At 48.2% G+C, this 72,089-nt stretch overlaps 3 non-coding genes across 3 annotated transcripts; all 3 read right to left on the bottom strand.

The window, feature by feature from the left end:
• Positions 1-57,299: 57,299 nt before the first annotated feature.
• On the bottom strand, positions 57,300-57,373 carry TRNAT-AGU (transfer RNA threonine (anticodon AGU)). Its single transcript has one exon. It is a non-coding gene; the product is annotated as a tRNA-Thr (tRNA).
• A 3,798-nt stretch (positions 57,374-61,171) lies between these two features.
• Positions 61,172-61,245, bottom strand: TRNAT-AGU (transfer RNA threonine (anticodon AGU)). The gene has a single exon. It is a non-coding gene; the product is annotated as a tRNA-Thr (tRNA).
• A 2,796-nt stretch (positions 61,246-64,041) lies between these two features.
• Positions 64,042-64,115, bottom strand: TRNAI-AAU (transfer RNA isoleucine (anticodon AAU)). Its single transcript has one exon. It is a non-coding gene; the product is annotated as a tRNA-Ile (tRNA).
• Between the last annotated feature and the right edge of the window lie 7,974 nt (positions 64,116-72,089).

The raw sequence follows: 72,089 nt of genomic DNA, 5'->3' as shown, positions 1-72,089 counted from the left end.
TCGCAATTTCTTTCCGCATACTTTTTTCGCTTATTGCGTCTCTGATTCCATTTTCACGTTTTATTCCTTTCTATGTGTTCTGGTCATTTCAAAACTCTTATGTGCATAACAATCCTGGTCACAATTACCGACATCATGTTCATTTTTAATTAATCAAATCCCAGTGCCTTTGCCAGTTATCCGTTAACAGAAGCTGTAGTTTTATTCCTTTATGAAGCGGTGAGAACTCATCTGCTGAAAACAAACGCCTCTCAGGCAGACGAGCGTTCACGATAACAGGCCATACATAACAACGACCACGTGCCGCTCGAGGACGGAGATAAAAAAGAAATAAATGGGCGAACCATCAGCCCCCTGGGTAGCGAAAGTTTGCGGCCCTGGAAACGAGGCGAAGCCTATAAGTAATAGAGAGGCTGTTAAGATCGCAAAGGAGAAAATAAAGGAAACAGCTAACATCCACGACCGTGCTGTATATATAAGATATATGTGTTCGTAGGACCTACGGGAGAATAGCCCAAGGAAGGAGCGACTCCAATCTTCCAAAGTGCTGTCTCGGCCATGCCTCACGGAGCGTGAAAACACCCGGCGAACTGAGGGCAGAACTTTCCTACAACCACTAGAAAATAAAATAGCACGTCACCTCGATAAGGTATTCGAAAACAGAGACAATACATTCGAAACGAAAATGTAGAAATCCCCTGTGAACCGATTCCCAAACTGTGAAAGAAATTTCCCTACGTCTTTTTAATCCAGAATCCAAACAGGCGAGTGAGAGGAAACAGTGAATGAAAGAGAACGAATTCTGCACCGCTAAGCCTGTTTAATTTCGAATAATTCTTGCATCACGGCGTAGTTGAGGTGTCCGCCGAGAAGTCAGACAGATACCGCGCCTTTCATTTCGTGGTAAGGAATCAAAAAATTAAGAAAACGTCATGGAAAAATTAAAGCGATTGGAAAGTGCGTGATGAAAGATGTGGCTGCCAATAAAATAGGCGTTCTTGCACCCGTCTAACACATTTAATCAGTAGTCCAAGGAGGCCACGCTTCCTCTAGAATTTCATTCATCGCTGTATCACTGATCACTGGGTACGTTTGTGTACATCACTGCAGATACCTTTGCGGCAGCGCCTCTACGACAGACAGAGCGAGCGACTTTTCAAACCTTTTTCGAAGCGTCTAGAGCTCGTTTCAACAACTCAGCGACTCCGGCTAAATTTTATATTCCCGCTGAAGAGAACAGCCGGGATATTTCGTGCTTAGAAAAAAATATCGCGTTTCAACTCCAAGAAATGAACACGGACATCTCGAATTTCTACGGCGTACCTTGGAAACGGTGTCTGGATCTGTAACTTTTTTTTTTCGTGTCTTACGCTGTTGAGAGTTTACTAAAAGACATTGTACCAGAGTTTTTGTGGCGGAAATAGCTTGGGATAATGTTGAAAATAATTAATTGGACGTAGCTGCTTTTTCCTGAAGAACAGGGCTGCAATTCCGTGATTTGGGAAGCGTGCGCCGTGCCTGCATTTCTAAAGTTTTCCAGCCATTAGTGTTATATCTGTGAAATTGAGAGATCCAAATATACCTGCACAAATATTCAGATTTTTCTCTGGAGTGCAGCATAATGGAGCAACTGCTTCTGATATGCAGTTGCTCCGAAGGAGGAGCAAGCAGGAGGACTGCTGTCTCGCGTGCAGCAGTAACAAATCACTTGGGACGTTAACCTAGCCCTCTCAACGACTCCATTTCCTACGACAAACAAAATGCAGCTCGCAGTTAACCTCATTAGAGCCAACGGCGTACATCAATATTCGCCAATTCCAATCGAACATTAAGCGAAAATCAAGTGTTAACGCCATTGCTTGCCATCTTTCGCGTGCTGTTTCGAGTGAGAACGCTTCCACTAAGCGGTGACCCAACCCGTCGCAAGATGGCGTTACTCGCCCAGCTCGGACCCATACTTCGAGTGGCTCAAGAACGAAACCACGAAGGAGGACGCCAAAGGCTGCGTTGTGAGGAAAGTTTTCCGGATGCCTCATCAGGGTGCGTATTCTGGACACATACTCTAAGTAGGCATCTCCACTTCGGTCCGCGGTGACTGGAGCCCCAAATGAGAACGCTACGGCTGTGATCACAGCGGACCCGTCTTCCCTGCTACATAATGTTAGCCCAAACTGGACTTACCAATGCATCATTAACTGTTACAAATGCTGAGTTAAGATCCTCGCTAAAAGCTTGAAAACTGAAGCACAGCACTTTACGCGCTTGCTTTAAATGCGATTCGATGCTACCTCCTAATAACGTGATCCAACACCGCGGTGGCGGCGTTTTCATTTTTTTTTTTTTAAGAAAAAGTATTTTTGACATCTACACTGAGTGGTCACATCCAGAATATGGCCCATGATGGCTAAGGGCCGGAAATTTATTTTTACTTTTTATCAGCGCCCACACCGCTCCTTTTAATAGCGCAAGTGGGCACAAACGAGCTTTACTGCACAAGGCGGATTTAGGTCCTTCGAGGTTCAATGTTCCGTCAAAGGGAAGGATTAACCAGGTACCCTTTTTCAAGCCTTTCACCCCAGAGAAAGCCGTGCACCAGGCCAGGGAAAAACTTCTTCCCATTAGAAAACGGCTGAGTGCCCAACTGCACTGTGGTTCGAACCCAGCCCCTGCCGAGTGCGAGACGAATGCTCTACCGTAAGACCACCAAGGGAAAGGGGGGGGGGGGGGGGGCTGGTACTGAGGGTGAGGGACAAATGGAAGCGACAAAACAGAACATATGCCAAAATCAATCATGCATACAAAGAAACTAATAAATTCTAAATGAAACTAATGAATGAAACGCCACCTTCAAGTCTGTTAGATTTCTTGTTAGTTTCGGAATAAGGGGACCGTTTGTACGAATCTGCTCTGGAATGTATTTCTTTAATCTTGTAGTAGGACTGAAGTAGGGAAAAAGGTTGTTTCTTTAACAATGTTCGGGTGTTGAAAAACAAGGACGCACACGTGCAAACACAATAAATAAGGTGACCTCAGGAGCTCGGACAGTATTTGACGAGAATTTTCAAGGTGCCGTACGTGAAATCTTTCTTTCCTCTCCTCACACTTCAGCCCTCGTTCTTTATACCCTCCTGTGTTCATCCTGCCGGGATATTAGAGAGTCCGATTAGAGTCGGCGAGCCCCGAGCGTTTTCCGTTCCACTTTCCCACCGCACTTTACTAATTATTACGCTTACTATTACATTGACCATTATGCTGGTGTATTTATATTCCGGGCAACAGCTGCACTCAGGTGCAAAACTGCGATGGCTTTCACATCCTAATTTGCGATTAATCTCATCAGTTTTTGATATCTATACGCGTGAATCCAAGCTGAAAATCCGTCATGGTTTAGGCGCCCTAAATCATATAATGCGATACCGTGTATCAAATCAAATCAAATCAAATTTATTCATCTTCATTTAGTACATGAGTATAAAGCCAACAGCAACAAAATAAAGATTTGAAGAGGTTTTTCCTTTTCAAAGTACAAAATTAAAACGTAAAATGTATGTGGTCTTTATCCATTGGTGTTGAACTACATCTCTCTCAACTTTCTCATTAAGCCCGTATACATTATCCATTCCGTGGTGGTCGAAAGGCACACGTCTATTTCTTCCTAGGTGGAGTCTGCCTGAAGCCAAACCAAGATTCTCTCTGTGCTTCAGTGTCTTCTAAAACTCTGCCTCTCGAATTTCGATTTTGCACGCCTCCGATCCCATCTCATCGTATGCACCGCTTTTTTGTCCGTAAGAATGCCCACCACGCGAATTCCTCCCGTGAAAAGCCGAGGTAGGATTAATTAACTTCGGCAAACCTGGAAGTAATCACGAAGGTTTGCAGTAGGATCACCACGTGCCCCCACTCTAATATATGTCGTTCCAGGAAACCAGGAACACTATAGAGAGAGAGAGAGAGAGAAAGGAAGGGGTTGTTTGCACGATGGAAGCCTTGCATTTCTAATTCGCCGTAATTTGGTCGCCCGCTTGGACCTCCCTAGCAGCATGAGCTGCTTCTACGCATCGCCCTTTACGGCTTAATCTCTCCAAAGAGCCTTGGCGAAAGCTATCTTGCCGACCCCGAAAAAGGAGTGCTGGAACTTAGCATCAGTGTTGAGCTGAATGTTCGTTTTAAGATCCGTAGTGTGTACAACTAATTTTTCATGGCCGTGAGCACGCATTGAACTCGAATTACAGATAATTGTCGGCTCTAGACAATGTGTTTTCGAAGGACACCACAGATTGGTTTTAACTACGTACAGCTCCAATAATGGGCACCCTTAATAATACTCTTCAAGTTTACGGCATTTAAGCTTTAGTTCGATTATAGTATAAGTTTGAGTTAATCGAGTTCCAAATACCGAGACTCCAGTGCAGTTCTTCATGCACATTAAGCGACATCGTAGAAAATCTGCTTTTTTATACGTGTGGTTGGAAAATAACTCTCGCCTTTGAACCTAATTATAGTAACGAATAAGCGCGCAATTCCTCTCTCCTCGTTTTGCAGTGTTTGATTCCCGTGCTCCTCCTCCTATGCAATGCCAAATAGACCATTAGGTTAATAAATAACAAATTAAAACGGCTTGACGACATTTTAATGGGCACGGCTACCAAGTTTCACGCAGCAGGCTACATCTTCTAAAGTCCATAAGTGTATTCTCTAGCTGCTGAGGCCTTGTCTTGCTGCCGCAAGACAAGTTCGCTGCAATTTCGCAGGGGCGTTTAATTTGGTTTTTGAGGAAACCAAATTCCGTAGTAACTGTCTCACATATCTCGGCGGACACCTGAACCACGCCGTAAGGGAAGGGAGTAAGGTTGTAGTCAAAAGAGCTAAGAGTGAAAGGGGTGCTGTAGTGGAGGGCTCCGGAATAATTTCGGCCACCTGGGGATCTTTAACGTGTACTCACATCGCACAGCACACGAGCGCCTTTTGCGTTCCGCAAAAGGCGCTGAGAGATAATGCATTCTCTGAGAGATAATACATTGAATCTTAATTTCTCAAGTGAAGTCTAAATTAATAAACGTTCAGCCAATAAATTCTAAACTTACCCAGAAGTGCTATATGAAAACTCTCCTAAACACAGGCTGCTGAAGAAAGGATAACATGACAGGTTGCAATGGGTTAATTCAAAGATACCTGAAACGCAACACAGACTCAGACCGTGCAGGAAGATGATGAAAGTGATTCTGTGTCGTCGTCTTACATCGACTGTGTATTTCCGAGATTAGGCACGACCTTCTGGTGATTAAAATGCAGCTGCAAAGAATAAAAAAATGGCTTTTTTTCCCACGGGCTTTCTAATACGCGACCGCACGTATGTCTAACAACAAAGCCTCCTAACTAAAACGGATTTTGTGACACTTTTTGGAGAAAATGAGCGAAGTGAAACTCGCTTTTTAAACAGGATAATTCTTACGCTCGTACCCTGTGGTTCTGACTGCAATGAAAATCAATGGAGTCTACAAAAAAAATTCGAAATTCTAGCGGTAGTTTTCGATGTCGAGCATTATGGCACAGGAAGTGGTCGCAGCTCAAGCTTAAAGCACTGGCCCTGATTTTGGAGGCTTGATTTATAACCGCGAAGTAACCTTTTACTCAAGCTCAAAGAGCGTTGTATAAACAATCCCCCAAAACATTATTCTATCCTTTGGTTATTTCATGACGACTGGACTCTGTCTCTGGCACCAGTATCACCAATATCAGGGACAAATAGCACATGAAGTGCAACAAGGAATTTGTAGAAAATTGGTTCGCCAACCAGGTAATGCCTTCAAATAATAATACGACGAATCTTACCTCCTTTAAACGCTGACAGTGATATCTTACACTAAAACTATATCATTTGCGGCATCGTAGTACCATACACATCAATGTAATAATTCCAAGCAATCAGCCAGACACTAATCATTCATGGGCTCCCCATGTTATGAGCGTAAACAATGGCGCTACCCATGCCCTTGGTTATCTGAAATTATATCTGCGACTTAGTTCACATTCTGAAAAACTGCCCGCCTATTTAACTATAGACCGACCTTAATTTAAATATAAATGCTCTACCTGGGAAATCGAACGGGCGAACTTTACAAAGGCCCCGAGCCCGCTCAATGACGCGCGGTAAGATTTATATATTAAGACTACTAATATCATGAAAACACTAAGGCATTAAAAATAAGAGCTAGCCAACGCCATCCTTTCTTCTTCATACGTTTAACGGCTGACAATGCATACTGGTTTAAACGGGTCTCACATACCCCACCATTCCAGGCGTCGAAAGATGTGTGGCCTTGCCTTCGTCAATTGATGCGACCGTAACTGCGCTACTTTAGCTGCAGTTTTGAAGTCTTCCGTCGTAAATGTCTGCGTAGTACGTGGCATGCAAACTAAAGCACCCTTTTGCCTCTATACCATAACTTTTCTTCTCTGTATCTCTGTGTCTTTCTCGCTTTTTTCTTTGTCTTTTTGAACCATTTTTCTTTCTAAAATCTAAGCTATCAGATGAAAGAGGAGTATGGTTATCCCCGATAACTTTCCTTCATCTGTTTTTTTCTGTCAGTCTCCTTAACCGTTACTTCCACTTTAAGCTACCTGCCCACCTCTGCGAGGGGAAAAATCATAGTGGCAGCAGCGCAGCGTATTCACATCTATCTAGTTGTCATAGCTTTTTCCTGGAGTTCACCTCTCATAGAAACTACTCACGCTTTGTCAGTTAGCAGTCCTGAGATTACAAAGCTTATGCAGCGTAGCCACTGCAGAAAGTGATGTGTGCACAGCACCCAGTCGACTTCATTATGTTTTTATTTTTCATTACGCTGTCAGCGTCGCCCTGAGTGCAAATCGCCCGCAGCGCAGCGCTCGAGCCCCCCCCCCCCCCCCCCCCCCCCCCCCCCCTCACCAAGACTGACATTGAGGAGCGTGGAAACTTGGACGTCTCTGAGAAGCAGTTCGCCTCCGGGCAAAGCCTTATAAAGACGGAGGAAGGCCTGACGGAGGCGCTCCCACATTTACACTGCAGAGAATGCGCTGAAACCAGTCTGTACTTTAAAGGCACACCCGGTTTAATGCAAGTCTAGAGGGAAATGTTAGACGTGAACAATGCGATTTCTTTTAAAGCCAGTTTATGAGCGTTCAAAGATGGCGGCTTTGATGATGAAATGTGTTTCTTGCAACGCGCGGAGGGGCGCAAACGTTCCTTTCTAAAAAATTTCGAATCAGATCAGGTGTCGGCATCACGCACTTAACTGAGACCATTAGCGCAGCTTTCGCAGGAACTAGTTAATGGCCGAAGCTAGCTTCCTTCGCCGAGACTGAAAGTTGAGCGACAAAATATTTTCATGGTTTTGCCTTTGTGGCAGCACTGCAAGCAGGCAGAGGACGCTGAAAACGCTGAAGGCGCCTCAAGGGCTGCAGTGTAGACAGCGTTCCATTAGTGAATGTCACCAGCAGTAGGCGTCATTAAAAGCTCCTGCAAAAGCCCCCTTAGAACGGAGACAAGGAGCCAGCGGTAGGTCAAGAACTAAAAAAATACAAACTGTTTCCCGCCTTGAAACAGAAGATTTAGAAACGCTGCCATCTTTAGAATTAACAGCCTAGGTGGTAAACGAAGAGCAATGCTCTGCACTTTTCTGCTTCAGAAGACTGCGATTAGTAGTCCGTTGCTTGCTTTGCGTACACGACGCCAAAGATACAGGCTGCATATTTCTCTCCTGAAAGAGCAAAATGCTTAATAGCTCCTGCAGAATGTACCTGCCGAGAACATGGGCATTACTTTGCGAATTCATGCACGGAAGCAGTTTACATTCACCTTTCAGACTTCCAAGTACTTTCAAGCTAGCTTCACTGTTCAAGCTGGCTAGGCCGCCCTGTTTTTCTGGAGAATGAATGAATGAATGAATGAATGAATGAATGAATGAATGAATGAATGAATGAATGAATGAATGAATGAATGAATGAATGAATGAATGAATGAATGAATTCTGCGTTTTTATTAATTCTACCTGCTACTTCCCTCCCTATCCTCTGTACTGCGTCTATGTCAAACCGCACTTGTCCTTCTCACGCATACACACAATGTATCGTGCAGTCCTAACGGTGCACTGATTATCTCCGCGTCAAGGTTTTCTCTTCCTTCTGTACTGTCGACATACTGCATCTTCATTTAGCTCTTTCATTTCTCTAGTAAAACACACATGCGGACATTAATACATTTAAAGTTTTTCTGCCTATAACCTAACTGTGCCTATTGCAGCGCGTGCATCTCTTCTTGTACTCTTCCATTGACTTAATTTGCGCACAGTGCACCATAGCATGAAACGATCAGATTCCGATTATTCCCGATGTTCTAGTGAGTACAATTCTCAGTAGCTTTCGGCTCGGTAGCCGAAACCCGCAGCTACAAACCGTCACAACTGCAGAGTCTTTTGCATTCTTCGAGCTGGCTTCCTCTTCGCTTAATTCTATTAAGCAAGCGAACTTCTTCTTAATTTACGTCCAACAGAGTCATACTTGTCATCGACTGCTACGCATGTTTCGAGCTTCTTCCCTGCTTTTCTCAGGTACCCTAATCTCCTTCCCTGAACTCGAAGTGTACCGTATGTAGACAGTCTGGTGCACCAGCGTGACAAAGAACGGGAAACGTCTCTTATAAGGCACAGGTTGCGAAGCCCCGGAAAGGAAGACGGGCTTTTTCTGGCTCGCATTTTTACTTCCCCTCTAACGCCGTGATTTTTTTTTTGTTGTTGTAGCTGGTGAACTCATCATATCTACAGAAGCGCACTGAATGTTCTTGCGCAAATACACTCACATCAGTTTCCTTCGCATATTGTGGGCGCTTGGCAGATTTTTCTGTTCTTTTTGTCTTCTTCAGTGAGCTATTCATCAGGCTGGGTGTTCAAATCCGCGCCTCGCTGTCGGATTACGTTTTGGTGTATTTAGCGTTCGGGATACCAGCAAATATGTTAGGCAATATACGCACTTCTTCCGTTGTCAATTGTGTCTCGCCCATGAGATTTGCTCTCCATCCGCATTGTTGTACAGCCCTTCTGATACACTAGAATCTCCGAATCCCTGAAAGGCGAGCAAGCTTCTCGTTCCCATTTTTGCAAGTTTTTAAAGCTTGAGCACTGCCATGACCTTGTTAATGTAAAATCAAACACTCGCCAAAAAGAAGAAAAATTACGCCATTTTTCTTCTTTCTGACGAGTGTTTGGTTTTAAAAGGGTGTCACTTCCTCGCCAGACGAGCTTTCGTCGAACTTTTGACCACAAAATTATTGCGCAGCATGTTTGCGTTGAAAAATATAAACGTTGGTTTCCTTGGCGCTACAAACTGGCGTCAATTTATGTACTTTATTACCTCAGGGCACGTCTCAATAGGGTACAGTTACTACAGAACATATTTATGCATTAAATCCGGTGTGCATTTACAGATATGGTGCATTTCGGGGAAATTAATAGCCCCTTCAAACGACGTGGCTCCTGCTCGAACCACGCCTGGCAGACAGCTTTACAAAGGTGCTGATAAAACAATGGGCAGATATCAGCGCTAGCTACTCCGTTAAAGCGAGCGGCCAAGCACGCGGAAAATATTGCACGATTCTTTGTGGTCATTTGCTTAAGCGTCCATCTCAAAAGCAGTGATAGACGAAGCGACCTAAAGCCAACGCACCACAGCTCCTGCTTTCCATGGTAAACGTAGTACACCGACGGTGCATCAAAAAATATACAAGACGGACACACACAAAGAAGCTGACTATAAACTGAATTTACTGAAGAGGCAAAACTCAGCGCTCTCGGGCATGTGGCCTTGTGTTCATGGGATCCAGATAGAGGTCTTACTGACGTGTACCCTGGTGAGGCCTGCAGCTATACGGCTACCGCAGCGAGTACTTAGCGCTCAAAGAGTGCCAAAATGCTCACAAGTTCTTGTTTCATTGAGAAAACCGCTTTAGGACTGCACAGAAGATATTTTTTATCCCAATTTTCGCTTGCCCTTCGCGGTGACCTTTTTCCGTGAGCACTGAACAGCTCACCTTGACAACTTATTACGTCCAAAATCAGTATAATAACACAATTAAAGACAACATATGCCTTCAAAAGCATAACCTGCGTAAGTGGCCTTGTCGGAAGGAGAATAGGTCATTTTTACGCACACGTTCTTCCTCAGACAACCCTGTGGAAGGGCATTTGGGCAAGATATACAATAAACGTTTCATTTTTATATGTCAAAGTTTTATTCATCCTTACTGCCTCAAAGGCTTTAGAAGGCCGTGCGCCTTACGTAAGTGAAAAGAAGCGGCGGAAAAGGTCCGCAAAAACAACACTTCACTTTACTGAAGGTAACATCACTCGTAATTCGCAGGGCGGGGATATACTGAACCTAAATGTACAAGCACATTAGCCCACCGATCGAAGTCAGGGCGAGTATTACACGAGACTCGGGAGCAAACTTATTCGCGTTGAGAACGAAAAATTGAACAGCTCTAGCTAGGCTAGAATGACCGCGTGTAAGCAAAGCGACTGGGAACAAAAACAAGGGGTTACGCATCGACTTCATGTCTTTAAGTGTGCGGTGCAGAACCCGCTCCATACGGCCAAATTTGCGATTACACCCGCATTAAGCATCAAAAGAGAGCTTTAGCGTATCGTTACAGTGTTTAGGTCACCGCCTACCGGGCAAGGCCGGGCTAGCCACATCTGCGCATGCGCGGAGATTCTCGAGAATGTCCGCGCATCTACAGTTATCGAAAACCTAGCCCGGTAATTTGTAATTGCAGTTTGTGTGTTTACAATTTTATTGTTTCTTGAAATACCAACATAAACTACAACCTAAAGACTCTGACCATATGCTATAACTTTCGAATTACTACAAAGTATTTTTTCGGTCACAAATGTTTTCTTTTACAAGCATGAACAAATTTGGGTACGCTGAAACGCGCGAATTTTTCATGCACACCTGAGTATTTTAAGCTGTCACCAGCCCAGTTGGAAATGCCTCTGAATATATGGAAACCTAGCCACTCAGCAGTAGTAGCTAAAGTGAGATTTCTGCACGACCGTAGTGGTCGTTTAACCACCAGCAGTGATTTAGACCAACTATACTACTGCAAAGATTAAATGGCGGTCATTGCGTTGCACGTCCTCGGCCGATGGATTTGAGAGGCTTGAGAAGAAACGCCTGGCCCGTTATTGGCATGAAAGGTTTTCTAATTTAATGAGCACAAAACATGCTCTTTAAAAGCGATATATATTATAACAGACACTACACTATATATTCACATCGAGGGCTGAATGTCCCCGTAGTTCATGAAGCCTATGTTATGGTTTCCTTAACCGTGAAATAAAACACGTCCTGCCATGTAGCATCACCGGCGATGACTGATCATCAAGAACTACAGGCTCGTCTGGTATCCATGAGAACGTTAAGCTAATATATAGGAGCATTGTGGCAAGAGAACCGTGTAGTATTCTTTTTGTAGTTTAATAACGAGTTTTTTCTCGTCAGGTACGAACAGTAAAGCTTCACTATTTCCATTGCTTAACGATTTAAATTCTTAATTAGATCCTATGCTACAGGATTAGGCGAGGGTGTCGTTCCGCCGTCATTAATAGCATCGCAAAGGAAGTTCAGCCAGCATGAGTTTTAATGGGTAATGGGCTTTAGTGAATGAGGAATTGAGTGCGTAAACTGCATTTCATCAAAACACGATTTTTCAAGTACAGGCCACTGTTTCTTTTCATTCCCTCCTCGTTCGAGTCCATAACACTTTAGATGAAGTAGGTCACGCAGGAGCTCTCTTCGCTAAGTGAGGGTAATTAGTAAACTAATCAATGAATTGTTTTCAGATGGCATCCTTAATATAGTGCATTGCATCGTTGTATTCGCATCCTCTCCTCATTCCCTCTCTACACTAATTAATTGCATTAAACTAGACACCAAGGGAAGCAGCACCAGTTTTATTCCCGGATTCCCCACTCCCACCCGCAAAGGGATGCTCTCGTCCCGTGCTCCCGGCCGCACACCCCGTTGTTCCCCTGCTCCCGCAATTTTTCCCTCGTGCATCCCCAAGTGCCGCTCAGCCATTTCGGAAAAACGGGAGCGCGTCGCGAAAGACCGTCCATTAGGGAACACCCGGCTCGCCCGCAAAAACGGTTGCGGGCAACAATTAAACCCAGCCTCCCGAAATTATACGGAAGAGGGAAAGGGGAAGAGTGGGAGGAGGAAAGAGCTTTAGGAGCGGCAGGCAGTGGTCAAGTCTGTATAAGCGCGCGAGTCTGCCAGACGATCTCAAAGGCTTCTTGGCAGGCAGGCGGGCGACCATGTCTTCTAATTCGTCCCCCCCCCCCCCCCCCTTCCTTTGCTGGTGCTGCTGGCGCTAAAGACATGCGGCACAAAGCGTCGCATCAGCTCTAGAGCGTGAGTGCGTCTTTTGAGGCAGGTTACGTCAGTGACACAACTTACGAACTAATGAAGAAATAAGTATACGGAGCACAACGCCGTAGCGGAGCACGACCCGTGTCGAGCTCCGTCTAAAAATAAAACGCATAAGTCTTCATAACACAGAGATTTCGTTGGTAGTGTTTCGAAGCCGAATCTTTTTAATTAGGTGCACACTTCCTAACTTAGCACTTTTTGCTAACTTTTTTCTTGTTTTTAGATGAAGACAAGCGGTTTGTATCTTGCCTGTCATATTTGCGTCCAATTTAAAGAGCCCACTTCAGAACACACCTAGTCCAATATCACAAATGAATGACAATAAACACCACGCGTTACTTCAACAGCATGAACCCTACGCGCCGACATTCAGGTAGGAGGACGTTTTACTCGTGCTCATCCCGGTGATTCTGGAAGGACAGGAAAATGAACAAGATCAAACAATACAGGTTTAAATTGTAGGTTTTCTGGAATACAAGGTCCTCTCTGGGCAGTCGCCAGGAATGCATTTTACGAGCAGTTACACATCCGGCTTTTCACCCAAATGGCCATTTTTCTGCCCATGACTTCCTTGCGGCTTTGCCAACGTTGACTACTCTGCCTTTGGACAACGGGTGGTTTTGCGCTTCTACCATCATCCAAATTCCATTCCGCTCTCTTTGTGACCCTCGTAGCCATGGGCCTTGTTTAATAAGAAATGAAAGAAATGCAACTCCAAATAAGAACAACGCGCCTTGAACTGTGAACTCCACTAGACTGACGGCGCGTTGGTGGGTGGTGGTGGTGAAAACATTTATTACGAATGAGCAGGAGGTATGTTTGGATCAGCCCGTAAGGGACCGATCCTTACAAACACTAGGTGGAGGTCCCTAGTATGGGACCCCAGTGGCGGTTGCCGCCGCCCGGGCGCGCCCGACTAAGGCTTGTTGGGCCTGTAAGTCGTGGCAGCCGAGCAGGGTCGCCTCCCAGTCCTCCCGGGTTGGGTTGGGGATAGGGGGAATAGCGGGGTTGGAGGGGCAGGCCCACACCATGTGATAAGTGTCAGAAGACACTGCACTACAGTGTGGGCAGCTGCCGCTAAAGGAGGTGTCAAAATGTTTTAGCGCTGCCGGGCACAGCAATGCATTGGTGAGAAGGCGGAGAAGGAGCCGCTCATCCGCCTTCTTCAGGCCTTTACATGGGCTAGGGTAAAGGCGATGACAATTTTGATAATATGTTGTAATATCTTTGAATGTATAGACCGGATTAAAATCGGGTTCCTGATCGGACGGGGAGGCGCGTTGGGAGTTGGGCCCAGAGTGAATACTGAATGACTGAATGGCGTTATGTAGCTTCGCTGAACGGACAAGACGCTCTTATGTCGTTTAAATGAGATGCCGATATAGCCTGCCGATCCTCGGTACGCTTGTATAGTGCTCGTTAGCACTCAAAATATTTCAGAGGTGGGGGATCAGAACACCCACAGTTCAAGTTCACTTTTAGAAAAATTTGACTTTTCACCTCCTGTGCGTGCCGCGGTGACAGAAGCTCGGTGAAACGGAAACAAGGCAATCGTTTCTGAATACTTAACATTTTGGATCGCATCTAAGAAAGACATTTGCGTTTATATGCCTATAATTAAAAGCTCAGATACAATATCTTTCAGAAAAAAGCACTTGTGCTCAATAAACAAGATTGTATGCCATCGTTCATGAAGAACTGAATACCCTTAAAGCAGTGGTTGTGGTTTGAACCTCAAAGATGCAAAGTGAAGTCAATCCCCACCCCGTCTCTTTTTAATTTGGCTGCCTAAATATTCGCCAATAAAATTTAAGAGAGTTAACTGCTGAGCTAGTTGGTTTTCAGACATAATGGATTTTTAGCGCAACGGGGACACAACACAAGAAAGATGACAACACGGGCGCTTTATTTAGAAATTTAGAAATTTATTTTTTCTCATCATCATTCGATGGGACCCAAGAAGAACCTGCCATCGCACAAAGTGAGCTGAGTGCTCCTGAATAAGAAAAGAAAAGAATGTGTTGGGTATGCACGCTTAGAAAAAGGAACGCAAGTAAAGAGAAACAAGTTCCAATAATCTTTGGCGCCATATCCAAACTTCAGTCTCGGTTGAATGTGATTACCCGCACTGCTTCGGCACCGTTAGCTATGCGCTGAAAGACGGGTACCTAGCGCACGTGAACAGATAATTCAGCAAGTAAAGCACGAAAGCCTGAGAACTCCTCCGGTAATTAAATGACGCATAAGAGGCGAACAGCGCGGATGCACGGCGCAGAAAAAGACAGCAAAAGAAAGGATCGCTAACCAGAATGCGTAACCGCGACTGCACACTTGGACGGAGCCGCAAGGCGGGAAAAGGGGCGAGCAACTGGTTAATAACGTCGCCGTCCTCCAGGAAACGGAGCAATCCCAGTAATGATTTCCGGCGTATTTGTCATGCTCATTTCGCTTCCAGGGGAAGTCCGCTAAGTTCCGGGTAAGAGGAACTGCAGCGCTTCTGATTCGTTCGCCGCAATACATTTTTTCTTTGCTAATGCACCACATGCGGGAATCAAGCCGAGAAACCTGTATCTTCCACTCTTAACCATAATTGATTGAGTTGGTGATGCAAAGCGAAACTAAAGGAAACCAAGGAAGCAAGGCGGGAAGCTGTCTTAGAAACAGAGCTTAAAGAAGATGCCCGAGTTCATAATTCTTAGTAAACATGCCCAACGCGCAAGGCCGAAAAGGAGAAGACGTTACGAGACGTAGACTTCACCTTTTTGGCCTCGTGCCATCGCGTAGGTCCACTAAGAATTATGTCTAACCAGCTCGCCCGTCAGTTCATGTTGTCCGACTTCATGCTTGTAATGCAGCCAGAAAATTATTCATCATTTGTTATAGTCACCTCACACTTAATTTTTCATGTTTTCTGCTATATGCTCGCGCCTTGTTCAGTAATACTTCAGATAATTAGTAATTGTGTATTGATTTTTAAAACTAAGCTATAAATTCGGCGATAAACACAGTTTTTCGAAAGGGATGCACTATTACTACTGTAACTTACTACGAGGTGATTAATGTTTGCCCAGCCATTCCTTTTGCTTTGCCCGCTTTTTGAACTAATCTGGATGGCTCAGCAAACAATAAAACTGTTATTCATAAAAGATGTCAAAGATTGTAAGGCCACAGTCGGCTGTGTTTATGAGAGGGCTGTTGATTTCTTAGTTTGTTCGAGGTCATCTGTTCCTTAATTCTCCTGGGCATTTCTGAATAGGGCTCGAAGGCACGCAGTTGTCCGAAAGTACCACGCGTTGGGGTGCACTTTGTTACGCAGCCGAAATACTGCTCGTGTCCTAAGATTTTACTATCCTCTAAGAATTGAACTTTACTGGAGCGATATATATATATATATATATATATATATATATATATATATATATATATATATATATATATATATATATATATATATATATATATATATATATATATACACACTCATCTGCCATGCACCGCTTCTTTTTGAAGCCTGGCGCCTGAACTTACATGAAACAACCGGCATACAAAAAGTGTACAGTAATCTGCTTCCCATGTCATCCACGCTTCTTACTAAAATGAGCTATAATCCCGCTTTCGTTCCCAAAACCACGATTGAAAAAAAAAATCCAGCGGACGAACAAGTACTAAACTAACAAAAACAGCGATAATGCGCCCTCGAGTGTCTTTCACACACCACAACAGATTTCTTCCCTAAGCCAAACGAGGTGTTTACCCAAGAACCCCTTGAATATCCAGAGCATCACTACCAGCGGTGTGAAGCTGCTTGCGAAGACGCCATATAAGAACGAGAATATAAGCGAGCTAGAACCAACGCAGTAGTGAAAACTGAATGTGTTTTTTTGAGCGCTGAGGCGGCTGTTCTTCGCGCTGCATCATTTACATCGTGAGCAAGAGGCACGAAGGAGCCGTGTTTCAGGAAGCTGCTATCCTTACATAATGTAAGTCGGGTCGTGATAAATGAGTAAGTAGATCCTCTTGAGTAGGATGAAAGTACAGTGTGGCGAGTACCCAACGTACAAATAAAATAAAAGGCAGGTGTATTCTTTTCGAAAATCTTCGAGTAAAGCTGCTATGTCTCGGTAGGACTTAGCCTTAAGGAGGCTTCGCTTGAATATTAAACACACCTACGCAATCCCTCCTGTTGAGCAGGGGCCACGCTCCCGGCAGTTGCCGTTGGTTAAAAGAAAAAGAAAACAATTTAGAGGATGCTCGGATTTTCGACCCCAAGGCTAAAAGCGTGAAGGAGTCCTGCTCCCCCAAGAACATCACCTTAGTAACGAAGATGTGTCAGAAAGAGCAGCCTGACATAGAAAAAATTAAATACTAATTACGTTGCCCGAATCAATATAGTGGTTAAATATCGGTGATACTGGAGGTAACAGAACAAGTTCATATCTCGATATTTTTTTGTGCATTACAAGATTCTTGATAAGCTACAAGGCGGATAAGTACACAGAAGAGGTTCCCAAAATTGTGTTTGTGAGACCACCCTTAGAAATGTTTTTCGAGAGGACATCTTCAGGGTTGATTTTATGTTTTAAAATTATTCGGCAATAAATATGTTTATAATACTTTTAAATAAATGTATTTTATAAATATTGCGATCTCGGTTTTCGAACTTTAATTTCAACATCTAGTGTTTTCACCATTTAGCTTGTTGTCTATGCAGTTTTGTCTCTTGGCCCACTGCATGCCTTTTAGTTTGTTTTCTGCTTGCATAGCAATGCGCTCATGTTTTTTTGTTGTTTTTGTGTGTGCGTGTGTGTGCGTGCGCGCGCATGTGCGCATGTGCGCGTGCATGTGCGCGTGTGCGTGCGTGTGTGTGTGTAAGAGAGAGAAAAACTGCTATAGTTTAATATACAGGCGTGAACAGGTGTATTTGTTCCGTTGTTCCTGTTATTTTGTTTTTCTTTCGCTGGTACCATTTGCGCAGAAAATTACGACAAAAGGAACTAAAACCATTTTTTGCCTGAGAAAAAAAAATATCAGAGAAGTTAATTTGAGATTTTGCCGCTGAAATTATATGTATGTGTGTGGGCAGTGGCTCAACGAACAAAGTGGAAGAAATTACATGAGCCTGTCCACTGGCACCATTCCGACCACTGCCGAGTGCAGATAATAGAGAGAATGAATGAATGAATGAATGAATGAATGAATGAATGAATGAATGAATGAATGAATGAATGAATGAATGAATGAATGAATGAATGAATGAATGAATGAAAATGTTTATTGTCGCAAAAGCACTTCTTTCGGTGGAGGTAGGGCCCTTAGTACAGGACCCCAGTGGCCTTTAGCGTCTTGCGAGCTGTGTCTATCTGTGTGAGCTGCTGTTTAGACTTCGAGCAGGACAGCGCGGCCTCGCGCCTCTCTGAGGTTGGCATGTTGTTTACTGGCGTAACCACTGTTTCTTACACGCCCAAGTAACGTGGTAAAGTTTCGGGTGCCCGGCCTAGCAGGCCTTTATTCTGAGTACACTTCGATCGCGGTGTGTCTTATAGTCTCCAAGCAAGCGACTGCTCTCTACTATGGTCTTTATTGAGAGGGGTTGGCCCTATCCACCCAAAAAGGGCACCGATCGCATAAGGAGCAGCATGCTCGGGTGCAGAAATCAGAGACCTAGCACCGACTGGCAAGCTACCATGAAGGACAAGGCGATGCTTTCGTATTTAGTAGTGCTGCGCACACAAGTAGACCATCACAAAGGAAACGCTGTACAACAACACGGGGAGGGGGGGGGGGGGGGGGGGGGGGGGTAGTGCATTAGTCTTCGAAGTGTGGGCGGTGCGTTGCGCGCGCTAGTGTACTATTGTGTACCGCCAGTGCCGCCGCCGACGTTTCGGTCCCTTCTCCAGCAACTAGCCTCTATCTGCACGGCCTTCGGAAATCAAAGGAACTCCCGCATCAAGAGCCTGAAAGCTTTCACCCTCCACATGGAGATGGCGCCACGATCCAATGCGCGCTGGATTCGTGGCTGTCAACTCAACATGTGCACGGATCCGGAGATCTCTACTCCATTGGGGCTTCGGAATAGGAGTTTCACCTAGATTTGTGAGTACCTGGGCCAATAGGCACTTAGCCCAAACACCTCCTTGTACATAATAAATGTTGCCGCAACCATCACACCTCGAAAGCTCGACTGCAATGACGGTGGCAGACATGCGGTAGACAACGCGTCGGTGAGGCAATGACATGACCGAATTTGTTTTGCATAGTTGCCCATCCAGACACGAACAAGATGGCTTTGTGCCATTATATATGCATTTGATATTATTATTTTTTCTTTTTATATCTCGGCCAGGACACAAGTACTCTCACCGCTTTCTAAAAAGAGTCAATCCACAAGAAGATCATCATCATCATCTCGGTCTCATTCACTGGCCGGATCCGGCGTTTTGGGGGAGTACCAGTAAAATACCGCTAAATACCCTCTACAGACAACATATCACCGCGAACTGAAACCTTATTTGCGACGCAAAACTGCAACCATCGCTGGCATATAACCCAATGGACACTGAAACTCCTTTGGACGTTCGGGGACGTTTGAGACGTCCGCAGACGTCTCTTTTTGTGTCTATTGGAAATGTACCTCATCCATTTTCGACGAGAATTTGGTGTTGCCAGTGCTTCAACATGTCGCTTCGAGGTTTCACGTGAACCTTCTAGCTCGGTTTTTGTTTCTCGCGGCGAGGCCCGCACCTGAGAGCAATGAAGACGACACCCCTCTAAAGGCTGACAAATCTTATTCACAGAGACTTGTTATGCTCGTACGCTCTCTCAGAATTGCCTCTTCCACGGTGTAGTTATTTTCATTACCTTAGGTCCTACATTTACTAACAGCCCCGCGAAGCAAATGTTTGTGCTGAAAAAGTGCCAGGAGAGGTGACATGGGGGAACCAAGACCGAGTTAGCGTCACATTTACCTGGGGCACTCGCCGTGGGTAATGCATGTCGTAAAATTACGCCGCGTGTGTTGTGCCGCGTCTGAAGAGACCCACGCACAATCCACTGCCGCCAGAATAACTTGCAGGCACCTGCAAAGTTTGCAGCATTTCCGGGGTAGTTTCCTATCTGGCCTTGCCGCGGAGGGAAGGAGAATGTGGCTTAACGAAGTAGCTGCCATTATTGCTCTCCATAGCATGCAAGGCACAGTGCAGTTGGGGATATTACGGGCACACTGGGTATCAAGCTAGCACCACAGTTAATTATTTATTCAGTCGACGGAATGCCGGAAACGTTAGAGCGGGGTAACAGTGTTCAAAGCACCTGGGCCGTAATGCAGTTACTCACCGTAAATTGCGCCGTTTTTTCCCCCCTAAATTGCTCAGGTGAAGTGTGAACGTCCCCTAACGGCCGTTTAGAAAACTAGGCGGGAGATCCTAGCGAGAGCTGCTTGCAGCTCATTAGTGGCCTTAGAGCAAGTGCTGACTAGTTGCGAAGAAAGCACTTGTAAACCGCAATTACCCTTGCCTGCGAATGGGCGTAGTTAAGCACGCGCTCTTATTATGCTCTTGTAGAATGGTCTACGCCTGTACTGCATTACTGTACGCAGGCAGACTCCTTGTTTCATTGGGCATACAGAGTAGATGTGTTGAGGGAAGTTAGTTTCCGTGTGCCGCCAATGTAAAAATTTTGTTTTCATCTTCAACGAGCATAGGCAGAGCTGCCAGCAACTACGCATCATGCGGATAGGGGTGAAAGTTTTTATTTATACCTTTTTATTTATTTATATGCAGGTGTGAGGACTCTAACTTCGTCGACCCAACGCTGTGTGAATGCCACCGACTTTACGCATTGTATTGCTATGTTAGCAAAGTTACTTGTAGACTATTTTTACATTTTTTATTTAAAAAATAAGCAGTGCAAGATAACTTGCCGGACCAATAATTGAAGCTAGTCGCGGTACACACGATCAAGCACACTTCATGGCACATCATATGTAAATTAAAATCACTGTGAACCAGGAAAATATTGATATGAAGGGCAAAAGATAAACGAAAATAAGGCGTTGGTGTTAATGTATGGCACAATAAAATATATTTTCAGTGAATAATCACAGTTTGAAACCAGATTTACTTCGTGAGGTTTTGATTTGAGTTGATTTTCTGAAATTTCAAAAATGCTCGTTATAAACACTGGTACTCTACTTTTGCGCTTACTTGTCTGCAATAAATTGGATCTCTGGTGTCGTTGCCTTAATCAAGGAATCATTAACTGCCACAGAACAGAAGCGAGCGTTTGCTCACTGAAAACTACGCTTCGTGCGTGACCAGGAGAACGCGAAACCAACAAACTCAGTAGTATTCAGGGGGCACTTTGAGGGTTTTGACGACCAACTTTGATGACCAACGAGACGACGTACGTAGGCACACACGAGCCGGCTATGGGGTGACTTGGAATTAGCTATGACACATGACTAACTAGTCATGATTGGCTAATGACTAACTAGTCATGATTGGTTAATGACTACACAGTCATCACTAGTGACTAACCAGTCATAACTAACTAGCCATGTCTGGTTAATGACTAACTAGTCATGACTAACCAGTCATGACTAACTAGTCATGGCTGGTTGATGACTAACCAGTCATGACTAACCAGTGATCACTAACTATTCATTACTGGTTAATGACTTGTTAGCCATGACTTGTGACTAGTAATGACTAGTTACGACTTTTACTTCAGATGAACGGATGGACAGTCATGGCCGCGAGTATGAGCGCTTAAAGGCCTTCGCCTTAAAAGGTGACTTGGCTACCCAGGCCCAGCTGGGGAAAGGGGAGGCAAGGTTGGTCTCCTGTCAGCCTAAGCTGTGCACCGGGGTTGCACACGAACACCGCGTCCCAAGCTAATGCCGCACTCCTTCGCGCTCGCCGTTCTCGTTTGTGGAGAGCAGTACACGTCAGCTGTGAGCGCGCGTTGTCGGAGAATGGAATGTCCGCGTGTCCATCCCAGTGCGTTACTGGTGCCTGATGACGGAGGCCGCCATCTCAGTATAAGAGCCTGACGGGGACATCCTTTCAGAGCTCTGTCATAAGCAGTGTGAGGTCTTTGCGCTATTTCATCCACTCTGCTCACTAACTTCTCTCCTTCGCCCTCAGAAAAATTGGCACTCTTTGAGTGCTCAAGTATGAACACTCGCAGTCACTTCTTCGTTTCAGTTTCTTGACACAAAACCACTCTTTCAGTGCTATAGCGTTACATGAAGCATGTCTTTTAAGGTGGTGTTTTTCTCGTTCGATTCGATACGGCCAGCATGTTACCGAGGTTACGTGTTGTGTGTTACCTCACATTGCGGCCTACAGCAATTGTTGACAAATGTGGGTGTGCAGAAAAGAATAAATAAAAAATAAATTAAACACAAGCAGTGCATGAGGAATCTCTCATATCTCGGTGGACACCCGTACCGCGCCGTAAGGAAAGGAAAATGAAAAGAGAATTGGTTTTAAGGAAAGGAAACGACTCCTGCACCTCTCATATCTTGGTGGATACCTGAACCACGCCGGAAGAACCTTCAGTAAAATGAAATGAAATGAAAATTGCTTTTAAGGAAAGCAAATGCCTGTCTCTCATATCTTGGTGTACACCCGAGAGGAATGCACGCCACGGTACATGTCTCTAAAGCAACCTTCTAAGACAGCCCCGTATTCACTACACGCGCGGCTCCTCCTCCGCCTTGCCGCTGCTTTTCGCTTCGAGATATCCAGGTTTAACCTTATCTAAGCCACAGCAAACTTTTTTTTTGCTTAGCGAACTGATGCAAAATTCCAAAGTGGAGATAAGTTGCACCCGCCGCGTTGGCTTGGTGGTTAAGGCGCATGTCTACCGAGCCGGAGTACCAGGGTTCTAACCCGACCGCGGCGGCCGCGTTTCGATGGAGGCGAAACGAAAAAAATTCAGGGGACACTTTGACTGTCTGAAGTGCGTAGAGGCGAAAGCGTTTTCCGCGCCACTTTGCCTATGTGACACTGGTGACGTCACCACGAGATGACGTCACACATAATTGATGACGAAGTAATGACAAATCAATAACTAATGAATAATTACTGATTAATCACTCATAATTAATTGACTGCTAATTAATGGCGCTTAAGCTTCGCCTTTAGGAGTGGAACGCGACAGCATGTTGTAGCGCTGCCAGGGAGTCCACGGAACCCCACCACCCCGTTCGGCGCGAAGCCTTGCCCTTTGAACGCAACGCTTTTTGAGGAAAGGAAATGGCGCTGTAATTCTCAGTCATCTCGTTGGACACCTTAACCGCACCGTACAGGAAGGGAGGAAGAGGCAGTGAAAGAAGAAAGAGGGGCCGTAATGAAGAAACTGAAAATTGTATTTGAGGAAAGGAAATTACGCAGTAACTGTCTAACATATCGCGGTGGACACCCGTCAAAACGCGGACACATCTGTCGACATTACTGCCGACACGGCGGCCGACTCGGCTGCCGACACGGACGCAGACACGGCTGCCAACACGGATTGCTAACGACAGCATGAGGCATTAAAGGCTTTCGCCTTTAAAAGGCGCCTGTGTGCAGTGCGATATCAGGGCACGTTAGATTCCCAGGTGGTCTAAATTATTCCGGAGACCTTCACTACGGCACCTCTTTCTCTCTTTCTTTTACTCCCACCTTCCTCCTTTCCCTTGCGGCGCGGTTCAGGTGTCCACCGAAATATGTGAGACAGATACAGCGCCATTTCGTGTCCTCAAAAACCCAATTTATAAATTTTCCTTTGCATGCGAAGAGTAGAGCTTTTCGCTCGAAAATCGCAGTCACCGTCAGTCGCGTGATCTCTTCATTTTATTGCGAAAGCAATAATACTCGCACTTTCAAGCCTTCGCGTGACCCAGCCGCAGTTACGATTGACCTTTAGCTGAGTGAATATGGGCGACCAACTCGCTCCTTCAGATTGTCCGGCTGCAGTTACGCCGCGCCGCGCACCTGTGGCGCTACTGGCGCTGTGACGTCATACCAACTGTAGATTATGGGCGACCAACTCGCTCCTTCAAAGAGCCCGGCTGCAGTTACGGTGTGTGTTTGCCGCGCTGCACACCTGTGGCGCTACTGCCGCCGTGACGTCATACAAGCTGTAGATTGTTCTTTCTCTCAGTCGCAAAAACATCAAAAACAAAATATTAAAAAAATTACCGAAGACGCTTTGAGTCGTCGCGTAGCGGCGGCCGGTAGCCACGCTTGACCTGTAGACGCGGCGCACTGCGTTCCTTCAAGTGGAGGCGCTGCGTTTTGCTTTCGCAACCTACCAGGCTTAACCAAAGCTAAGCCCCCGCCAATTTTTTCCGCACGTCTGTACGTGCACACTAAAGACCAAGGGTGGTCGAACTTATCCGGAGCCCTCCACTATGCCACGGTGGCCGCGTTTCCTTTAACGCGATATGCAAAAGGCGCCTATGTGCTGCGCGATGTCGGTGCCCTTCAAAGATTCCCAGGTGGTTAAAGTTATCCCGGAGCACACCACTACGGTACCCATTTCTCTCTTTCTTCTGTTACACCCATTTTCCTCCCTTTCCTCATGGCCGGTTGAGGTATACACCCGAAAAGTGGACATTTACTGCGCCATTTCCTTTCCTCAAAAAATAATTTTCACTGCGGCATTTTTTCCTCTTCCAAATTTCACTGACACAGTGTTGCCTCTCCTCGAGGCGCCATTGAGGTTTCACCAAGCGCTAGATAATTACTATACCCTGCTTCTCCTCATAATCACACCCGAACGGCGCCTTTAGGTAAGGTATGAAAAATTCAACAAGAGGCACAAAAATAAAGCGAATAGCGTGTACTTTAAGTTGAATAAAAAAAAATACGAACTTATCGCGATCATTTCCGAGGATTTCTCCACCCCTAAACGCTTGCAGACACCCTTGATCAATGTAGGCGTTATTGCGCGCTTTATCAGTGCGCCTACATGTGTTCTGCAGGACAATTGCTGATAACGGTAGGGATTGCTTGCTGAGTTTGAGCGGTTACATTTTTGTTTGCCTTTATCTTTTCTTTATTGCACCCTGTGGCGTCGGTTTTAATCGATGTCGAGGAAGGGAGATTGGTCGTCAATGCGTCCTCATTCTAGGAATATGAAATTGCCTTCGAGGAATGTATGTGGCGCAGTGAATCGTCGCATCTCGGAGGACACCCGAACAGCGCCGTAAGGGAGATGCCGCGGTGGACGGCTCCGGTGGTGGTGGTGGAACTTTATTTCCAGCCGATATAGAGGAGCGACCCGAAGTCGCCCCCCGCTTAAACGGCGGCCGCTATCCCTTGGGCAGCGGCGGCGTCTTCAGCCAGCTGGAGGAGCTTCATCTGTGTGCCCGGGTCGGGGCTGAGCAACAGAGCCTCCCAATGATCAGAGTCGGTAATGAAGCGACTCGCGGGTAGGGACTGCGGGCAGTTCCAGATCATATGATTTAGATCGGCTTTGGCATCACAATTTTTGCATTTGTCTTAGTACAGTCCATCCGAATAGAAGCTACACAATTGGGGATTTGGATAGGTTTTAGTTTGAAGTTTACGCCAGGCTTTGGCCTGTTGCTTGGAAAGCGTTTTATCTGCTGGGGGAAATCTGAGTCTTGCAAGCCTGTAGTGCTGCAGGATTTCTCTGTAAGAAAACAACCTGTCCTTGCCGGAGTATAGGGCGGGTGGACTGCACGACCCAGCTCGGCGGGATAGTTCTCGAGCTAGGTTATGAGCCGCCTCATTACCAGCAAGGGAGGCATGAGCAGGCGTCCAGATTAGGCGAATGCGCCGGGTGGGCTGATAATTTAGCAGAATCCGTGCTGCTTGTGGAGAGATTCTTCCAAACGTGTAGTTACGTATTGCCAATTTTGAGTCGCTGACAATGGTTTCTGCCGAGGATCCCGCAATGGCTAGAGCAATGGCTGTTTCTTCTCCAATATGTGTGTGCTGAGTGCGTATAGTGCCCCCAGTTATGAATGTACCACATTCCGTGGTGACCACAGCTACCATCTTGTCAGGCGAAGAATCTGCTGCATCAACATATACCACAGAGGTATCATTAAGGAAGCGTTTGCCTAATGATTTGGCTCCCTCTGCACGACGTTCAGCGTGGAAATCGGAGTGCATGTTCCGAGGTAGTGGAGGAATGACCAGAAGCTAGCGTATATGTTTGGGAAGATCAGTTGTTGGTCCGCCTTGTCGTTCGTATGTTATGCCGAGTGTGGACAGAATGTGTCTGCCAGTTGGTGTGGCTGTTAGTCGTTCGTACTGCGAGACCGTTACCGCTTCAATAATCTCCCCTAGGGTGTTATGAAGACCGAGACCTAAGACTTTCTCAGTCGCTGTGTGCATGGGTAGCCCAACTGCCTGTTTGACGCATTTTCTGATTATGGCTTCCACTTTCTCTTTTTCAGCTGACTTGAGATGTAGGTAAGGGCATACGTAAGCGATGCGGCTGATCACAAAGGCTTGTACTAAAGGGAGAGTATTGCTTTCCCTCAAGCCCGAGTGGACGGCTCCTGGATAATTTTATGTGCGCTGACATCGCACAACACACGGGCGCAGCGGCAGCGTTTCGATGGAGGCACATCTCGGAGGACACCAGAACAGCGCGGGAAGAAGGGAGTGCCCCGAGAGATGTGCTGTAATGCAGGACTCCGGGATAATTCCGACCACCTGAGAATCTTTAACATCGCACAACACACGGGCGCAGCGGCAGCGTTTCGATGGAGGCACACCTCGGAGGACACCAGAACAGCGCGGGAAGAAGGGAGTGCCCCGAGAGATGTGCTGTAATGGAGGACTCCGGGATAATTCCGACCACCTGAGAATCTTTAACATCGCACAACACACGGGCGCAGCGGCAGCGTTTCGATGGAGGCACATCTCGGAGGACACCAGAACAGCGCGGGAAGAAGGGAGTGTCCCGAGAGATGTGCTGTAATGCAGGACTCCGGGATAATTCCGACCACCTGAGAATCTTTAACATCGCACAACACACGGGCGCAGCGGCAGCGTTTCGATGCAGGCACATCTCGGAGGACACCAGAACAGCGCGGGAAGAAGGGAGTGCCCCGAGAGATGTGCTGTAATGGAGGACTCCGGGATAATTCCGACCACCTGAGAATCTTTAACATCGCACAACACACGGGCGCAGCGGCAGCGTTTCGATGGAGGCACACCTCGGAGGACACCAGAACAGCGCGGGAAGAAGGGAGTGCCCCGAGAGATGTGCTGTAATGGAGGACTCCGGGATAATTCCGACCACCTGAGAATCTTTAACATCGCACAACGCACGGGCGCAGCGGCAGCGTTTCGATGGAGGCACACCTCGGAGGACACCAGAACAGCGCGGGAAGAAGGGAGTGCCCCGAGAAATGTGCTGTAATGGAGGACTCCGGGATAATTCCGACCACCTGAGAATCTTTAACATCGCACAACACACGGGCGCAGCGGCAGCGTTTCGATGGAGGCACATCTCGGAGGACACCAGAACAGCGCGGTAAGAAGGGAGTGCACCGAGAGATGTGCTGTAATGGAGGACTCCGAGATAATTCCGACCACCTGAGAATCTTTAACATCGCACAACACACGGGCGCAGCGGCAGCGTTTCGATGGAGGCACACCTTGGAGGACACCAGAACAGCGCGGGAAGAAGGGAGTGTCCCGAGAGATGTGCTGTAATGGAGAACTCCGGGATAATTCCGACCACCTGAGAATCTTTAACATCGCACAACACACGGGCGCAGCGGCAGCGTTTCGATGGAGGCACATCTCGGAGGACACCAGAACAGCGCGGGAAGAAGGGAGTGCCCCGAGAGATGTGCTGTAATAGAGGACTCCGGGATAATTCCGACCACCTGAGAACCTTTAACGTCGCACAACACACGGGCGCAGCGGCAGCGTTTCGATGGAGGCACACCTCGGAGGACACCAGAACAGCGCGGGAAGAAGGGAGTGTCCCGAGAGATGTGCTGTAATGGAGGACTCCGGGATAATTCCGACCACCTGAGAATCTTTAACATCGCACAACACACGGGCGCAGCGGCAGAGTTTCGATGGAGGCACATCTCGGAGGACACCAGAACAGCGCGGGAAGAAGGGAGTGCCCCGAGAGATGTGCTGTAATGGAGGACTCCGGGATAATTCCGACCACCTGAGAATCTTAACATCGCACAACACACGGGCGCAGCGGCAGCGTTTCGATGGAGGCACACCTCGGAGGACACCAGAACAGTGCGGGAAGAAGGGAGTGTCCCGAGAGATGTGCTGTAATGGAGAACTCCGGGATAATTCCGACCACCTGAGAATCTTTAACATCGCACAACACACGGGCGCAGCGGCAGCGTTTCGATGGAGGCACATCTCGGAGGACACCAGAACAGCGCGGGATGAAGGGAGTGTCCCGAGAGATGTGCTGTAATGGAGGACTCCGGGATAATTCCGACCACCTGAGAACCTTTAACGTCGCACAACACACGGGCGCAGCGGCAGCGTTTCGATGGAGGCACACCTCGGAGGACACCAGAACAGCGCGGGAAGAAGGGAGTGTCCCGAGAGATGTGCTGTAATGGAGAACTACGGGATAATTCCGACCACCTGAGAATCTTTAACATCGCACAACACACGGGCGCAGCGGCAGCGTTTCGATGGAGGCACATCTCGGAGGACACCAGAACAGCGCGGGAAGAAGGGAGTGCCCCGAGAGATGTGCTGTAATGGAGGACTCCGGGATAATTCCGACCACCTGAGAATCTTTAACATCGCACAACACACGGGCGCAGCGGCAGCGTTTCGATGGAGGCACACCTCGGAGGACACCAGGACAGCGCGGGAAGAAGGGAGTGCCCCGAGAGATGTGCTGTAATGGAGGACTCCGGGATAATTCCGACCACCTGAGAATTTTTAACATCGCACAACACACGGGCGCAGCGGCAGCGTTTCGATGGAGGCACATCTCGGAGGACACCAGAACAGCGCGGGAAGATGGGAGTGCCCCGAGAGATGTGCTGTAATGGAGGACTCCGGGATAATTCCGACCACCTGAGAACCTTTAACGTCGCACAACACACGGGCGCAGCGGCAGCGTTTCGATGGAGGCACACCTCGGAGGACACCAGAACAGCGCGGGAAGAAGGGAGTGCCCTGAGAGATGTGCTGTAATGGAGGACTCCGAGATAATTCCGACCACCTGAGAACCTTTAACGTCGCACAACACACGGGCGCAGCGGCAGCGTTTCGATGGAGGCACATATCGGAGGACACCAGAACAGCGCGGGAAGAAGGGAGTGCCCCGAGAGATGTGCTGTAATGGAGGACTCCGAGATAATTCCGACCACCTGAGAATCTTTAACATCGCACAACACACGGGCGCAGCGGCGGCGTTTCGATGGAGGCACACCTCGGAGGACACCAGAACAGCGCGGGAAGAAGGGAGTGCCCCGAGAGATGTGTTGTAATGGAGGACTCCGAGATAATTCCGACCACCTGAGAATCTTTAACATCGCACAACACACGGGCGCAGCGGCGGCGTTTCGATGGAGGCACATCTCGGAGGACACCAGAACAGCGCGGGAAGAGTGGAGTGCCCCGAGAGATGTGCTGTAATGGAGGACTCCGGGATAATTCCGACCACCTGAGAATCTTTAACGTCGCACAACACACGGGCGCAGCGGCGGCGTTTCGATGGAGGCACATCTCGGAGGACACCAGAACAGCGCGGAGTGCCCCGAGAGATGTGCTGTAATGGAGGACTCCGAGATAATTCCGACCACCTGAGAATCTTTAACGTCGCACAACACACGGGCGCAGCGGCGGCGTTTCGATGGAGGCACATCTCGGAGGACACCAGAACAGCGCGGGAAGAAGGGAGTGCCCCGAGAGATGTGCTGTAATGGAGGACTCCGGGATAATTCCGACCACCTGAGAATCTTTAACGTCGCACAACACACGGGCGCAGCGGCGGCGTTTCGATGGAGGCACATCTCGGAGGACACCAGAACAGCGCGGGAAGAAGGGAGTGCCCCGAGAGATGTGCTGTAATGGAGGACTCCGAGATAATTCCGACCACCTGAGAATCTTTAACGTCGCACAACACACGGGCGCAGCGGCGGCGTTTCGATGGAGGCACACCTCGGAGGACACCAGAACAGCGCGGGAAGAAGGGAGTGCCCCGAGAGATGTGCTGTAATGGAGGACTCCGAGATAATTCCGACCACCTGAGAATCTTTAACGTCCACCAACACACGGGCGCAGCGGCGGCGTTTCGATGGAGGCACATCTCGGAGGACACCAGAACAGCGCGGGAAGAGTGGAGTGCCCCGAGAGATGTGCTGTAATGGAGGACTCCGGGATGATTACGACCACCTGAGAATCTTTAACGTCGCACAACACACGGGCGCAGCGGCAGCGTTTCGATGGAGGCACATCTCGGAGGACACCAGAACAGCGCGGGAAGAAGGGAGTGCCCCGAGAGATGTGCTGTAATGGAGGACTCCGGGATAATTACGACCACCTGAGAACCTTTAACGTCGCACAACACACGGGCGCAGCGGCAGCGTTTCGATGGAGGCACATCTCGGAGGACACCAGAACAGCGTGGGAAGAAGGGAGTGCCCCGAGAGATGTGCTGTAATGGAGGACTCTGGGATAATTCCGACCACCTGAGAATCTTTAACGTCGCACAACACACGGGTGCAGCGGCAGCGTTTCGATGGAGGCACATCTCGGAGGACACCAGAACAGCGCGGGAGGAGTGGAGTGCCCCGAGAGATGTGCTGTAATTGAGGACTCTGGGATAATTCCGACCACCTGAGAATCTTTAACGTCGCACAAAACACGGGCGCAGCGGCAGCGTTTCGATGGAGGCACACCTCGGAGGACACCAGAACAGCGCGGGAAGAAGGGAGTGTCCCGAGAGATGTGCTGTAATGGAGAACTACGGGATAATTCCGACCACCTGAGAATCTTTAACATCGCACAACACACGGGCGCAGCGGCAGCGTTTCGATGGAGGCACATCTCGGAGGACACCAGAACAGCGCGGGAAGAAGGGAGTGCCCCGAGAGATGTGCTGTAATGGAGGACTCCGGGATAATTCCGACCACCTGAGAATCTTTAACATCGCACAACACACGGGCGCAGCGGCAGCGTTTCGATGGAGGCACACCTCGGAGGACACCAGGACAGCGCGGGAAGAAGGGAGTGCCCCGAGAGATGTGCTGTAATGGAGGACTCCGGGATAATTCCGACCACCTGAGAATTTTTAACATCGCACAACACACGGGCGCAGCGGCAGCGTTTCGATGGAGGCACATCTCGGAGGACACCAGAACAGCGCGGGAAGATGGGAGTGCCCCGAGAGATGTGCTGTAATGGAGGACTCCGGGATAATTCCGACCACCTGAGAACCTTTAACGTCGCACAACACACGGGCGCAGCGGCAGCGTTTCGATGGAGGCACACCTCGGAGGACACCAGAACAGCGCGGGAAGAAGGGAGTGCCCTGAGAGATGTGCTGTAATGGAGGACTCCGAGATAATTCCGACCACCTGAGAACCTTTAACGTCGCACAACACACGGGCGCAGCGGCAGCGTTTCGATAGAGGCACATATCGGAGGACACCAGAACAGCGCGGGAAGAAGGGAGTGCCCCGAGAGATGTGCTGTAATGGAGGACTCCGAGATAATTCCGACCACCTGAGAATCTTTAACATCGCACAACACACGGGCGCAGCGGCGGCGTTTCGATGGAGGCACACCTCGGAGGACACCAGAACAGCGCGGGAAGAAGGGAGTGCCCCGAGAGATGTGTTGTAATGGAGGACTCCGAGATAATTCCGACCACCTGAGAATCTTTAACATCGCACAACACACGGGCGCAGCGGCGGCGTTTCGATGGAGGCACATCTCGGAGGACACCAGAACAGCGCGGGAAGAGTGGAGTGCCCCGAGAGATGTGCTGTAATGGAGGACTCCGGGATAATTCCGACCACCTGAGAATCTTTAACGTCGCACAACACACGGGCGCAGCGGCGGCGTTTCGATGGAGGCACATCTCGGAGGACACCAGAACAGCGCGGGAAGAAGGGAGTGCCCCGAGAGATGTGCTGTAATGGAGGACTCCGAGATAATTCCGACCACCTGAGAATCTTTAACGTCGCACAACACACGGGCGCAGCGGCGGCGTTTCGATGGAGGCACATCTCGGAGGACACCAGAACAGCGCGGGAAGAAGGGAGTGCCCCGAGAGATGTGCTGTAATGGAGGACTCCGGGATAATTCCGACCACCTGAGAATCTTTAACGTCGCACAACACACGGGCGCAGCGGCGGCGTTTCGATGGAGGCACATCTCGGAGGACACCAGAACAGCGCGGGAAGAAGGGAGTGCCCCGAGAGATGTGCTGTAATGGAGGACTCCGAGATAATTCCGACCACCTGAGAATCTTTAACGTCGCACAACACACGGGCGCAGCGGCGGCGTTTCGATAGAGGCACACCTCGGAGGACACCAGAACAGCGCGGGAAGAAGGGAGTGCCCCGAGAGATGTGCTGTAATGGAGGACTCCGAGATAATTCCGACCACCTGAGAATCTTTAACGTCCACCAACACACGGGCGCAGCGGCGGCGTTTCGATGGAGGCACATCTCGGAGGACACCAGAACAGCGCGGGAAGAGTGGAGTGCCCCGAGAGATGTGCTGTAATGGAGGACTCCGGGATGATTACGACCACCTGAGAATCTTTAACGTCGCACAACACACGGGCGCAGCGGCAGCGTTTCGATGGAGGCACATCTCGGAGGACACCAGAACAGCGCGGGAAGAAGGGAGTGCCCCGAGAGATGTGCTGTAATGGAGGACTCCGGGATAATTACGACCACCTGAGAACCTTTAACGTCGCACAACACACGGGCGCAGCGGCAGCGTTTCGATGGAGGCACATCTCGGAGGACACCAGAACAGCGTGGGAAGAAGGGAGTGCCCCGAGAGATGTGCTGTAATGGAGGACTCTGGGATAATTCCGACCACCTGAGAATCTTTAACGTCGCACAACACACGGGCGCAGCGGTAGCGTTTCGATGGAGGCACATCTCGGAGGACACCAGAACAGCGCGGGAAGAGTGGAGTGCCCCGAGAGATGTGCTGTAATTGAGGACTCTGGGATAATTCCGACCACCTGAGAATCTTTAACGTCGCACAAAACACGGGCGCAGCGGCAGCGTTTCGATGGAGGCACATCTCGGAGGACACCAGAACAGCGAGGGAAGAGTGGAGTGCCCCGAGAGATGTGCTGTAATGGAGGACTCCGGGATAATTACGACCACCTGAGAATCTTTAACGTCGCACAACACACGGGCGCAGCGGCGGCGTTTCGATGGAGGCACATCTCGGAGGACACCAGAACAGCGCGGGAAGAGTGGAGTGCCCCGAGAGATGTGCTGTAATGGAGGACTCCGAGATAATTCCGACCACCTGAGAATCTTTAACGTCGCACAACACACAGGCGCAGCGGCAGCGTTTCGATGGAGGCACATCTCGGAGGACACCAGAACAGCGCGGGAAGAAGGGAGTGCCCCGAGAGATGTGCTGTAATGGAGGACTCCGGGATAATTACGACCACCTGAGAACCTTTAACGTCGCACAACACACGGGCGCAGCGGCAGCGTTTCGATGGAGGCACATCTCGGAGGACACCAGAACAGCGCGGGAAGAAGGGAGTGCCCCGAGAGATGTGCTGTAATGGAGGACTCTGGGATAATTCCGACCACCTGAGAATCTTTGTCGCACAACACACGGGCGCAGCGGCAGCGTTTCGATGGAGGCACATCTCGGAGGACACCAGAACAGCGCGGGAAGAAGGGAGTGCCCCGAGAGATGTGCTGTAATGGAGGACTCCGGGATAATTACGACCACCTGAGAACCTTTAACGTCGCACAACACACGGGCGCAGCGGCAGCGTTTCGATGGAGGCACATCTCGGAGGACACCAGAACAGCGCGGGAAGAAGGGAGTGCCCCGAGAGATGTGCTGTAATGGAGGACTCCGGGATAATTACGACCACCTGAGAATCTTTAACGTCGCACAACACACGGACGCAGCGGCAGCGTTTCGATGGAGGCACATCTCAGAGGACACCAGAACAGCGCGGGAAGAAGGGAGTGCCCCGAGAGATGTGCTGTAATGGAGGACTCCGGGATAATTACGACCACCTGAGAACCTTTAACGTCGCACAACACACTGGCGCAGCGGCAGCGTTTCGATGGAGGCACATCTCGGAGGACACCAGAACAGCGCGGGAAGAAGGGAGTGCCCCGAGAGATGTGCTGTAATGGAGGACTCTGGGATAATTCCGACCACCTGAGAATCTTTAACGTCGCACAACACACGGGCGCAGCGGCAGCGTTTCGATGGAGGCACGCCTCGGAGGACACCCAAACAGCGCCATAAGAGAAAGGAAGTGCCGTAGTGGAGTGCTACGGGAGATGTTTAACGTGTACTGACATCGCACAACACACGTGCGCCTTTGAGTTTGTTCTTGTTTTTAGCGGCTAATCCTTGGTAATAAAATTAATGTGAGGAACCGATTTTGCTAGCCGTGGCATCTGCCATCGAAGCCTGAAGCACCTGAGCTGCGGCTAGCGGGAATAAAAGGACAGGGAGGAGTCTAGGGGTAGAGTGGCAATATACACTATGTACAAATACAGGATATTGAAATATCTTCGTGTTTCACCTCCATCGAAACGCGGCCGCCACGGCTGGGTTCGAACCCGTGACCTCCGGCTAAGTACCCAAGCGCGACAACCGTTGTAAAGCAGGGTCCAACTCCTCACCCAGCCAGACAAGACTACTCAACATTCACTCATTTGGAGGGCCGAGGACGTCGCCCCACCTGCGGGTCACACAGGAGAGTCCTGCCCTTAATTTCTGACACCAGCGGAATAAAATAAAGTTGTCTCTCTCTCAGCCATCGTGAAGGGTTGACATCTTTTTTTTTGTTTTTGGTTTTTGGGGAAAGTAAATGAAGCAGTAACTGACTTACATATTACGGTGGACACCCGAACCGCGCCGTAAGGGAAGGGATAGAAGAGGAAGTGAAAGAAGAGAGAGAGAGAAAGATGTGTGTAGTAGAGGTCTCCGGAATATCGACCACCTTGGGATCTTTAACGTGCACTGACAACGCATAGCACACGGGCGCCTTTTTGCGTTCCGTCTCCATCGAAGCGCATTTTATGGCTCACCGGCGACGATATGGCATTATTGTTCAGCAGCAGTGTTCCGGAAGCAACTTGACGTCACCGTGGCCTCACGTGATGCCCGCAGTAGGCCTTTAGATAGTAATGGGTAGTCATGTGCAATTAAACAGATTACACGAGCCAGTAGCACTAGTACTTCGTGACTGTGGTAGCGATAGCTTTAGAATGATAAAAGACGTTGCTAAGTAAAGATAAGGGTCATTAATGAGAATGAAACGGATAATAGTCGTTAGGGTTAAGGCCTTGAGGGGCCACCTAAGCTTTGTTTCCACGTGGTGTAGACAGAGGTTCTAGAGGACGAAAATGAGCATAGCCACCCCAAGTATACTGGCAGCGGAGCCACCTGTTGTTGTTGCGACAAAGGCAGGAAACGACAACGGGCTTCGGAGACAGATGAACCTTACGAAGCTTCGCGCTCAAGACGCTGTTAGACGGGCTTACGCGACCTACCAGCTTTAACCAAAGCTAAACCCCAGCTAATTTTTTCCCAGCATACATTGTGTGTGGAAGCATAGTTTATTATTCATATAACCACAATAAGCACTTCATACGACTGACGACTTCGGTGCGAGGAATTCTGGAGTGTGATGCGCAGTGTCCAGTACTCTTCCGCGAACTGATGATCATCGTATTGGCATAATCACACAGAGTTAAGTATTTGTGGAGAACTTGCGTGTATTTCAGGTCTATCAAGTAATCCCTCAAAATTACATCGAAGTTCTATTCACAAGAAGATCAGGCGTAACTATATTCCTATAGACATTAGCATAAAGTTTTATAAAAGCCGCCATCAAAAGCACAAACCCGGGCAAGAACCACCACTGAATTTAATGCTTAATGATGCTTTCGTATCAATGGGCACTTGTTGGATGGGTTCATGAAGGACCCCGGAGGACACGAAAATGCTTTCGCAAACTCCTTCAAGTTCATCAAAGGACCGTTGACTTGGTGCCACGCATTACTTATGGATGCTTCCGAGGTTTTAGCACGGTTCCGGCCACCACCGAAGCCTGGGTCCCGGTTTTCGCATAGGTTCCTCGCGTACTCCACGAAGAACAACCCAGCGATATCCAGATCTTCGCTTCCTTTGAAGCGGTAGAGCTTCCGCTTCGCCGCAACAAAGAACGTATACGCGTCCAGGCTGCTAGCGAGGGCCAAAGCGTTAAATAGGGTATCCAGGTCGCGGGTGCGACGTTTATGTGGTGGTGACGGAAACGAAGCGTTGCTCGCTCTGCCTGACACGGACGAGTATTGCTCCCACAGGCAGTCGGAGGCGATGTCAAAGTACCGCAGAGGGTTCCACGTCATGTTGTCCAGCGCCAGATTTTCGCTTACGAAGTACAGCGCCCTGTAGATCGCGTAGTATATTCGTGGACCGATCCGAGCCAGCTGCAGGTGGCGGACGGAGTCGTCCATAGTCTTCTGCAGGTTGAAGACCGGAAGAGGAACCTCGAGTACCTTGTAAGGACGCGCGAGGTTCGCTGTCGTGCTGAGGAAACCGCCTTTCCACTGGACCGCAGAGAGGTCGCTAGTGGCGTCCCTCTTGGACTGCACCGCCGACTGGAGGAACGTGATGACGGACGCTGGATCGGTCACGTTGAGCTGTTCGTACGCGGCGGAGAGACGCTCGAAGGTCCAGGTATGTTCCATGAGCTCCGGATTGAGGACCTGTCGAAAGACCGGAGCTATAGGTATTGCATTCTCCTGCAGGTGAGCTTTCCTACCGGCACAGCATGTACAGTCGGGGACAAAAGAATCCGGACCACGTGTTCCTCAAACGAAGCTTATAGCTCTGCTGTCAGGCAGCGGCTGGAGACCGCACTTGTGAAGATGAAAGAACAAAAACTTAACTTTTACCTCCACAAGTGTGGTCTCCAGCCACCGACTAATAGCAGAGCTATCGGCTTCGTTAGAGGAACACGTGGTCAGGAGACTTTTGTCCCCGACTGTACACAAGCGCTGCAGCTGTTGACCAGATGAGCGTCTTACTTTCCGGCATGAAGCAATCCGTGTTTTCACAAATGGCTGTAAATAACGGGCAGCAGCCCAAGGCACTTGTTCAGACTTACACAGAACAGATGGTTACTACATTCGATGGGTTGGGGCAACCAAAAGGAAATAAAAATAATAAGCCCCTGCCTGCACCACATACGTACAACAGGCTTAGATGGTTACTACAGACAGAGTGCACGCGATATTACCCAAAAGCAACAGACTACAGCGATCGCAAGGAATATTATCAGGCTTATTTTTACAACCCTCGCTACCTTTAAGTATTACATAAAGCTTTCCTCGAAGCTCGCTATAACGGAACGGTTTCAAGCGAAATAATGTTGTAACGAAGGCATTATTCCCTCCATTGAAAGCTGGTTGAAAAGAAGTAAAATTAACCTATAACAAGATTTAACCAACCTGCAATGAACCCAACTGTCCCTTTCCCGTTGAGCTGTAGCGATGCTCTACAGTTCCGTACCGATTCCATGAGCGAGACTGAAACCACCGCGCATAACCTACAATGTTGAGCACCGCACAAAACACACCTAAACCTTCTGCTTCGTCACATCAAGGGGTACCAGCAAGAAGCGCTTCTCGGGACTGTTCGGCGACAAGGTTTGATGCTGGAGCTACCCTGCTGCACCGAAAATTTATCACCCTGATAGAAGCCACACTGTGTGGTGTGCATTGCCCACTGCGGTATTTTGAGCCTCGACAGAGTTACAAATGGCATTTGAGATGTCCCGTTCTCCACCCTCCTGCCCGCACAGTGAGTAATTTCAGCTTTCGTAGCCTGATCTCATGGTTAAAGCCGTTTGGCAACGCGCTCAGTGCGCTTGACTCTACAGATATCCCGCCGGTTCCGCAGGCCCAAGCAGCGGAATACGAAAGCTAAAAAATATCGCTCAGCAGAAGCCGCGTACCGATAAAGGTTTTGGTGTAGAGCATGGATTCCACTTCAAGACAATCCTGTTATGCCGGGAACTGTTGTCGCCCGTGTCCTCTTGGGTTACGCAGCGAAGCTCCACAAAACGGGTGTTCGTTACGAAATCATCTTCGTGCCTCTTTTACAGCGGCCCTAATCAGATTCAGTGCTAAATATTCTGGTATTCTGGCTTGGTGTCTGTCTTCTACTATATTATTCATCCAAGACACTTAATGTAGGCGCTCAGGTCTATGCGGGCCACAGGAGCGGACAGCACGAGTCGTCCAGGCTGACACACTGGGTTCGTGTACATATACTCGACCATGTGGTGGGCGCTTGTTGCGCTCGCTGAATACCACAACAGACATTGGCGGCACACTAAACACGAGCTGTGTTATCCTCAGAACAGAATGTGGCTGGGAAGTCCGTCCGCATACAGCAGTTGCATCTCAGGTCGCGTATTACTGTAACAAAGCAACGGCTATAACAAAAAATTGCGATACTTCTTCGACTACATTATAACGAAGTTCAACTGCACTTGTGAGGTTGAATTTGGAGAACTCTGAGACTATACCTGAGCTCTCGCCATAGAAACTTGAAGACCACTTTTTTTTTTCTTCTTTACCTGCCAAGACACTCCGGTGAGAAACTCCAGCAGGATCCTGGCAACGATGTTCGTCGAGGACGAGAAGAACAGCGAGCTCGTCTTAAGGCAGACGTTGAGCTCGTCCTTCAGGAAGGATACCATCTGGACCAGGTCGTTAGGATTGACGAGCCTCTCCTTCCAGTCGCCGTGCAGTCGACGCATGGCCACGACAGGCTCGAACCGGTTCACGAACCTCAGGCACGCCTGGCGGTGGACAAACGGCGAACACTTAGCCCCACTAGGCATGATTACTTTTTTTCTTCTTTAGGAGAGTGGCCGGGAACAACCAAAGAGCACATGACGCTTAGAATTCGCTCGCTGCGTAGAGTGTTGGATTTAAAGCTGCGGCTCGGTATCCCCCCCCGCCCCCTAACGTAAGCGGAATAAAAAAGGATGGGGCAGACACATTTAAAACAAGTAAGGTGCAATAGCAGGGCGCTAAACAATGAAAGCAAGATATACTTTGCAAATAACACAAGCTTGCATGGTGCCAGCATGTGTTTAATTTGGCTGTGCCTGCGGCCACTCTCCTTACTGTTTCACATAGGTGCGTGCAGAGCAGGATATAGGTATTCTATTCCATTACACCACATTTGGTAAACAACGAGCGGTGCTTACCCAGTACGCGAATGCAGCGCATGAATTGGGAGAAGGAAAGGACAGTCAGCACGATACCACTGGCGTTAATATTGTTATGCTTCGTGCCGTGAAGAGGGCAAGAAGAGAGACATGTAGCTTAATAATCAAGCTGAGATACATTACATCACGAAGTATTAACTCTCCAGCAAATAAATTACACGCCTTGCAGAAAATAGTGGCTCTGTACTTACCTTTAATTTCTCACAGGAATTAAACAAGGTTTCCATGCGATTTTTCACGGTCACTATTCAGGCGATAACGCTGGCCCACCGTCCTCCCGCAGTACACTTCAAGCAAGCTTCGAGACCCTTCATTTAAAAGATGATGTTCATGAAGCAGAGCGCCCTCTTGTGAAACACCACCACTGCATTGTTTGAAGCGATATCGAAAAGTTGTGATGCCGCAGTATTTCCTAGGCCACGCAGCTCAAGATACTTCTCTATGTAACGGGGCAAGGAGATTTCGTAGAGGACCTAGGAAATGGCCAGGGAATTTCCACCACAGCGCACATTGTAGCCTGCGTCCCTTCCGCAAAATTAGAATACCTGGTAGTCGTGCAGGCTGGTCGGGTAGTTCCGGTGCAGAGCGTAAGCCAGGCTAGCGGGGACGTTCTTGTCGTCGGCTCCGGCCCCGAAGGGGGACAGGAGCAGGAGCAGCCGGAATCCCAGGTAGTTGGCCATCTTGGACTTGGTGCCCCTGGCACTCAGAATCCGCGTATCGTTCAGCCTCTCGAAGAGCGCTGGGTCCGGCAACAGAACTTCAGTCTCATTCAGGGCGATGCTACTGCCCCGAACACCCGGTGCCATTTCGGCTAAGACCTTGTCCCAGAAGAGCCACTCGCCCAGCTGGGGAAGCTCTTCCACGGATTTCCTGCGAGTTTAGGGAAGAAATCAAAAAATGCCCTCAAAAGTTTGACAGGGGCCATCTTGAAACAGTGAAGGTAGAGTAATTTTCGGACTCGCCATTTAGGATCAGCACTAGGACTTCGAAGCACCACGTTAATGGATAGTCACAAATGGCGAATGACTGGGTGGGAGGCCATGGTGTATCTGCGGGATTAGTCACCGCCATTGAACGGCGTGCAGGTACGACGACGTGCTACTATAGCAGTATATCACTTTACAACGGCTGCTGCATTTGAGCCTTGCCCGTGCGTTTACTTCGTTTTGTTTTGTTACACTTAACAATTGACCCCTTCAAAAGGACTTTCTCGCGACGAAGCCATCATTTTCTACCCCTACCATCGCACAGTTCCCTCCTTGGCTACTTTTGTGGGGTCTACCGCACGCTTCGCTCCTACCTACTTTCATTTTAGACCACGATGTAGATCAGATGCCCGGCATTCAGTCAAGCAAATTTTGCTCCTTCCATCGGTAATGCTCCTACGGTAATTTTATTAACTATTCTGTGATAACAGTGTATTTTGTAACTGTTTTTTTTTCTGCCGACGCCGTACCCTAATAGTCCACTGTATAGAAAAGGCATATACACAAGCATATCCACTAAATATAACGCTAGATATACGGTGCGCACCTGGTGCAGTTCTTCAACGTCAGCGCCCTGACAGCCAGCGGCGCAGTCTGCGAGAACACTGTAGCCAGCTGCACGTCTGTCTCGATGGGGTCGTACAGGGACTTCTCTGCGATGGCCTCCACCAGAATGTCATAGGCCTGCAATACGGTGGGGGCAAAAGACGGCGGTCCAACGAGTTGACAGCTTGCTGGCTTCCGTATTCGAAGAGGCGGTTCAAACGAACAGGACATTAAGCAAAAAGAAACGGCTCTGAATTGCTTTAATTTGAATAAACTCACTTCTGGCGAGCGTGTATGAAATTCTGAGCGAACATAATTCTCTAATGAGGAACATTAATTTTTTTCCCTGGACTGACATGCCGATCACAATTTGTTCTAATGATTTGTTGGTCCTATACGCGCATGCACGCTTTATCACTGTCACGACATATCGCGATTACCCTAAATGAAGAAGTTTTAAGTTAGTGCTATGGATATCTTCTTTCGCTTACTTTCCGCTCTGTTTTCGCTGTTCATTACGAGTGTTCACCGAATTTAAAATAATTACCCTCTTCCCACTCCCACCTCCAGAATATGCTAAACAGAAGTTTTACAGGACGGTAAGGGGAGTCCAATGAAAAGGGTTCAATTAAATTGAGGACAGCACAGCTTGCTATTCAAAAGGAAATTATAAGTGCAACGCTACGAGAGAGCACCAGAACACAGTGGGCCAGAGTACAAACGCAAGTTGATGGATCGAGGTCCAAATCAAGCAGAAGAAATTGGCATGCGCAGCGCATGTAATACAACGCGAAGGTAAGATAAGAGATGGGATAAAGGTGTGGATCCCAAGAGTGTGTACGGAAGCGCAGCAGGACGCGGCAGCGAGTCATTTGAGCTGATTAGATGAGGAAGTTGGCGTGGTAAGGTGCCGCAGCTGAGGGTTGATTGGAAGGATATGGAGAGGCTCTTGTCCCGCAGTGCGCGTAATAAGGCAGATGATGATGATGATGATGATGGCATAGGTGCACACGTGAGCGCATCATCATTTTAGACAATATCGTTCAAACTACATTCCGGCATTCAGGCAGCCTTCACTTTTGAGTCTTCTAAAGCGCATGCAACTCGAAAGAATCATCCATTAAACATCTTTCCTTTCAGGCCACGTAACGGCTGTTTTATACTTTTTTTCATAGACAGTTCAAATTTGAAACAACTTGTGTGGTTCGCTTCGCTCATTGTCGTCCGAAGAGTTCATTGTGCAGTTGCATAACTATATTACCTGTTGATATGTTTTTAATCTTTTAAATTTATTTACATGTTATAGCCGCCGCGGTGGCTCAGTGGTTATGGTGCTCGGCTGCTGACCCGAATGACGCGGGTTCGATCCCGGCCGCGGCGGTTGAATTTCTTTGGAGGAGAAATTCTAGAGGCCCGTGTACTGTGCGATGTCAGTGCACGTTAAAGAACCCCAGGTGAACGAAATTTCCGGAGCCCTACACTACGGCATCTCTCATAGCCTTAGTCGCTTTGGGACGTTAAACCCCATAAACCAACCAACCATTTACATGTTATTACTTTGTACAAAACTATATCGTACGTATGCGACAGCAAATTTATAAAAAAAAATAAATGAAAAGAAGCTGCCTGTTTATTTTTCTAGTCTGCATTATCACACAGCGTAAAGATCGTACAAAGAATAAAGAACACAGTGCACATGACACCACTTCTCGCTCTTCTGCCCCGCGTCATGATAAACCACTACCGACTAGCGCATTCTCCAAATGGAAGCTGTAAATGGTACCTGTCGGACGAAGCTGTACTCTCTCCCCTCTTCAATTCCTTCGTTGAGCACAGGATCTGGCCCGGAGAGCGCGAAGGCGACTCTCATGCCGGACTCTGAGGCCGGGTCCGAGGTCAGGGTCAGTCCGAACACAGGGTCCAGGTCGTACGCGGTCACCATGCGGCCCAGCGTTGTCGATAGGGACACTGCATCTGCGTCCACGTCATGCTCGAACGGCCAGCTCCCCAGGGCCACAGATTGGAGGGCCTCGCGAGCGAGCCTCGGGAAGAAGTCCTCCGGAGACGCAACGCACGCCTACAAGTTATTAACGTGTGAAAGACCAGTGCAGAAAAAGTAGGTTTCAGGTTAATGTAAATCATGTTTTCCTTGCAGCTCAGGTTTGGTAGGATAAATAGTGTTTAACGTGCAGCTTACGTGTTCAGCAGATTTTTATTTTCATAATTTCATAAAATAAATTCGAACTCTAATCAAAGTGATATGGAATACAACTCTTTTTTTTCAGATGAAGTAGTGCCCTGTTAGAAGCGGGCGAAAACTAATTGAAAGCAAACGCATATTGGAAACCAGGCGCGATCCGGTTCCACGAGTATCTGGTAATTCCTTTCTTATCAATTAATTCGATGTGAAATGACGCATACTGCGCTTTACCATCTTTGATTTTTTTGTTGATGGTTTCATTTGGTTTATGGGGTTTGACGTCCCAAAGCGACGTCTCAGCGTAGTTAAGGGCTCCGGAAATTTCAACCATCTGGAATCGTGGCATATTGTGCAATCTTTTCGGTGGTTCTTGGCGAAACACTTTTCCCGTTCCCTGGCTGCCATCTTAAGTTAGCAAATGATAACAAAAGCTGCCCTCCTCAGAAAAAAAAAAACTGCTAAACATTTCAGTTTTTCACGCGTTGCTATAAAAGTGCACGCCAACAAAGGAGAATTTGTTATTATATAGAGTGTCTTAACTGCATGACTTTAATTTTCCTGCAGATATCAGATACCTAAAAACTACAAAACCATGGTACTTGGAATATATGTTGGTTTTCATGTCCTTACAAAAGTAATTTCGACTATGTTCTCACAATCTCCAGCAACATGCTTGATGTTGCCTCCACCAATCTTGCCTCTATATATTATAAATCATTGGTTAACATTACCTGGGGCACCTAGTAAAAGAGCGCAATTACTTTTAATGATGTGAAAAAAATTTAGGAATGCGTGAAAACCTTATTTACGAGTCACTTTGGGTAATGTGACATAACAATACGCAAATACATTTTTCACCGTTCCTTTACGTCTGACGTCTCAATCTTTCCTGATAACATTGGAAGGCCAAGCGAATATACTGAAGATACCAAAGCAGATTTACGTACCTGCAGAAGGTGTCTAAGCTTGTCAAAGAGCTTATTCTTGGACTCCCGGCCGAGGACGTTGAAGGCGTCTAGTGTGAAGACGTCTTCCAAGTCCAGATCCACAGACACCACGGCCTGGCCACGAGGCAGCGGACGCTCATGCGTCCAGCGGTTGCAGACATATGCGTAGAAGTCGTCGCACGGATTGACGGTAGGGTCCAGGGATGACCTGTGAATCCACCAATGACGAGTGAGTCTCCCACCGTCCTCCGAGAGCTTGGGCCGTTAATCCTCTGGCCCAAGCTCTCGGAGGACGGTGGGAGACTCACCCTTCGCCGCACCATAAAAGAGGTCTACCTTGAGCTCCGCCTCGACAAACGCCTTTACCCTCCCCCTCATCCATCCCTCACGGTGCCGGAGGCTCGCCTTCTCCGGCACATCCAAATGAATGCAGTTATCACCCCGTCCCGCCTCTTTCTGTATCGCTATCGATCGGACCCTTCCTGTCCCAACTGCCCCTGTATCTATGCGGACCTGGCCCATTGCCTCTTCTATTACCTGACTGCTCAGCAGTCCGGTTCCTACCCTCCACCCTCTCTATCCATAGCCACCTGGCTCGACTGGCTTGGCGTTGAAGGGGAGGAAGAACAGCGACTTCTGGTCGCCCAGGCGGTCGACATGCTCGGCCTATAAATTATGGTCCAATAAAGGTATTTTACTACTACTATGACGAGTGGGCTTGGTGAACTAAGTCACTCAACATGCTGCTACGTTTAGAGCGGCATCTTCATTTAGTCTTCACGAAATAACAATTTTATGCTAAAATCACAACCTATTCATTTGAATCTTACGCCTATGCTTATTGCTTACCAGGTCAGATCCTTATCCACGATTACTTTACATATTCTTTTTAAGGCAATCACTCCAAATAAAGTTGAGGAATCAGCAAGATCGCACAGCCCCTTGCTGGTTCTTGTCAGCGCTATGTAAATTTGAAACGTTAGCGTAAGAAACACGCAAGTGCATACTTAATGGCAGACCCTTCCGCCAGGCACGCCTCTGTCCAGCAAACGGAGTCGTCCCGCTGCAATGTGTGCTGTTGGTGCAGTGGCGGCGTCCAATAATCTGTCTTCGGAGACTGCGTTGAACCCACGCCGACGAAAGGAAACAGGCGAGGAAGGGCACGGGTGCTCCTGGTGCTGACCCGCCTGCAACGTGCATGGAAAGGCCATACGAAATGAGAAAGGAAAAGCCGTAGCATTAGGGTGGAAGGAACTGGGAATACGAATTGAAGTTGGCTTGTACCAATAGACTACCACGCTCTAATGATAAAAAAGCTACTTTTTTGTAAAAACAGGGCTTTTTTAAGCTACAAAATGCAAAAAAAAAATTTCAGGAGGCATATGCTCGTACTGTAATGCGAATTTCAGACAAACATGGGGGGGATGCTAAATGTTGACACCGACCGGAGTGTTTAGCAACTATGGTCACAGGTATTGGATGTCTGCTGTTTTTATGCTGCCACACTCACGTTAGCGCCACGGGTTAGCTTTATTAATTACTTTTTGCTGCCAGTGTTGGTGCCAGTCCGTTTTGTGAGGGGCGGGGGCGGTTGCTTGATTCACAACTTCACAGTTCTGCCATGTAACGGTCTCCTGGGCCCCGTCAAGCTGCTCACCCAGCTTTTAGCCCAGGAGACCATTCCAGTTCTTTCTGGGGAAAATATGATTGATTGATTGATTGATTGATTGATTGATTGATTGATTGATTGATTGATTGATTGATTGATTGATTGATTGATTGATTGATTGATTGATTGATTGATTGATTGATAGGAATGTCGAGTAAGTAGGGTTCTGGGTTTGGGTGCGTGGCGCATGTTCCCTAAAAAATTCTACCTAAGGCGAGCGTCCTTCATGACAAGCATAGCGAGGGAAACAGCGAGAGGGTGAAAGGACGTGAGTTGAGTGCTATGAATGAAGATGGGAATGCTTAAGCCTGTCGCAGTGTGTAGCACTCTGGGCAGCGGCTTAGGGTGTGGAGCTAGCTAGGTGTGTAGCGTAGACGTGCGTCACGCTTGTGATCACACATGATCGCACATACATCATTCACCATGGATGCATGTGGCATCCATCCCATACTTGAATGTGGGTCTGCGGCGTTGCCGGTGTTGGGGTAGCCGAGTGCTATAAGCAGCCAATGGGCGTGGGTGTTAGGGGTGTAGGGCTTAACGGGATGTTGGGGTTTTTTCTCTGGCGCATAAGTAGGCGCTATGGCCCACGCTAATGTTGCTGTTCAGTGCAGGGTGTCGGGGCTGACCAGGCTGTGTTATATAGCGGCGAAAGGCTGCTGCACGGACACCGCCGACGATTGCGCCACGATGTCGCAGGACTCCGATAGAGCTCTCAGTATAAAATATACGTGTCATCACAACGCCAGCGAACTGGGGTGACGTCAAGACAGTTTCTCGTGCGGCTTGCTTAAGCTAAACTCCGTCTACATGTATTTCCAACAGTGATCACAAAATTCATTATCGGTCAAGGCGTCAACATGTTTCAACTGACTGACTGAAAAAGAACAGACGATTACTTCTAAAGTAGAATTACATGTATATCATGGCAGCCGAGCAAACACCAACAAAGCCAGACAAAACTATTTAATTAATGTTTACGGCGAACAAACAAGGAGATAGTGCTCCTCAGTGTTCCTTTAAACAGCAGGTCCGCTAAAGAATACGAATCTGGCCGTGGCATGTGGAGCTTCGCATCCACTATAAACTCCAATATCAGCGAGCGCGAATCATCGAATAAAGCTGCTGATTCTGTGCGCTGTAGCACAAGTAGGAATATCGTAAGCCATATCCTCTGCCTTCTAGATTCGAGGGCAGCATTGTCACTTTTACCCTCCCCAGCCACTTCTTCACTCTAAATAGAACAGAGTAAAAAGGAAGCAAAGTTGTCCTCTAGCGCACACCCTTTTAAAGAGACAGTGAGGAGAGCTCTATTAATATTTTTTTAATAGCAAAATCCGATAGTTCGGCATTTCATGGCTTTGTTGCCACTTGGCCGGCAGCAAAAGATGCATTTATTACTAAGAAATTTGGATTCGAAGTTGAAGAGTTTTTCCCGCCGCTCTGATTCAAATGTGGGATTCTCTTATGACGACACAGGAATAAGTGTCGTGAAACATGACGTGCCCATGACGTAACGCAGACTCCGTGATTTCTGACGGCCAGCGGAGCGTCCTAGAAGCAGCCGAAAAGAAAGCTACCGCCGGCCGCACGTTGAAGGCATCTATCGGCTATTGCGGCCGTCGCTACCGTCGCTTCGTTTACGTTTGCACCGGCGCTTTGCCAGCGTTAAGATGGATCCCGTTCTCGAAGTCGTCAACGAAGTGTTCGTATACCGCATACCCTTTAGCATACTGTGTACCTTGTTACCGTTAGCGGAATACCGGGAGCCCGCCTACCGCCGGTGAGCAGGCGCTGATTGGTCCCGATGCTGCAGGCGCGCGCGTAGCTGCCGGGTACGTGGCGCCATCTGGCGACGTCAAGGAGATTTAGGCATGCATTGGCTGCGCCTCAGTGATTCGTGGATTCTCGTGTCCCAGCGTTACTAGAAGCATTGGTTCTAGCAACACTGTTTTGTCCTATGACGTCATCATGCTTGTACTTGCGAGTTTGGCCTGTGGCGGCGATACCTGTATTTTGGTTCTTGCTCTTTTCTACGTTACAAGAACTTTGTTGTCAGTATGAGTGGCGTTTTTGTAATCCGGAGCTGGTATTCTGCCTATACAAGCCAACTTCAATATCTCCTCGGTGTCCCTTTAAAGAAGGATGTCGCTAGAGGACAGCTTACTTCCATTTTACATCCATATAGGTGTATTCGAGTTTAGACACTACCCACCTTGCTCGGGTGAGCCTCGTCTTGCCTTGCTGGTGGACCGTGGAGCGCTTCATACCCTCGCCGTACTTGAAGAGGCTCCTGGACCCTGCCAGAAGCTCGTTCGACCCGTTGGCCTTGACCGTAGGCTGTGCCCGATGATCGCCGCCCCACGCGCTCCCTTCGTGTTCCAACGCTGCACCGCTCTTAAACGGGAACAGCGACCGTGTCTCGGTGACTAAGGAGAACGCGAGCACTGCGAAGCAGGCAAGGACGATCAACGTGCCCGCTACGACGAAGTAGCTCTTCCAGGCGGAGTCGGGCTTCTTGTCCGCTGCTTGAAGAAGCCTGTACCTTTGGGATCGGTCTCTCGCTCTGCGTCGCTTCTCGTACTTTTCGGTAGGCACCTGCGAGAACAGATTGGACGAACAAAAGTGCCCGACTCTTCATGTTCCGTTCACCGAGTCTCATGGGCTCTGCCACAGTGGTGAGCAGCAGTAATGACAGATGGCGCAACATGCGCGTGCGGCGGGAGTGCGCCACAGACTCGACCGCCGCCGATACGCAGACATAATGTCGCGGTTGATGCGATGTGAAGTCTCGAATAAACCCAGTCAGTTTAAACCCGCTTTATCCTTACTGCTCGAACACAACAGGCCTGTGGTAAAGTGAATGTTTCGCTCGGTATCACGGTGATGGATACCCTTAAACACGTACAGTCGTCCACATATCTGTCTAGAGCGCTCGACCGGCTCTCTCTGTAGTGCATCTACGACCTTTGGAGGGAACGTTGCAGCTTTTAAAGATATAAGGAGTGAAACATGATCCATGTGAATATGCATGCTCAATGAAGTCTTGTATCGAGCTCTAGGTCTGCAGTAAATTGACTCAAATGTACTCTCCTGTGCTTCGAGCGCTGTAGAAGGGTGGGTGGACTGTACAAATCTGGGCCGCCTCTGCGGCCCTTAGTTGTCAATATGACGGTGCACAGCAGTGATGAGGTGATGGTAAGTGCATAAGTCGGTCGTTCACTTCCAACCTATCCAGCCACTGTGGATCAACGGTTATGCTCAAGGACGGGGGTTGTTGGAGTCTAAAAGCAAAAATTAACGTATACATGATATTTGGGTGCCAATAGAGGACCACGGAAGGCCGAAATTTTTGCGGAGCTCTGTGGTTTGGAGTCTGTCCTTCTCTCGTTGCAGCTCTTAATCGATCAATCTTATCTGCCTATACAGTACTGACGAGCACTGTTCCCACTTAATGTTATTGATCAATTCGCTCTAGCCCTACCAGAAGCTTGCCGAGGGTGAAGAAAATGCAGGTGCCACCAGGAGTAAAGACTTCCTTTTTTAAGTTACACACCGGGACGTTACCAGTTAAAATGTTTCTAGAGGGAAAGGATTTCTTTTTACCGTGGGGATCGAACTGCTTAATTTGTAAACAGCCTGAAACAATAGACCATGTTTTTTTGCATTGCTGGGAAGGGGTTTATTTTTGGGACGTGTTACAAAGGACCATAAAGAAAGAGCTACCACTTGACGCGCACGGAATTCGCTATTTAAGCACTGATAATGAGGATGTGGCACCTTTTGATCTCATAATGCTCTTGGGCCTCCACTGTATATGGCGCTCCAGAATGGCAGGCTACCATTGTGACAAGGACGCACGACCGGCCAGAATTTATTTTCGGGAAAGCATGGACTGGTTTCTCGCAATCCAAAAAGCAGCTGCGGAGCCTCCCGAGTGGCTCTCAAGACTAGAGCCGTTGTGTATGTTGCGGGAATTTTAAGCTGACGAAGCCAGTCTCGTGCTGGCTGACCACGACAGTGTCGTATGTATATAGCGTTATGTGTATTTTTGTTGTGCAATGTCATGAGCCAAAGACAGGCAATAAAGAAAAAAAAAGTGCCGGCCAGCTCAGTTGGTAGAGCGACTACAACGGTGAAGTGGTGGTCCAGGGTTCGAACCCCGGAACAGGACGATTTTTTTTTAACTGCGAAGTTTCTGAGCAAGCTGTACAGCTTTCCGTTGCTGCCGTATGGCTGCGCTTGGGTAAATGCCAATGAGTAATTACTCCCTTATTATAGTATTATTATTGTTTCACACAGTTATAGTTCGCAAGTGCAGCTTTCATAATAAAAAAGTGTTCAATCTGTAGAATCCCGGTGGGGGCGGCCGCATTTTGGTGGAGACAGCGAACTAGCATGACAACGAGGTTAAAAAGCCTGTATTTCATTAGGCTTTCGTTGTTTTCGATTCCTACTACAGTGTGCGTTGGCACTCAAAAGTTTTCAGCTGGGGCTGTGTCAAACCGGCGCCTACAATACCTCGCTGAATGAGGCTGTTGTTGTCGGGACTTCGGAAGCGTAGCCCGTGCTCTTGCAGCTGCTGCCGTCGCTGCTGGTCGCGCCGCCTACCGACGCGTGCGTGCCCGTGATCACGGTGGTGCCGTGGGAGGAGCTCTGGCAGTCACGCGTTTCCTCCGACGAGGACGGGAACTCCAGTTGCTGGTGACGGTCGCACGCTCTCCAGTAGTAGACGCGAGGCACCAGCACCGGCGAGCGCGACCGCTGTGGAGGCGACGGCTGAGGGTAGAGAAAAAAGTTGGAGGATACACTTAAGCTCCGCCTTAACTACATGACGCGATAGCGTAATGGGTTAATTGGCATATATGCAGACGGCCAATCTGTACTTTCCCTAGCAGCACAGGTAATTGGCCCATTATTAGAAACGTATTGGCAAAAGACCGGTCCAACAAAAGCCTAGAGTGAAACCATTCATTTGCAATACTGGGCCGATTAAGTGTGCTGCTTGGGTTACATTCAGAGATCTCTGGGAGTCCTCACACCCCTCCTGACGCAGTGGTCCAGCGGTTAAGCGATGCACCACTGTCGTGCGATGACAGTGTTCCCAGCAGTGGACCTTTTGTGGTCCAGGTTGCTCTTGCAGAGCGACCAATCATTAATTTAACTGCCACCTGCCGTGGTGGGCAGTTTGCTCACTATCCGATAGGCAGGTTGGGATGACGCCGGAAGAACACGTGACCTAGATGGCCGACTTGCCTCCTACGCTTACAAATATTCGTTTAGACTGTCTACAGACTGTCAACACACTTTTGTCTGTAATGTTTATAGACTTTGTGTAGACAAATCCAAATACAAGTCTATAGTCTAAACAAATTATATAGACTGTCTGTAGGCACTCTATAGGTTTATGGCCATCCACTTTTAGTAGACTTTTTTCTGTAGACTATAAATCGGCAAAAGGAAATATCTATAGGAATGCAATAGAGTCCACAAGAAGTTTGTAGGAAGTCAATAGACCATTTTCATGAGAGTAGGTTGCTCGCTGGGCGCCACCTTCCAAAGTCATTTTCGTGATTTTTTGTTCACAACGCCTTAAAACAGTGATGTACTGTCGCGTTAAAACAGTGATGTACTGCTGACAGAATTTCCCTAGATATTCGTGAACACGTTTAGACAGTAAAGTCAATGTCTGTTCAGAATCGGTCAGCTCGCTTCATCCTTTCCAATTATTCTCGCACGGCTAGTGTTCCTTTAATAAAAACTAAACTTGGTCTGACTAATCTCGCAGTTCGCAGAAATATTTCACGCCTCAGTCTTTTCCACAGCACTTTCTTTCATAACGAGACACTAAAACAGGAATTTTTTTTCTTCTATAAAATCATAAGTGTCATCACGTGGTGATCACCCGCATAAAGTTTCCATCCCAACGTGTAAAACGAATGTGCTTTTTAATTCGTTTTTACCTAAGACTAGCACTGAGTGGAACCACCTTCCACCCCATATCGCCTGCACTGAAGACGCGTCATCTTTCAAGCCACTTATCACCAAGCATATCATCGAACAAGCATCTGCATCATGATTTTTTGCCTTTTGCCTGTACTTTTTTACTATGTTTTTTTTTTCCTTTTTTCACCCACCCCCCTCTATAACGCCCTGCGGGCCCTGAGGGTATTGTAATAAATAAATAAATAAATGTAAACGCACCTTTATGTAGGGCAGAGGAATGGCAGCCAGTAGGGGCCTGTCGTCCTGGTCGATAGGGAAGGCGTAGGCTGCGTAGACCGCTCGGCCAGCCGGTTGTGCCGCAGCATCGTTGCGGTGTTTGACGTCTCCGTGGTAGGGCATCAGCTGGTTCGAACAGCACACCGGCAGCGACTGCGAGCGCGTGAACCGCGGCCGCGGTGGAGGGAGGGCTGGGAACATCGTTCTGTGTCTTCAGAGCACAGCTGTGACGCGACGGTGGGTAGGCGCCTGAAGCGTGGGTAACATTTTCTTGCACGTGGCGCGGGTGGCTGGGGCCACTTCATCGTTCTTGTATTCCTGCCGCCTCGAAACCTTCCATCTAAATGACATCTTTTACATGGTTTTGAAAAACAGACCACTTACCTTTTATCACTCTATATGCGGGATTTGAATTCAAAAACTCGTTTGATCGGGTGGCCAGACGCTATGAGTGGTGACAGTAATCACTACACTTTCCCCTATCGCCTTTAATTAAGGGTGTCTTGATAAATATGACTCAACAGTTTTGACCTGTATGCCCTTATGAGGACATATACAACAGACACAGTTGACAGCAGGCTCTGTGTACTCGAGGGTGGCTCTATGCGAAATTGCTTTTTGAAGCGAGGGCTGTTTATGGCACACCATCCGTAGGCCAGGCGCTCAGGTGTGGCGTCGTACGCATAGTTTAGTTTCGCGCCGTGCCGATGGATGGCGCTCTGGCACCCATGAAAGAAACTGTCTCCGCTGTAACGAAAAGAGACATTTGCATCGTGCACCAGCCCCTCTTCATCGCATGAACGCGATGGCGCGTAGCAGCTGAGTGAAGAGGCGCAGCCTACCACAGCAAAGGCGAAGTACAGTCAAAGTTATGCTGCACTTGCCGGCAGAGGCGTACTCTACGCACGAGTAAGGGAAAGCGGTAGAGAAGTGCACGGGAAATAATGGGACAAGGTCTACTCGGCGCGATTCGAAGTGAAGCACTGCAATGGCTGCGAGGGTAGGGCGATATCGTATAGGCAGCTTCGCAGGCCATAGCTTCGAGTTGGGCTCAAAACTAGTAGAGACCGCTAAAGGTAAAGCACCACAATTACACGTACATGTGCTTGAAGAAGTTGAGAACGTGCTGCAGAGAGAGCAAAAATTTCATGATAGAATGAGTAAAGAGATCGGCGGTAAAAATGGATTTGAACAGTTTGTGACGACTGATGAACCGAAGCCTCCCGAAGGTTTTCGAAGCCTCCAGTCCCGTGGAGTGCCGTGATTTTCGCACTATACTGTAAATATCTCGTAATTGTTTACGCTATGAAATTCTTTTCTTTTCACGATTATTACTTCATCGTCAGCCCCGCAGGTTCACCCGCATACGCAACCCTCTGTAGATTTATACAAAGAGACAGTCTTACCTTTTCACGCAGTCTGAAGTGTGAATTGATACCAGATGTTCATGATGATGATTTTTTATGGCGCAAGGGCATCTGTGGCCAAAGAGCGCCATGGCACAAATGTTCTTTTTTTTCCGCTCAAGGTGGGGTCAAAGAGCCATTTTCCAAGCATTTCACCCTAAAGAAACCGAGCGCCCAGCAGGGGAAAGCTTGTACCCATTGTATCACTGGTGGGTGCCCGGCGGCACTGGGGATCGAACCCCGCACCTCCCGCATGCACGGTGGATGTTCAAACGACAACGCCACCGCTGTTGTACCAGATACCAGATGTTGCCGTTGTTATTATCATCATCCATCATCAGCGTAAGTCCACTCCAGGACAAAGGCTTCTCCTATATTCCTCTAATTAACCCGCACATCTACCAGCTCCTGCTAACTTAACCCCGCAAAATTCCTTATCTCATCCCCCATCTGACTTTCTACCACCCATGGAAACGTTTTCCTTCCTAGGGAATCCATTCTATTACCGTAATGGACACTCAGCTACCTTTCCTTCGCTTTACATTACCTGGCAAAGCACATTTATACCTCTTTATTTTAGTTAAGATAGCACTAGTTGACGTTTGTTCCCAGACCCGTGACGCTAAACATGTCCTTTTGCTTTCCATACATCACTCCGCTGTTTTTAATTTTATTTCAAACCTGCTCGTTAGCCTCCACGTTTCGGCTTCATAGGTGAGCACTGGCAAACATACAACTGTTGTATACTCTTTGAACGATGATACTGGTAGGCTGCTATTTATGGCCTTAGAGTGTTCGGTGGGCGGATGAGGTTAAGAAGATTGCAGGGGGGGTATGGTGGCCGCACCTCGCATAGGACAGAGTTGATTGGAGAGACATGGGAGAGGCATTTGCCCTGCAGTGGGCGCAGTCAGGCTGATAATGATGATGATGACCGGTTAATACTTGTCCTGGACCTCAAAAGGTATTCGACAGTCTCTCCCACGCAGCTCCCGATTTTCTAGGTTTTAACCTTGAGAATTTTTGTAATTTAGGTTCAAGTATGATTTCTCGACTTCCGTATTTAATTAAGCATGCCCAGTGAGCTGTTTATACTTGTTTCAAAAGTCATAAAAACCCGTAGCACAAAGCATGAAGGTCACATAGTAAGAACTACTGGATGTAGTGCAGAAAAAGCTTTTGCCTGGTTTCATGGAAATAACCGGGAGAAATGTATTTCGATTAATACTGACAAGCTAAGCTACTGCCCAGGTCTGTGGAGGATACATATTTGAGCATGGACAAAGACCCGAACTGCAAGCTTATCACGCGGGATAGATGACAGAAGAAGATGAAGAAGAAGATAATGGCCGCTACAGTCGTCGCCTCGGCTTCCTTGAGCAAGACGCCGGGCCCCGCCGCCACGAACCAACAGCAAGCATCCTTCCTGGGGGATGAGAAGACCGCGAGCGTACACAGGGACTCCCCTAGCACGGCTTGCGGCGAGGGTGGCCAGAAGGTCAGGGTGATTGTCAGCGGCACTCCCCTGACGTCCGTCGCTTTCCTGTGCCACCTATTCAGCGTGCATCGGCGAACGGCGAAGGCCATGGACTGCTGGAGCCGACCGGCATCGGAGCCGTGCTCCAGCATGGGCATGGCAGGTAGGAAGGAGATGGCCATCCCATGCTCGGCGAGACGGCACCTACAGCCACTGCAGCAGTGGTACGCGTGCTCGAGCATGGGCATGGCGGGTAGGAAGGAGATGGCCATCCCATGCTCGGGGAGACGGCACCTACTTCCACTCCACCAGTGGTCGTGCTCGAGCATCGGCATGGCGGGTAGGAAGGAGATGGCCATCCCATGCTCGGGGAGACGGCACCTACAGCCACTGCACCAGGTACGGCATTGTAGATACCTGGGACTTATAACCACAGGTTTACCAAAATCAAAACTCAGCATGACACAGGAAAAAACTTGAATCGCGGCGAGCTCCTGCAGTAGATGCGGATGTATACAGTATAGATGCACATGGCACGTCCGGATTGCCAGTACTATTGGCGATTTTCACGCCACGCTCTGTCGGCGCCGCGAAACACACAGAACCACGTCGTTTGCTGGTTTCCAGTCGCTTCGCCGGCACATTCAGGTGTTCTTATTAGAATTAGTGATGTAAAAATTTACCTTATGAACGCTGTTAATGGTTATTTGCCCTCTTACAAGGTAGGATAGTTGCTAAGTGTCAGTGCGCAATTTTTCTGATGCCGGCTATAGAGAGATAGCATGGGAAGAGATATTTTTCCCACTGCAGTAGAACACTTGCTGGATCACGACAGCGCTGTTGTTATCACGCACGGATCCTATATTTCTAAAAAGATATGGTTGGGCTACCAGGACCTGTGTAATGAAAGATAGTGGACGCTATTCGTTAAAAAAAATGGTTAGCACATAGGACTGAAAGGCACACTTCAACCTCAAGACGTTTTACCCCTGCCTGTGTCTGCAATGACAAGCTCCGTTAATGATCTAGCAGGCAGGCTGCCATCGTAAAGCTTCCTGCTTCTCTGTAATGAAGTTCTCCAATTCGTCGATTCCCTGATAAAGTCACTAGTGTAACGTGACCCCAAATGACCAATCAGAGAGCACCGCGAAACTATCTTCATGGTTGGGAGAAGTCATGTGACCTTGCGACATCATCATCAACCTGCCCGCCGTGGAAGGTGGTTGCATGACAGCATGCAGTAAGTGTCGTCTACACTTATAAAGACAAAGGTACTAGGTACAAAGGTACTAGGTTGGTACAGTCTTTGTCAAAAGTAACCAGGTTGCATGGTTTGATTCTAGCTCGTACAGTGGAGCCATTACAGCTTCCCTGAAGTTGAAATGGTCGTTAAAGGTAAGGGCTGGAGGTCTTCTTACCTTCGAACACCTTTCGATCTTTAGGAAAGCCACAATGGCTCCAATATACAAGCTAGAAGCAAACCATGCAGCCTGGTTACTTTTGACAAAGACGGTACGTACTGCTTGCGTTTTGCGTGGTAGAGTATCAGTTTCCTGTGTTGTTTAACCCCTTAGTGCGTTAGATGTTTATTGGAAAGCACAAAAAAGCAAGGTCATGCAGAAAAACAGTTCGCAGTCAACAACTGGCTCCGTATTTTACGCAGGCGCATCCACCGAATGGTGGCCCGTCGACCTATACGGTGTCCCACGATACCCGCGACAGGAGCTTCCAGAAGTGCGGAAACATGGCCAGCGAGAGCAGCACCCGTTCCGTCGAAGGTGGCTGCTCGAGTTGGCGCTCTACGCAACACTGGCCTCATTTGTGTCGCGTCTCCAATGCTGCAATAGTTGTTTTCTCTTCTGTTTTTTTTTGTCTCATTTGCTTAAAATAATTACACTATTAATCTACAATTAACACCATGAATTGAAAAAAAAAACGTAATCTCCTATGCTGCTTTGTTTCCGTGACTCTTGACTTCCGTTAGGTATTTCATAACCAGCACCTCTTTCCCCTTCATTTGTCTGCTTAAGCCTCACGAGGGCCTCGACTGCCATAGGTCGCATAAGGTGGTGCTCACACTGCTTCCGCTCTGACCATTCGTTCACATTCTTACGAGGCACTGGCGGTAATACAGGACGTACTACGTCTGCCGCTATGGATGAGGATGGCGCTGGTGAACACTCTAAAGCAGAAGCTTGGGTGGCCGTCGTCGTAGCTGAGTTGGTAGAGTAGTGGACGCGAAAATCACGAGGTCGTGGGTCCGGATCCCACCGGTGGCATTGGTTGTTTTCTTCTGTTTTCTCTTATCTTTAAGAGATGAAATAATTGCACTATTAAACTCCAATATTTAACGCCACAAATTCATAAAACACACCTATGCTCCTCGGCTTCGGTAACTGTTGGATTCCGTCATGTATCTCATAACGACCACCTCTTTTCCCTTAACTTATCCCTCTTAAAGTTACCCATAAATCTCCCTTTGTCAGTAATATTTTAGGCTGAACAGATATAGTTTTGATGCGCGCAAGGCCCTTTCTTATTCTGGGCTGCAGACCAAGGGAGAAAAAAAATCACTTCTGCCTTCTTTTTCGAAAAGAAAAATGTTAAGACCTATTCCAGCTCAGGTCTGATGAGCATTATATGCAAGCAATCAAACATGTAAAGGAGCTGCCTTAAATTCATCAAGCAGGAAATCTACACTTCTAAAGGCTGATGTACAAGCTAAGCAGCATTGAGCTGCAGGAGAGTTCCCGAGTTGCCCAGCGCAGCATAGTACAACGGCATTTTCGATCCCGAACAAACTCCGACGTCTTAGTACGTTTACAAATGATTAAAAGACAGAAATACGGACCTCGTTGCACATTTTTGCGTATGTATGCTTGTGCTTGTCACTGTAGAGAGAAAAGAAGAGCTACAGGCACCGGTGAGATTCGAACTCACGATCTCCTGTTTACTAGACAGGCGCTTTAACCAACTAAGCCACGGCGCCGACGGAACACACTGCAAAAGCGCCATTCTCAGATTGTGAAATGAGGTAGCACGAAGTTGCGTCACTGTGTGCGTCGGGATCGAATTATAGCTTCAGGTCTTGGCACCAGCCCAGCGAGAGCGCCTGTCGCGAAGAGCGTCTCTTGCGCAATCCACCTCAAGCGCCAGAGTGCACTAAAGACCGGCTCTGGCTAGATTTTTTTTTTTTTTGGTGGGGGGGGGGGGGGGGAGGAGGAGTTTTTTTCAATAAATAACTGGGGAATGTCGGATAGGCAAGTAAAATGAAAAATGAGAGAAGGTGAGGTGTAAAGAACAAGTTGCTTATTTTTTCATGATGCATTATGTTGCTAGTATCTTTTTTTTTTCGGCGTGCCTACTTCGTTCCCTGCGCCCACTATCTGTTTTCTTCCTGTGGGATTGCGCCTTTTGGGGGCCGCTTCATATTGTGCATAAAACATACCATATGCATAAATAGCCCAACGAAGTAGGCTGGTTTTGAATGATTCTCTCAATTACTTGTATATTGTACCTGTCTCCACCTGTCCTTTCTGCGTGTCCCCTAACCTCTTTCATTTCATTTCTCCAGTCCGCCTACTATCCCTCTATTTCCGCTGCCCCTGCTCAGGTGCTTCCTGTAGCGATGGCAGATGCCGAGCCTAGCAGAAATCTTTTTCCTTTCTTTTATTATTATTTCTAAATAAACACTACTACATAGACTTCCTTAAGCGCATAAAACGTTCCCGCGCTGCTTTTAGTGTGAAAGTACTATTCCGATGTGTAAAACCGCGAGCGAGGTCTTGCTTTGTTTGAGCGCTTTTTGATTTTTTGATATTTTGCCAACTGAAATAAATAAATGGAGATAAATAAATATTGCCGCGACGGGCATTCGAACCCGTAGCCGATAATTTCTCGTGCTAAACTGCAACGCACTCTCGCACTGCACATTGCACATCGTCTTCCTCATCAACTAACACTACTTTCAAAAAATGGAGGGCGCTTTAAGTTTCGCCTTTAGGAGTAGAACACAACAGCGTGTTACAGCGCTGCCAGGGAGTCCACGGAACGCCATCGCCCGTTCGGCGTGACGCCTCACCCGCTGGAAACACCTTTGAACGTAACGCATTTTCGAGGAAAGGAAGCGGCGCAGTGATTCTCTCATATCTCAGTATACACCCGAACCACACCGTAAAGGAAGGAAGGAAGGAAGGAAGGAAGGAAGGAAGGAAGGAAGGAAGGAAGGAAGGAAGGAAGGAAGGAAGGAAGGAAGGAAGGAAGGAAGGAAGGAAGGAAGGAAGGAATAGAGAAAAATGTGCTGTAATGAAGGAAATGAAAATTGGATGTGAGCAAAGGAAATGACGCAGTAACCGTCTCGCTTATCTTGGTGGACACCCGAGCCGCGCGTGATGCCTTTTTTACGCAGTCCCCGATGATAGGTCGCCGGTTCGAACCCCTGCCGTAAGCTAGGCTCTAACTTAACCAGTAAGTGAATGCTGCACGAAGAGCTGAATCGTATGACACCATCCGGAACATTCTGCGGCAAACATCTGGCATGATACGATTTTTTCCGACGCGCGGTGCTCACGACTACTACGACGCCGATGGCTTTTACACCGAACGAGCTGTATACGCTGCCGCGTAAAACATGCAAAAGCTTTGTGAGGAAAACAATGGCGCAGCAATTGCTGCACTAGCCATGGACAATCGACCAGTGCCGTCAGGAAAGGGGTAAAAAGGGGGGTGAAAGCAGGCGCAGACAAAAAGGCTGGTTCATGGTTCGTGGGGTTTAACGTCCCAAATTGACTCAGGCTGTGAGGGAAGCCTAAGTGAAGGACTCAGGAAATTTCGACCCCCTGGAGTTTTTTAATGTGCACTGACATCACACAGTGCACGGGCCTGTAGAATTTCGCCTCCATCGAAATTCGACCGCCGCGGCCAATCGGGTCACCGAAAACAAGGTGTGGACTTTATCTGCTGTAGTGATGCTCGGGATTATTAACGGCCTTAATTAGCGATAACGCCTAATCATAGTCCAGGATCCCGATATAGTGTATCCGTTCGTAGCGCTCAACGCAGCAGATCACTTCAGTGTCGTAGAAGTGAAAAGTGAACACTGTTTTCATATCCCAGGCTATGTCATCCATCCGACAAGTGCAGCTACTGTGGCTAGGCATTAAAACTGCACCCGCAATGGCATGCACACCTTTAGCCTAGTAGTCTTGAGGGTAGGCGTTGTATACACTAAACAACACTTCACTCCACGCGTAGTGACGCTACGCAGCAGACTCGAGAACATATCAGAGTTCAGCATAAGCCATTCTTCATACTCAGCCACAGACTACACATAGCCAGGCCACCTTCAGTCTATTTTGTGGAATCGTGAAAACACCCCTGCGCTCGATGCAGTTCCAGCTAACATTGGTCAACTGCAAACAGTGCATCACTTTTTTTAACTGCCCGTTATATAGATGCTTGCACTGCGGGGTGGTGTCTTTTTCACAAAGTGCAGCCCACTTTAAATGCAGGCCAGTTTATGTGACAGTCACAGTGTCCTGAAGACGCTGCGACAGGTATATCTCCGTGCCAGCAAAGGCAAAGAATGGTGCGACTAACGTGCTCCATCACAGGGTCGCTGCTTAACCGTTGATTTCATGTGGGCTTCGAGGCGATGATCATCTGATCGCCGATGCGGCACTCGAGCCCACCCATACCTTACTTTATGCCCGGACGCACGCAGTCACCCTCAAGGAGTACCGGCTAGCCAGCTTTTTGCCTGAAATGTTTGATGCTCGGCTGTGGCATCGAAGCTCTTGGAGGTTCAAGCCTTCCTTCAGCATGTTCAGTTATGGGGGCCTCCCCAGAGTTGTCCTGTGGTTGTTTCGTTGCTGCTGGCTGCTGCTCAAGCATGCTCATGCCGCCTGGTGTACTCGATAGGTCAGCCCCATGTGCTGTCATAATGCCACGAACAGAACGTCCTGGTATGCGTTCGGCTAGATGCTCTGCAGCAGACTCTGGTGGATTCGAGGCTGATAAGGCAGTGCAGGATTCGCCAACTGGTTGTCGAAGCAGTGTATCACGTCCCAAGACGGACATTGAAGGCGAGCCGCTGCTTGAAGAGTTACCCGAAGAACGGCGCAGTGACTAGTCGGTTGGTGAGCTTCCGTCATTAGGGCTTGACGAAGATCCATATGAAGACCCAGAGCCAGTTGATAGGGTTCCATCTTCTACACCTGGGCGCCTGGTTTGCCGCTCCAGCTCAGCCAGAACTGATGCTGCGCGGCCACCACGTCCGCAACATGCATGCAACTCCTCCTCTCCTCTAAGGAGGCCATTATTAGCTGCCACAAGAACAGTGCGAAATAAACTGTTCTTAACAGATACGCCTGCACCGAACATGTTGACGGTCGTCTAGCGGTGCTCTAGTTGCGTGCGCGAGCTTCGATCTCGCCTGTTGAGCCCCTTAGTCTTCGTCATCTTTCAGTTACAGCTAGTGATTTTGTCTGTGATGCTTCAAGAGCAAACATGCAGTTAGTCCCTGTTAAATAAATCTGAACTATAAGCATATTGGAGGTCAGGTCTGATGTTTATTATATGCAAGCAGCTAAACATGAAAAAAAGCTGCGTTAATTTCTAAAGGAGAAATTCTAGTTTCTAAAGACTGATGCATACACTAAGTTGCATTGAGCTGTGGGCGAACTCCTGATTCTTGCAGTGCTACATACTACAACGACATTTTTCCCCTCCAATAAACTCTAGCGTCGAAGTACTACAAGTGATAACAACGGAAAAAATATAAGCACACAGGCACCGGTGAGATTCGAACTCACGATCTCCTGTTTACTAGACAGGCGCTTTAACCAACTAAGCCACGGCGCCGACGGAGGCGACCGCGACAGCGCCGTTCTCAGATTGTGAAATGAGGTAGCACAGAGTTGTGTCACTGTGTGCTTCGGTATCGAATTATAGCTTCAGCGCACGGTGCCGACACCGAAGGCGCGTCACTCACCAAGAGCATATCTTGCGCAATACACGCCTAGCACTAGAGCGCACCGGCAGCCAGTTCTCGATATTCTTCTTTGCCTTACGGCTTTGCCTAATAAAGCTATAAAATGTAGCGCAGAAATAAAATAAAATAAAAAACTGGAGACTGAGACAAGAACTTTTTTTTTCTCACGAAGCATTCTCTGTTATCGTCTTCAGGCATCCCTAATTCGTGGCCTTTGTGCAGTATCTATTTCCGTATTGTAGAGTCGCACCTTTATGTTGTCACCGTATCATGTGAATAACGCATACCGTATGCATGCACAGCCAGATGAAGTAGGCTTGGTTTGAGGATTTCCTAAACTGTCCTCAACTACGACAAACTTAAAAGCGTTTTCTTCCACTTATTTAGACGTAAAAGAGTTTACTGCGCTGCTCTTGATCACAAACAGAATGAAATTCTGCTACTTACCATTTTCCTACAATTGTTTATGGGGCACAATTGTTCATGGGGCACACCAGCGTCCTATGTGTCTTCCTTGTGTCCTCATCTTTCTTCGCGCTGTACATTTCCATCATGAATCACCAACACCAACATGCCCAGACTGCCACCTTAGTAAGCAGTAAGGAAATAAGCGGCTGATGACTGCAACACGTAAAGCTGCGAAAGCAGCCAGATAGACCAACCTCGCTGCTGAGGCCAAAGAAAAGAAAAACGAGAAAGAAGTGGTGCACCAGAGCCAAGGAACCTGGCCATTACCCAAGCGCGTCAACCACCGCCTATGACTAGCGGCAGGACAAGTAATAAGGGGCAGATATTTTCTTTATGCGCCGAAGGAACAGGGGGGAGATGGACCTTGAAACAACACTGGCCAGTCAGTTTTTTAGCACAAATCTTAAAGACATGCACTGGGCAGTGCACAACCCCCCCCCCCCCCCACTCCCCCACCCCACTCTCTACCTACCTCTGTAATAGTTACCCGTAAATCGTCATTTTCCGGTCCAAATGTCGTAGTTATGCGCCGTTTCTTGTTGTGGGCAGCAGATAAGGAAACAAAAAAAAATTACTCTCGACCTGTATTTTTTCGGCGAGAAAAATAAAGACAAAGCATGCCAGATTTTTTCAGGCATGCGAACCTGTGTCCTAAAAAAAGTAATGCTATTTTTCCACTGAATCAAAACGAGAATAAAACGCCGTTTCTTTAGATCAAGAAATAAAGAAAACTTGCTGGGATTCCCGCACTCCTACTCCCTCCCTTTGTGGAGAGATAAAGCGATAACGCTAACTTCGTGGCAGCGTGCCCTTCGGAGCACATTCTAGTTGCATGCTTTATTTATGTATTTCATTATTTATCTCCTAATATATTAATTTATACTGTTTTATTTTTTTTGAAGCACGGCAGTCATTGATGACTGTGGAAGAACAATACATGAAAAAATAAATGCAATACAAGGCAGTCATGGACATGCAATACCAATAAATACGAATTTAGAAACACATGAAAGTGCAAAAAAAAACAAAAGGAAAAAATTGCCAAGAACAAATTCCAGAGGGAACACTCAGTACACGTTTCTCAAAGGTAATTTTATATCACCATATGAAAAGACGTCTATCGCAGGTGCATTCAAAAGGCGATACTACGTGGAACAAAAAACGCTTAGCCGATCCTCCGTGGATGGCTTCAAACACCAGCCGCCTAACGTTCGTTATATCCGAAGTTGACACACTAAAGTTTGTTATATCCGGGTTGATGCACTTAGGTTCCTTATGTCCGTGGTCAACACGCTAACTTTGTTACATGCGAGGTCTAGACAGGAAAGTTCGGTATGTGCGGGGGCCATACTTGGGTGCTATGTCCAAGGCAACAACGCAAATTTCACTATATTTGAGGTGGCTTACTTATGTTCGGTAAATCCAAGGTTAACATTCGTTATATCCAAGGAGGCGTATTAAGGTTCGTTATATCCGAAGTTAACACAGGAAAGGCCGTTATACCCGATTTGGCATACAAGTGTTCGTTATATCCGAATTAGTATACTAAGTTTGTGTGGGTGATATAGTGAGTTCGTTCCTAGCCCGGTGGGCTATGTTCTTGAATATATTCATAATGTCGAAGTTGTTGCGAGGTTGTGAAATAGTTGAACCGAGATTCCCGAACTACACGAGGATATAGTGAACTGATACTAAGTTGGCACTTGTGAACCACGAATAGTAACTTCAGTGTGGCGATCATCCTTCTACTTTGTTTCCTGCCATGAGCGATGATGGTGAATAAGGCTGCGATAGGAACCAAACATAAAACTGTCACCTTTTCTTACAAGCATTGCCAGTTTCTTAACATGTTTTTTTTTTCTTTTTCAAATAATGATCTCCGCCTATAGAATCCTATTCCAGCTCAGGTCTGATGAGCATTATATGCAAGCAATCAAACATGTAAAGGAGCTGCCTTAAATTCATCAAGCAGGAAATCTACACTTCTAAAGGCTGATGTACAAGCTAAGCAGCATTGAGCTGCAGGAGAGTTCCCGAGTTGCCCAGCGCAGCATAGTACAACGGCATTTTCGATCCCGAACAAACTCCGACGTCTTAGTACGTTTACAAATGATTAAAAGACAGAAATACGGACCTCGTTGCACATTTTTGCGTATGTATGCTTGTGCTTGTCACTGTAGAGAGAAAAGAAGAGCTACAGGCACCGGTGAGATTCGAACTCACGATCTCCTGTTTATTAGACAGGCGCTTTAACCAACTAAGCCACGGCGCCGACAGACTGTCTGCAAAAGCGCCGTGCTCAGATTGTGAAATGAGGTAGCACAAAGTTGCGTCACTGCGTGCTTCCGGGATCGAATTATAGCTTCAGCGCACGGTTCCGGCACCGAAGGCGTGTCACTATTACGCAATACGCGCCGAAAGCCAGAGCGGACAAGCGGCTGATTCTCGATATTTTTCTTTGCCTTACGGCTTTGGCAAATAAAGCTAGAAAACGTAGCACGTTGAAATAAAATAAAAAACAAGACGCCTTGAAAGACGAGCACTTTCTTTTTTCAGGTGATGTATTCTCTAGCTGCTATCGTCTTCCAGCATTCCTAATTCGTATCATAAGTGCAGCATCTCTTCCCGTCTTATACGGTCGCACATTTGTGTTGCCACTGTATCATGTGAATAAGGCATACAGTATACATGCACAGCCAGATGAAGTAAGGATGACAACCCAATGGAAGGCACTCTAACATTTTACTCCTCACTCCCCAGACATTGTAATTTGGAGGTGATGACGACGTTGCGACCCTCCCGACCAGTAGAATTTTGTCACTGAGAAACACGGTTTCAAGACAGCCTAAATGCTACTGCGTTTATCACAAAACTTGTTTAATAATTTTACACTATGATCGTTCAGCCCTCCATGTTCTCCCGTTTATTAACGTCAGGTATTTTCGCTGGCTATTGTTTATTGGCTTAGATCCCATTCAGGCCTAAGCTTCTCGAAACCGCATTCATCGTGCGATAAATACAAGAGTGAGGCCACACGTTCGGAGTTCTTTACGTAAAAGAGTAAAAGGCGTTACAGGGCAAATTGTTGCATAGCTTTGAAATATGGAGTGCCGTTAATTAACGACAAGTGGCCAAACTTTTGACTTTATTACCCCTTCCATCGCGGCTGTGGTAGCGATTAACATCAACAGTGATCGTAAGAAGTGCTAGTCCAGGATCTGAATATTGCATATGCATTGCAGTTCTTAACCTGGCTAGTCTGGTTGCTGCTGAAGTGAAAGATGAAGGCTGATTTTAATACCCAAGCTGTCATCCAACCAATATGTGCGGTAAATTACCGTGTCATTAAAACTTCAGCCTCAATGACATGCGCAGATTTGACCTTGTAATCTTGTGGGTAGGTATTGCATACACGGGGCCGGGCGCCCCACCCCGGCCGCTAGTGCAGTGTGGCGCGCGCGCGATTAGTCCGAGACAGGACGCTACGTGCGCGCGGCTATGTACATAGAGTTTACTTCTTTTGTAAGTGATTGTGCGCATTGGCCGCTCGCGCGCACTTATTTTCGGACAATGCTTGGACATTAGCGCGCGAGCGGCGCGAACTTGATTACTTTTGTATTTTGTAAATAGTGTACAAAGCTCTCCCCTGTCCTTTCTTGCGGTCGCTCCCCTCTATACTTCTCCTCACTATCCTCTCCCTTTCCCTTTCATTCCCGCCGGCTGCAGCTCGGGTTCTTAAGATACGGGATAGCAGTTGCCGCGGCCGGCAACTCTCTTTTGCTTCACTTTTTTATTTTTAAATAAACCACTACCACCACCACCATTGTATACATAAAACAAAACTTCACGTGCAGTTACACAGCGCAGCACACTAAAGCACACCACACTTCAGCAGGAGGCCTTCTTCATACTCAGCCCTAGCCAGGCTACACTTCCAGTCAGCGCTGGGGCGTCATGAAAACCCCTGCGGTTGACGTAGTTGCAGGCACTATGGGTCAGCTGCCGGCAGTGAATCACTTTCTTCAACACCACGTTGTAAAGTTGCCTGCTCTGTGAGGAAGAGTCTTTTTCACAAACTTTATGCGCGCTTTCAGGATACTGCACTGGATTCGCAGCACAGCTTATGTGAATGTCACAGTCGCCTGAAGCCGCTGAGGCAGGTCCATCCTTGTACTAGGAAACACCATGGTTCAGCTAGCGCTCTCCATAACAGGGTCGCTTCTGAACCGTTGATCCCCAGGGCGCTTAGAGGCAATGGTAAACCCATAGCTAATACGGCACTCGCGCCCACCTATACCTCACTTGGTGTCCAGATGAATGCAGTCGGCCTCAAGAAATTCCGGCTGGCCAGCTTTTCCCGTGAGCTCCATCATGCCTGGCTGCGCCATCGCCGGTCCTGGAGGTCCAACACTTCCTTGAGCCTCTCCAGCAGCGCAGGCCTCTCCAAAGATGTCCGGAGCTTGCTGCGTGGCTGTTGTATGCTGTACATGCATGCTCATGCTGGCCGGCGTGCCCACTATACCGTCCCCATGTGCTGCCATAATGTCATATCCAGACGGTCCTGGTATGCCTTCTGCCACATCCCCTTCAGCAGAATCTGGTGGATTCCGGATGAAGGCACTGTAGTACTCACCCATTAGTTTTCCAAGCAAGGCACCACGTCCCATAGCGGGCACAGTCAGAGAGACCCTTGTCGATGCGTAACCTGAAGAACGCCACATCGACTGGCAGGTTGATGAGCTTCCATCGTCAGGGCTTGAAGAAGATCCATGTGAACGACCCGAGACATCTGATGAGGGTCCATCTTCTGCACCTGGGCGCCTGGCTTGCTTCGTCAACGCTCGAAGTAATGCTGAACGTCCGCAACCTACATGTGGCACCTTTTCCTCGGAGGTCATATTTAGCCGACCCGAGCGATCTGGTGAAGGTCCATCTTCTGCACCTGGGCGCCTGGCTTGCTTCGTCAACGCTCGAAGTAATGCTGAACGTCCGCAACCAACATGCGGCACCTCATCCTCGGAGGTCATTTTTAGCCGCCACAAGACCAGTGTGAATCGAAGCGTTCAATGCAGATATGCCTGCACCGAACACGATGACGGTCGTCTCGCGGTGCCCCAGCTGCAGGCGCGAGCTTTCGTCTCGCGCATGGCGTCACTTCGTCCCCGTCTAGCAGTCGGAGCTAGTGGTTTTGTCCGTGATGCGGAAAGACCGAACATCCAGTTAGCTCTTCGCAAAAATTTCAACTATTGCTGCATTTTTATTTCTTTCCTTTCTCAAGTTCCTAAAGACATCACGGCAGACGAAAATCTTAATCTCATGGATCCCCAATAAAGATTATCAAATGCAATGGATATAATGTCAGCCTTGAAGAAACCGTTTCATGCTCGAAATCAGTTTGTGTACAACCAAGCAATACATAAGGTATTCCGATATGTAGATAGAGAATGAACAGTTTCTTGGACAGTGACCAAACGTTAGCATTGTCTCGCGTGCTCTAAACTACAGCCCCTGAAAAAGGGGTGCTTTGTTCATTAACACCTCAAATTCAAGTCTCTCTTCTTCCATCTTCAGTTCTATAGTCGTAGTCAAATTTTACTGCAACTGGACTTGCAGAGAGATATTAGTGTTGCCTCAGTGCCCATTCAACTGGTATGTGCCGACGTGAGAATAGCTCATATGCACCTCCCTGAACGTCTCGCCGTGTTTCCACGCCTTTCAGTGAACCAGTAGGGCTGACTGCGCAAGAAAAAGTTTCGTGACTGCACCGGTAACTTTTTGGATCAACTAGAATTTACACTGGTAGGGCCGTCAGCGCATAACGGTCGGTCACTCGTAGTACGTCAATGGAGCTAAGTTAAAGCGAGCCTTGAATGATTCGCTTCAGAATACCCGCCTTCACCTACTCGAAAGTGAAACTTATCGAAACCCGCACTACCAAATTATTTTGCCAACATGCTGCTAGCCTTATTCCTCGCCTGAATACTCAATTGCTCTATGGGCCGATTTAGTCTAAAAGATTATCATTATCAGCAGAAGCAGCCTGACTATGCCCACCACATGACAGAGACATCTCCCAAAACCATCCAATTAACCTTGCCCTGTGCCAGCTGTGGTCATCTTAAACCCGCAAACTTTTTTAATCTCATCCGACCACCTAACTTTCTGCAGCTCCTTGCATCGCTTACCTTCCCTTGGTATCCACTCCGTTACGTTTAAAGACCATCGGTTATGTTGCCTTCGCATTACATGCCCTAATGTGTGCCGTTTTCGTTCCGCACAGAGATAATAACGCTAGGATAAAATTACGTTCTCTTGGACATTGACCATACTTTTCGTAGAAATAACTATCAAAAGCACGAGCATGTGCAAGAAGAGCCACTGTAATCAGTTCTCAACGATGCTTTCTTATCAAAGGGCACTTGTTTGACGGGTTCATGAGGGACCCCGGTGGACACGAGAATGCCTTCGAGAACTCCTTCAGGTGCATCAAAGGACCGTTGACTCGGTACCACGCATGAGGTCGGGAAATTGTGGCTCCTTCCGAGAACCTCGCGCGGTTCCGTGTGCCACCGAGTCCTGGGTCCCGGTTTTCACATAAGTTCCTAGCATACTCCACAAAGAACAGCTTCGTGACATCTAGATCCTCGCTTCCCTTGAACCGGTAAATTTTCCTCTTCGCCCCTACAAAGTACGCATACGCGTCCAGACTGCTACCAAGTGCCAGGGCGTTGAACAAGTCGTCCAGATCACGGGTCCGACTTCCATACGGTGGTGACAGCGAGGAAGCGTTGGCCGCCCTTCGCAATAAGGACGAGTGTTGGTCCCACAGGCAGTCGGCCGCGGTGTCGAAGTACCGCTGAGGGTTCCACGTCATGTTGTCCAGCGCCAGGTTGCCACTGACGAAGTACAAAGCCTTATAGATGGCATAGTAGATTCGTGGACCGATGCGGGCCAACTGGAGATGACGGACCGAGTCCTCTAAGGTTCTTTGCAGGTTGAAGACAGGAAGCGGAACTTCGAGCACCTTGTAAGGGTAGGCGAGATTCGCTGTTGTGCTGAGAAAGCCGCCCTTCCACTGGACCGCTGAAAGGTCGCTCGTGGCGTCCCTCTTGGACTGCACCGCCGATTGGAGGAAGGCGATGACTGATCCTGGATCGGTCACGTTCAGCTGTTCGTACGCGGCCGACAGGTGCTCGAAGGTCCATGTGTGCTCCATGAGCTCGGGATTGAGTACCTGCCGGGAGAGAAACACTATTTATTCTGTGCTGTATACAAGGTTATCTATAAGGCTCCTCCGGCGAGCAATCAAACCTCCCCTCCTCGGGAGTTTTCCGCTTATTTGGCATGAGCACAAATTTTTCATTTAAGGCATGCGACGATGGCCATTCTGGTGCCGTTTATCTTTGAGGAAGCTCGTATATGTTCAGCCGGATGCGTTGTTCGGCAAGTTGGTTCATATTGCTTTACAAAGATGGAATGCGCACATGAGACAATCACACGAAAGAAGACGGGACGGGCGCATATGTTCATCTTCCGTTTTTATAGATTTCTTGATTCCTAGCCGCTGCTGTTCAAGCCCCGCTTTCATAAGTGATGCTTGCAGCCATACCAAACCGGGGTTACTTGTACACTCGATGAGGAGAACGGTAGAAGACAATATGTGCCCACGGTAGAGAAATGTTTAGAGAAGGAAGCAAGAAAAAAGTTATTTTGGTTTGGGGCGTTTATAACTTAATAATATCTAAACTTGCTAAAACAGATAATTGGCCGATGTAAGGCTGGAGAATTTTCGGAACCTCTCTGGGAACGGGCTTTAAAGCCTGTTTTTGGTTCGTGTATAGGCGTTTTCCATCGCTCCTTTACCTGCCAAGACATTCCGCTGAGAAACTCGAGCAGGATTCTGGCAACGATGTTCGTCGAGGACGTGAAGAAGAGCGAGCTCGTCTTGAGGCAGACTTTGAGCTCGTCCTTCAGGTAGGAGACCATGTGGACCAGGTCGTCCGGCTTGACGAGCCTCTCCTTCCAGTCGCCGTGCAGTCGACGCATGGCCACAATCGGTTCGAACCGGTTCACGAACCTCAGGCATGCCTGGTGGGACAAGCAGGGCAAGCACTCAAGTTGTCTAGCTGATTTCACTTTTTTTTTTCTTTCCGAGGGGCCCAATGGCGAATGCACTGGTCGTTCTAAATGTGTTCCAATAATTAAAGGCATTCCAAGGGACAGCCGAAAATCCCTTATATGAACTAAGCAATCAGTTCTGACATAAAACTGGTGCAAACCTGTTGTACGAACTTATCAATTGCACCAGCACTGCACAGAAAATAATGAGAGGAAGGAACGCTGGCATATACAGATTGTTAGGTACTCTCTTGAGAAATGTTTGTTTATCGCCACAGCGAATACTTTTACACTTACCCACAACTATTTGCAGATTGCAATATATACGATTATTTACACCGTAAGCAGACAAGAACAAGCCTGTTTTTCGAAGTACGCGAATGAAGTGCTTAAATTGGTTCATGTAATAAACAGTCCAGACGGTCATTCGCATTTATGTTGATTTGCTGACGGCCTTGTCACACAGGCACTTTGAAATGAGTCGAGAGCCTTTCATGTTCTCAATTGCGATTGAACTAGAAGTAGTTGCACTTCTGCTGCAAGCCAAAATCGGTTGCCTTCGGCAGATTCCATTATCTCCCACCAAAGTGTTGTGGCGCCACCATCGCCGATAATAGTTTTACAGGCATGCAAGCAATCAGCTCACAAGTTTAACCTTAAGAAGTTAACAACGAAATGATTATTTCTTACTCGAATATTATTGACTCTTGAAATAAACTTCGTTTTCCTATGCAAGCTATAATAGCAGCCATGTGTTTTTGTAGTAGCGGCTGGCGTTTGTTTTCGTATCACTACCAAAAATTCTATTTAATTCCTCACAGAGCACACAAAAGACACGGACAGAATTGAAGCATGAAGAATTCAAGCATGTACAACCAACTAGCCCAGCAGCTCGTCTTGAATGATAGTCTGCTTGCTGAACGTGTTTAGCGGCCAAGTTTCGTAACTTTGAACCCATTTTACTGCTCTAATTTTATTCCTTGGAGCGTCGCTCCATACGCTCGGCATCCGAGAATGCACGCTGCCGCCGAGCGAAGGATTTCGAAATCTCGATTGACGTCCGCGCTGTTCCTCTAACTCGGTATGCTATTAATTCGATGGAAGTGGGAGCTGAATGCTAACAGCATTCAATTGTGCATTGAATCAATGGACCATCGGTTCGAAGGCCGCGTATATGAGCGCGTGACAGGGCTACTATACTGGACCCGTGAAGGGTGTTACAGAACGTGAAAAACATCAACCGTGAAGATGGGGCGCACGATTTCACAAGGGTTGCACACTCCAACATAAAATATAGTTTGTGAGAACTAAGGACCGGACGCATACTTTCATTCGTCATGGTTATATAATAAGGCTTAGCCCGTATCCTTGCTCGTTATCCGTTGAGGCGATAAGGCTGAGTTGCCAATGCCCTGGAATGGCCTACCCACCACCGCCGTTCAACACATTCGGATCAAGCTTCGAGCCGTTTCACATAACGAGATATCAAGTGCCGGCACTTGTAAAACGCGGTCACTGCATCCCCTGCAGTGTTATTGAAAACAGGGCGTTCAGTACTGCTACAGCTGTACATTCTTATGGCTATCCAGAAGTCAAGAAGTCCTCCATGAGAGCCTAACACATGACACAGGAACTGATAAGGTAACGCGCACCTCTAACCATTGTCCCTACGGCCAAAGCGGCATACCTGGTAGTCGTGTAAACTGGTCGGGTAGTGCCGGTGCAGAGCGTAAGCCAGGCTAGCGGGGACGTTCTTGTCGTCGGCTCCGGTCGCGAATGGCGACAGGAGCAGGAGCAGCCGGAATCCCAAGTAGTTGGCCATCCTGGACTTGGAGCCCCTGGCACTCAACAGCCGCGTCTGGTTCAGCCTCTCGAAGACCGCCGGGTCCGGTAGCAGCACCTCGGTCTCATTGAGCACGATGCTGCTTCCCCGAACACCCGGTGCCAGTTCGGCGAACACCTTGTCCCAGAAGAGCCACTCGCCCAGCTGGGGAAGCTCTTCCACGGATTTCCTTCGAGTTTAGGAGGGGAAAAAAGATCTCCATATTTCTTTCCTGATTGCGAAAGCGATAACGATTATCGCACCCTCCTCATGCAGTGAGGACAGAATGCTTTTGCACTGGTCCCG

The sequence above is a fragment of the Amblyomma mixtum genome, chromosome 8, assembly GCF_055824585.1.
Source record: "Amblyomma mixtum isolate Tamu chromosome 8, ASM5582458v1, whole genome shotgun sequence".
Taxonomy (NCBI): domain Eukaryota; kingdom Metazoa; phylum Arthropoda; class Arachnida; order Ixodida; family Ixodidae; genus Amblyomma; species Amblyomma mixtum.
This window is presented reverse-complemented; position numbering and strand designations above follow the sequence as displayed.